Source organism: Saccopteryx bilineata, chromosome 2 (assembly GCF_036850765.1).
Source record: "Saccopteryx bilineata isolate mSacBil1 chromosome 2, mSacBil1_pri_phased_curated, whole genome shotgun sequence".
In the NCBI taxonomy this organism is placed as follows: domain Eukaryota; kingdom Metazoa; phylum Chordata; class Mammalia; order Chiroptera; family Emballonuridae; genus Saccopteryx; species Saccopteryx bilineata.
In genome coordinates, this window is record NC_089491.1 from 16,544,234 (window position 1) to 16,616,322 (window position 72,089).

A 72,089-nucleotide genomic window follows, 5' to 3' on the forward strand; every position below is an offset into this window, starting at 1 on the left:
GGATCGTGCATGTAAAACGCCTGCACCACAGAAGTCTGCTTACAAAAGGTGTTCCCTCCCTGCTTCTGAATCATCAATCTTCTCCCTCCTTGGTGTTCCCTCTACTAGCTCCACTCCCTCATCCTTTTTCTGCCCTCCCCCCCTGCTTGGGCACAGATGGCAGAGGCCCTGTGATACGGGTCATCATTACTGCTAGCTGTGTGTCTGGGGTCAAGTCATTTCTTCATTATCTTCCCTTATTGTGGACAGCTTTTGTAAGAGAAAGGGGCCGTAAGTAAATATTGGTGTCAGCAGGCAGGCAGACAGTGCAATCTGTTGAGCTGAAATGAAGGACTGTCAGTTCAGCGACAAGCCTAGGAAAGCCAGTTTAGAACGACGATTGAATAGAAGTGTAATGTAAGCAGAAGAACAAGCAAACATTCATCGATGATGAATAAAGGCAAAGAAAGTTTCAGGTTGTGTGTGTTGGGAGAGGGTGTGCCACTTTAGGAAAGCCCGTGCTCTAAGACAAAATTCAGTTTAAATCAATTTGCAAAGAAGTCTTGAAGAAAGAAAAAAAAAACACGAAGGCAATAATGCATGATGATAGCCACGTGCAATGCGAGAGGAATCAAACATGATCAAGATGCAAACAGTGTTTCCAAGAGGCTTTGCCGACTAATAAAGCAGTATAGTGTGGGCTTTGAAAACAGTTTTTGCATTTAGAATGTAAAATCCAGTCGTTTGACCTTGAGTTACCTACCATATAAATCTCAACCCCTTACTTGTAAAATGGAAATTTTCACAAAACCACATGAAGGTTAGGAAAGCATGTGACACTGTCTCCGGCACGTGCGCACGCCCTCAGTATCACTGATTGGTAAGTGAGATTATCGCATTACATTGGAGGACAGAAAATACAAGGAGTAAAGCGATAGCTTTAGAGACGGGCTTGGAGTTCAAAAATAAGGCCCTGGCCAGGTTGGCTCAGCGGTAGAGCGTCGGCCTAGCGTGCGGAGGACCCGGGTTCGATTCCCGGCCAGGGCACACAGGAGAAGCGCCCATTTGCTTCTCCACCCCTCCGCCGCGCTTTCCTCTCTGTCTCTCTCTTCCCCTCCCGCAGCCAAGGCTCCATTGGAGCAAAGATGGCCCGGGTGCTGGGGATGGCTCTGTGGCCTCTGTCCCAGGCGCTACAGTGGCTCTGGTCGCAACATGGCGACGCCCAGGATGGGCAGAGCATCGCCCCCTGGTGGGCAGAGCCTCGCCCCTGGTGGGCGTGCCGGGTGGATCCCCGTCGGGCGCATGCGGGAGTCTGTCTGACTGTCTCTCCCTGTTTCCAGCTTCAGAAAAATGAAAAAAAAAAAAAAAAAAAACAAAAACAAAAATAACATCTGCTTGGATCAGGAATTAGAAAATGAAGTGGAAACATTTATATTGTTTATGGAGAAAAGGGTAAGATTGGGCCATGCTAATTTTGTCGAGACTTAGAGGCAGGGAGAACAGGGGAAATAAAAGCGGGGAGCTGAGAAGGCTCGGACAGAGCAGGAGGAACACCTGGGCAGCTGCTGCATTTGCCTTTAAATATAGGGTGTGGAGGTGGGGTAGTCGGAGAGAAGACACGAAACCTAATTGCAGTCCAGACCTTTAACGATCTTAGATGCTATGCCAGTAAATAAGGACTTCAATGTCTAGAAAAAACGTTGCCAATAATGGCTTGTTTTTTGTTGTTGTTGTTTTTTTTTTAACAAGATGGAAATGTCATCATTTCTTTTCATCAGGGCGCAGTTTCATCGCTGACCTTAAATATGCATCGTGTGGTGTTTGAGAGCACCGGTTTTGATGTCGGGTGGTCTACTTTTGAGGCTCAACTCACTGCAGAATTCAGTCAAGTTATGTCACCTCTTTTTACTTCAGTGATGTCATCATCAGTAAGCTGAGACAATTATGATCTCTAACTCATAGTAGTGGTATATACATTTTATCAGTTAGAATAGAACCTCGCATCGTCATTACCTAGTACCAAAGTCAGTCAATTCATCAATAATGCTCAATGTTATGATGATCATTTAATAGTGATTGCCCGGGGTGGTTGGTGACAATGGTGCTTTCCCAGTCTTCCTCCTACAGCGGACGCCCTCTATCAGATTTCATCTTTGACAATGGATATTTCTATGACATAAATCTGTGTCTAAATGCTCATGGTATAAACTACCATGGCTTTGGTAGGGCTGCAGTCGAGATGGCACAGCAGGAATGATAGAGGAGCCAGGGCATCGTGAGGAAGACGTGCTGAGAACCAGGTCCGGGGTGGCCATGCAGAGGAATCAGAGCTCAGAGAAGCATCTGCCTCTTCCCCAAAATTACTGGTTCGTTTGCTGGAGGAGGAGTACTCCCGTTTGAAGTTTGGCTCAACTAGCCATGAATTTCCCTGCTGGTCTGCCCTAATTGTGTCTCAGAGGCTGGCCTTCATGGAGCGATCTTGCAATTTTTATCCCCAGGCTGCTGATGCTCTGCTGATTCTCTATTACTTTCCATCAAACCAGCCTCCTGTGCTTCTAACCCCTGAAGTCGAGATACAGACTGAACTTCACACTTTCCAAAGTTCCTTGTGCTGCGCTGATTGGAACTTCATAACAACTGCTGAAGTTTAGATAGACTCTATATTGCCTTCCTTGTAAGGAATTAAACTATAAGAAGGGAAAACAACTTGGTCTAAGTCTCATACCCATTTGGTCGAAGCTCTGGCCCAGAGCTCCGTGTTGTCCTGTTTGGCTGTACAAAGTTCTACCCTGGCCCTGCCCTGCCTCTCTATCAGCCCGGTGACACCAAACTCCAACAGACTGTATGCAGAACAGACATACGAGAATATTACCCTCAAACTCAGATCCTACCACTTGTGTGGGGCTTCTTCTCAAATATGTGAAGTGGCTTTCATTACACCTCATATAACACAGCGTAATAATGGGCTGTTAGTCTTACTTCAAAAGCCAGGCGACTATGGGAGAAGGGACGGTTTGGAGAATGGGGCCTATCAGATAGCTTGGGGATATTAGGACTGTTTAGCCAAGAGAAGAAAAGGTGGGTGAGTAACTTAATAATCATCTTCAAGGGTTATTAAAAGACCAGCTGTTACCCATTTTCACTGGGGTAGTAGGAAGGAAATTGCAGCAGCGAGAATTTCGGTACAGCAATATGAAGAACTTTTCTATTTTTTTCTTCAGCTATAAGGTCTATCAGACACCAAAACAATGTCCTAAGCAAAATTTCCTGGAACTATTCCAGAATAAAGTCTATATGCCTTCCAGTAGTTCCTAAGCACTTCTTCTTGGACCATTAAGATCAGCTTACTAGGAACGTCTCCTTTTTTTTTTCTTTTTCTTTTTTTTTTTTTTAAGTCAGAGGCAGGGAGTTGGGGAGGCAGAGAAACAGACTCCTGCATGAATCCTGACTATGATGCACCTGGCAAGCACCTTACAGGGTGATGCTCTGCCCGTCTTGGGCAGCTGCTTCATTGCTCGGCAACTGAGCTATTTCAGCACCTAAAGCAAGGCCATGGAACCATCCTCAGTGCCTGGGGCCAACTTGCTTGAACCACTAGAGCCATGGCTGGGGGGGGGAGACAGAGAGAGAGAAAGAGAGAGAAAGACAGAGAGGGAGGGGTGGGGTGGAGGAGCAGATGGGCACTTCTCTTGTGTGCCCTGACCGGGAATCGAACCCAGGACTTCCACACACCAGGCCAACATTCTACTGCTGAGCCAACAGGCCAGGGTAGAACATCTCTTACAAATATAGATTCCTAGGACCGATTTCAGACCTTCAGAGGCACAGTCTCTGGAAATGGGGACAAGAGTCTATATATTTTAACCACGTCCAGAGCGAGTCTTGTGCAAAGTCACATTTGGAAACCCCTTGTGTGTGCGGAATTAGTAAAACTGAACACAGCACGAAGGTGCTGAGTGCTCGCTTGGCGATCCTATCACCGCTGTCAGCCTCAGGGAATAGAGATAATAAAATAATGCGGTATAATTTCAGTCCTTATGGAGCTTTCTGTAAAGTAATTAAAGACTGAAGATGAATTAGGGCGACAGTTTTACCTTTAACGTATTGTGATTTGGGGGAAGTTTTCTCATTCTTTTGCCCTGATGTCTTAAATTGTTAAATTTAAGAAGTTTAAAATGGTTTTATAAGTCTTTATGAACCTTTAAAATAACACAAGACAGAATAAAATTCATTTTTAAAAAAATATCTAAATGCTAATTCGAGAGCATGAGAGGGGCTATCAAGAGGGAGACTGATTCACGTGAACCGGACGTCGTGGGGAAGGACTCAGGGACAATAGATTTAAACTTGGCATTGAAAGGTGAACATGGAGGAAGATATATGCATATGCATGTGTAGGGGGTTCCAGTTTCATAGTAGATACTACTGTGTATCAAGTACGACATTATATCACAACAAAGGCTTCTGTCGTGAACATAGACAAGTTTTAGAGGATCTTACTATATACAAGTCATAGGTGTTTTATAAATGTGATCTGATTGAATAATCACTATTATGTCATTTTCCCAATGGAGTGATAGAACTTTCTCTGTCTTTGAAAAAAAAAATTCTTATATTTGCATAAATGGGGATGAAAATGAAAATTAAAAAAATAAAATAAAATAAGATTTAAAAAGAAAAAAGAAAAAGGAAGGGAAGGCCTGACCAGGTGGTGGCACAGTGGAGAGCGCACTGGACTGGGATGTGGAGGACCTAGGTTCAAAACCCTGAGGTCATTGGCTTGAACGCCAGTTCATCTGGTTTGAGCAAAGCTCACCAGCTTGAACACAAGGTCACTGGCTTGAGCAAAGGGTCACTCAGTCTGCTGTAGCCCCCCAGTCAAGGCACATATGAGAGAGCAATCAATGAACTACTAAGGTGTCGCAATGAAGAATTGATGCTTCTCATCTCTCTCCCTTCCTGTCTGTCCCTCTCTCTGTCCCTCTCTCTGTCTCTCTCTCTCTGTCTCTGTCAAAAACAAAAGGGGGGGGGAGGAAGAAAGGATGGAAGGAAGGAAGATGTAGAGGTAAAAATTAGTACAAAATAGTGCAAACCTGAGTCAATTTTGAGTAGAGGATGAATGCTCAGTTGATTTTAGGGTTCTTTGTTATTAGAATTGGATTTAACTAATTCGCTGGGGAGGAGTGAGAAAGAAATGGTGTGTGTAGATTTCAGTAAGGCATTTTATTTTAAAGAACCTCAAGATTTAAAAATCAAAATATATATTAATGAAGTTGTTTTAGATTTCCTAAGTAGTTGAATATTTCCTTAGTAAGTGGGTTTTGTTTGTTTTGTTATTATTTTCTGCTTCTAGGAAGGAAGGACTTTCTGGGTTCCTAAAGGATTTAGGCCTGAGGAATAGCTGTCTCCTGTCCTCACTGAAAAACTTGGTGAAGTGATCACATCATATTGATCTCTGTTTGGATGCTACAAATTCACAAGGATCCCCATTGGTAAGAGCATGGATTTAATTCCCCTTGAACATAAATGTAATTCTTTGTTCTTTCCGAAGAGCTGTATGGCTTTAAATAAAAGTTGCCTCCCTTTCTGAAAAATTATTTACCTCATCTATAAAGTTGGGGTGTTTCTATGAGGATACAATGATACAATGCACATCTAACCTTTCATTGGTCAGAATGTATTATGAGATGATAAGATGTAGCCATAAAGAATCTTCCCGTGTATTCTTGTACATTAGTGGCTTCCCCGCCCTCAGACACCTTATTTACTCTGGTCACCACAGAAAAAGTTTCAAGATGACTAAGTTAGAAAACTCTGCCTCGATTTTATAATTAATGTGCCCTGTCCTGTATAGTCCTCACAACTGGGAACATGATATAAAGTTAAGCTTCCTCCTCTCCTCCTCTAAGCCTGCTTTAGTCTAACACCTTCGAGGGGTGAAAGGGGATGTGGACAGTGTCTGCTCCTCTCCATTTTGGTTCTAAACACTCATGATTGGAGTGAATGTTAGGAGGAGAGAAGACAGCAAGCGGGAAAGTTCCTCTTTGGCATTGGTGGGGGCACGTCTAGCATCAGTGCTCTTCGGGCGTGGCAGAAGCTAAATGGGATCTATGCCCGTCATGCGTTCTTCTGGCATGACCACCCTAAATTTTGAATTCCTCCCTCCCTCCCTACCTCCCTCCATCCATCCCTCTCTTCCTCCCTTCTTTCATTCCTTCCTCTCTCCCTTCTTTTATTCCCTTCCTCTTTTCTATTTTTTCTTCATCCATTCCCTCCTGAATCATAGTATCAAAGCCATTACGCGAGACAGACTATTTGTGTCCCTTGGAGGTAAATGCCTAGTAGGTGTTCTGGAGCCTGAATGAGTGCAGAGGGTTTTGGGGAATAGGATTTGATGGCATGAGTAGTTATATACATACATAGCCTATGTCTGTCCACCAGGAGGGCCTGGAAATAGTGATACCCCGCAGCAATAAACACAACAAGTACCCCGAATTTTGTCTATTAAAAATTGTCCAGTGAAAGGCACCGGGATCCTGAGAGAGGTGGCTGATTGCAGGTTTGTGGGAGCTCCAGTTCAAGGCGATCCTGATACAGCCCGGTGTTCCGGAAAGAAAGCAAATGCGAGAAAGAATGTGGACTTGTAAATAGGACAGAGAAACCAAACAAAAGAACCTCTCACTTGAATAAGCGAGGCATCAAATTAAATGGCAATGATAATGCATTATACCCTATTCAATGAAATAGGCACATGTTCATCCATTCTGATATAAGTAAATAAACAAATGGGAACAATGTAACACTTGTCTTTATACCAGCATGCCAAGTAATGGAGAAAGAATGATGATGATAGAAAAATCACCATTTGGCGACTTCAGTAATTAATGTCTCCAACTAACATTAAATGATGCTGAAACTAGTGGGTAAAAATTTGATGAGAAATAGATGATTTGCCTGGTCAAAAAAATAATTCCTCATGTATTTTTAATTATAAAAGCAAGTTTACAGTGGAGAAACTTTGTAGCTACAGCATACACTAACATCACCAGTAGTGGGATAATTGAAATTGTATTACCACTTGATAGAATACAATGAGAAGGATAGAGAATCTCAATTTTTTATATGTTTGCCAAAAAACTATCATCTAAATGCGATGATGAGGAAATATCAGACAAATCCAAATTGAGTAATAGTCTACAAAATAATTGGCCTGTGATATTCAAAAGTGCCATAGAGCCATTACAGAGGAAGAAAGGCTGAAGAACTGGTCCCCGAGTGAAGGATTCTAAAAATATATGACAATTAAGTGTGACACACGGTTTTAGATTAGACTCTTTGGCTATAAAAGACATTTATGGAAATTAAAGATATTTGGAAGTATATGAAATTAGGTGTTAGGAATATATCAGTGTTCATTAGCTAATTTTGGACATTGTATTGTAATTCTGTTGGAAAATGTCTTTTTTTGTAGGATTCATAAATTAAAATGTTTAGGGTAATGGGACAGCATGTCTACAACTCACTATGAATTGCTAAAGGGAAAAAATCTTTGTAGTATTATTGCAAGTTTCTGTAATTTGAAATTACTTTTCTTTTTTTAAATAGAGGAGAAGCTACATGGATACGTTCTCTGGTAATATCAATTAGTACTGTTCCAAGTCAACCAGAGCATGGTCTGACAGAATTCAGCTGCAGATTGGTGGTATTTAGCAGTTAATTAGCTATTTTAAACTATCCATATGCATAAGCTACTTGACATGCACAAGATCACTTGGTAATTTGTTTGATTTTTGAGTCATACCATAGGTACAGCTCATTTAATAAATAGAAATAAAAAGCATTAAGGTTGCTTAATGTATGTTGGAAATGATGTTCTGGTTAAATCTTGAAATATATTAAGTTTCTTTTGAGAGAAGAGTAGTTGTACTCATTTTTTTCTTCTGTGGGCCCCAAAGAGAAGCCAATGGTTTGTAGAGTGAGGTTTCCAATGTTGATTCAAGAAGAGATAACCTTATGATGAATGTTGGTGAAGAAAGTTACTGCCTTGTGAGGTAGTGAGTTCCCCACAGAAAGAAGTGATCAAGGCAAGTCTGTGTGTTGACCTGTTATGAATAAGGCAGAACAGGAAAATACATGAGGAGAAATGTAAGTTACTAGATTTCTAAATTCTCCTCAAACTGAAGTCCTTAACAGCTATGATTGCTTGAGCAATGGAAAAGAGAATTAATTAGGTTAATCAGATGTGCTCAGTGAGGTGGAGCCTCAAATATGGGTATTTTTATTCTGGATCATGAACATATCAAAAATGTTCCAATTCCTCAAAACAAGTAAGAACTTAAAATGTCTATTTTTCCTCTATAGAGCCCACGACCATCTCATGTTGATGGGCCTGACTTCAGAAAGAAGAGGGACAAATTTGTCTGCATGGTCAGCATAACAAAAATAATGAGATGATGAAGAACCCTGAACGATCATCACTTCATAATTGAAAGATGGGCCTATTATGGGGACACAGCAGGCCTGAGGCATTGTGTGATCATTTGCACAAATGACTAATTCTGATGTGTGGTTCTCCATGCCCATAAACAGAATGAGGCTGGGCTGGATGATCAACAATGCACCCTTCCCCCAGAAGGCCTGTTTCTCTGTGAACCAGTGTCAGGAGGATCATTTGCTAGGGATGGGCAATGGGTATTCATTCCCTCTTTTCTTCTTTTCCAATTGAGAGGAGGGGAGATAGACAGACAGACTCCTGCATGTGCCCTAGACTGGGATCAACCCAGCAACCCCCATCTAGGGCTGATACTCTGCCCACCTGGGGCCATGCTCGCAACTGAGCTATTCTCAGCACCCAGGGCCAATGCACTCGAATCAATCAAGCTATGGCTGCAGGAGAAAAAGATAGAGAGAAATGGGAGAGGGCAGAGTCGAGAAGCAGATGATCACTTCTCCTGTGTGCCCTGACTGTGAATTGAACCTGGGACAGCCACACACCGACTGATGCTCTACCACTGAGCCAACCGGCCAGGGCCCATTTCTTCTTCTTGTGCTCAATGCATTGAGCCCATCTGAATGGCCAGGATACTGCCTTAATAGAGACAGCCACCTTCTTCCCCAGAGAAACTATCTTCCTCCAGATTATGAACGGTTGTATACCTGCAGCAAGAACAAACCACTGCACTTCTCTGGCCTTTGTTTCCTCACTTATAAAGTATTTGGGACAGATGGGCAAACCATGTCTCTGCAGTGACTCTGACAGGTAATGTGACATGAGAGAAAGAACTTGGGCTTTTCTGTCAGAGAGAGCTGGATTCAAATCCTGTACTCGCCCTCTTGTGAGAAAATTATATCGGGCTCTCTCAGCAATACTCTCCTCAACTGAAAACAAGTGAAAATAGTAATACCTTCTTTCCAGAGTGCTGGCTTTACTGGTGGGCACCACAGTCTCTGCTAACTATTTGCTGTGTAGCTGAATTTTATAGATGTTAATTTATTACACACCAAGATGTGTATTATCAAATAATCAAACATTTACATATATGCATATATCCTTCTGCAAAATCCAGAGAAGACAAAACATGGTCGAGTAAGAAAGTGCTACGGATCAAGGTGAGTGTGAAGTCTCTGCCACTATCCCACCCAGCCCGTCAACATAAGGTAGGTCCTCAGTAAATGTTTGTCACATGAATAAATGAACCAAAAATAGCACGGGACAAGCCCCAGGCTCATAACTGGAGATCCACAGTTTTAATAAACTGTAGGGAAATGGAATTTTCCAAGAGGATGCTGACTTGCCATGTGCCTCCTACGTATCCTGCTTTTTCTTCTTTTCTTACCTCTACCTGGTCTGCTGTGATCACTTAATGGAAGGCTCTGAGCTCTGTTCTATCTATCCCCCTAGAAAAGGCCCATGGGTCTGTGCGCAACCCTCAAGAGAGAGTTTCTTATGAGCAACCACTGAAATAAGTAATTCAGGGCCTGTCCTCCGTCACACATGCGGAGGCCTCCGTTCAATCCAATGGTGACTGAATGGGGTGGTGGAACCTGAAAGTACACACATTTTCTAAAACTCCTGTCACGTCCTTTTGCAAAAGATAATGAACTATCATGTTAAAAAATATTCCAATTTTCTCAAGCAGTAAAAAAAAGAGAAGATTGGATAAGCTGAAAAAAAAAACGGACTTTAAAAAGATACAGTATTTGATGTGTTTTTTTAAAAAAAAAATCAAATAAAAGGCCACAAATTGAATGGAATAGCTTGTGTCAATGCTGAAACTTGCAGGGCCAGTTAGAGCTCATTAAGAGGTGATGGGAGCTTTGCAGATGAGATCAAGTTTGGAAATTGGCTGGTTCTGAATCCATTAGAAAGGTTGCAGGGCTGTTTGGGTGGGTTATGTTTTATAAAGGAATGATTACAAGTGTGTTAATGGGCCAATGGGTTATAAGGCTGGGATTGGTCTAGTGATATGACGTCTAGTCTAGCACTAGGTGGGGGACGAGGTTGGATGAATGGATTACATTTAGGGAACAGGTCAGTCACAATCATATTAGGTAGGATAGGGTTATTAAAAGTGCCTTGTGTTTGATGACAATAAGAAAATGAGAATCTAATTAGAATATAATTAGACTTCACTTGCATCCCTGTAGCACCTTCAACACTCCACTGCTTTTATGTATAGAAACTGCTTCCGAAATTCCGTGTGGTCCCTGGACCAAGATTGCCCCGCCCACCAGTGAGCTCAGAGATCAAGCAAGTCCCAAAGTCCCAGCAGAGTGAAGGTCTTCACTGACGTGTTATCAAGACATAAAGAAATGCATGCTGGGAAAGGGGAGGACTGTCATAGTGCCATAGGAATTTCTCAGGAGAGGGTTCGAGAGGAGATGGCATTGGAGCAGTCAAGCTGAACCCACACTTCTGACATAGGTGGTGCGAGGAGGCTGAAAAGACAAGCTAGGGAAAGTGGGCATTCTGTGAAAACCTGTGGGCACAGAACACAGACCAGTGTCTGGCTCGAGAGGTCATATGTGTGTCTGTTGGAGAGAGCTGAGAAGAAAAGCAGCAGGCTGTGTTGATGTGTGTGTTTGTGTGGGGAGTAAAGAATTGGGCAAGAGAGTGAGCTTGAATTTGAAGAAAGAGTGGTTAATACACTGTGCTAATAAATGTAGACTTGATCCTTACAGTCTGTTTCCAAATGCATTCCCCAGCCAAGAAATGTCATAAGTATACAAAATGATAAAAAAAAAAAGAATTGTGTGGACTCAAACATGTTTGCTAACGTGATATTTTAAATTCTCAGCCTCTGCTGCTTCTATAGATGTTTCATTCACTTTAGAATTTTGAATGTGCTGAGGAATCCTGCAGTTACGAAACCGTGATTCCTTACTCTGCCACGTTATAAGCTTTTTTGATCACAGATACCTTTTTACTTACTCCGACCTCAAACAGCATAGTTATTAACATCCCTTTGAGTAAATGTTCTAAGGAACACACTTTGTGAAAACACTGAACTCAAAAAAGAGAAGTCCTTGTAACAAAGGCTAAGAAACAAGATACAAGAATACCTTTCCCCATTTTTTTTAAAAAAGACAATCTAGTGATGCCGAAAAGATAGTTAAGCTAAGAAAATGAAAAGAGAAATTATTGACGTTGAAATCAAACTGTCAATTTGAATTATCTACTACTAAGTAGGTCAATGGCCTTGAAAAAATATCTTCTTTGTGTGTCTCAGTTTTCGTAAGTATATGATTAGGATCAAAAATATTCAAGACTGTTACATTATTAGAGGATGTGGGTAATGATGAACAGAGTCTCGCACATAGTAAGGGCTTGACTGATGTTAACATAGTAAGGGCTTGACTGATGTTAACAGCTGCAAAACTTTGAACCTTTCCCGTTGTCTCAGGTGCTTTGGCATGTTCCATTTAGCGTCCTGTCCCTAAGTTCAGCTGTGGGAGCTCTTTCCCATCTCATGTCCAGGATTTTCCTTTTAACTATTGTCGTCGTTGGGGCATTGTAGGGAGACATCTTTACAAGATAGACCAAGGGTGGGGGAGAAAAGCTCGTGGACTGGGTATCGTTTTCCTGCTTGGCTGCAGGATAAGAAGGATACTTAATGCTGTAGGAATGAGATACTTACATGGGAAGTCGAAATACCTAACCAGAAAAAAAAAAAAAAAGGCTGGTTTCTCACAAGAAAGGAGCCAATAGCTGATGAAGATTTCAGCCAAGAAAGATGCTAAACTCAAATCATGGACTTACTGGAGGTCCACGTCCCAGCTGCTTTGTTTATTTCTTCCTGGACAGCCATCTTGACTGGGTTCTCTTTTCTCAATTCTCAATACTTTTGCCTGATAGACTTTTTAAATGTTCCTTCCTACCCTCACCAGGCTTCTTAGCTATCCCACTTTTATTTTATTTTATTTTTTTGTATTTTTCTGAAGTTGGAAACAAGGAGGCAGTCAGACAGACTCCTGCATGCGCCCAACCGGGATCCACCCAGCATGCTCACCAGGGGGGCAATGCTCTGCCCATCTGAGGTGTTGCTCTGTTGTGACCAGAGCCATCCTAGCCCCTGAGGCAGAGGCCACAGAGCCATCCTCAGCGCCCGGGCCAACTTTGCTCCAATGGAGCCTCGGCTGCGGGAGGGGAAGAGAGAGACAGAGAGGAAGGAGAGGGGGAGGGGTGGAGAAGCAGATGGGTGCTTCTCCTGTGTGCCCCCGCTGGGAATCGAACCCAGGACTCCTACACGCCAGGCCGATGCTCTACTACTGAGCCAACTGGCCAGGGCCATACTTTTATTAATTTAAAAAAAACAACTTTATTTTTATTTAAAAATTCTTTTTCTCAAAATCGCTCTCAGTAGCATAGCAGAAAAATCCTGGATATAAGCCAAGTTCAAATAATTAGTAACAACTAAAGTGGTTTTACCCTTCCAGGGGTTGGCATCGGTGTACGTAAGGGAAAAAAATCTGATAGTCTGGTCTCTGTTTCCTGGGGAGAGGAAGGGAGGAAGACCTGAAATCCACGTGGGGTAAGTTCCCCACCCTTATCCACTCTCCCACGAGTATCTACTTCACAGCAGTAAGTCAGTAGTTATGTTTCTTTATCCAAATGCTCAAAATTCAAATCCTGTCTCACTCTTGTTACACTCAGTTCAATAATATAGAAACAGAAATAGATTATTCTCTTTTTATGTAACTTTTTCCTTTTTCTTGGATGCCCATAGCGATAAGTTAGCACCAGGGACTATTCTCTTTGACACTCTCACAATACTTTATACACATTTCTGTGTTTGGATTTTATTTCTTTGTTTGTTTGTCTGTTAGTTTTACCATGATTGTGAATGTCCCTCCAAATTTTAAGCTATGCTAAGACAATAACTTTGCCTTCCTTTTTTTTCTGTCTCCTTCTTTCCCAGCCCAGTGCCCAGGGCTAAAGAACTGTTCAATAAATAACTGTTGGATAAATACACAAATGAACGAAAGCATGTTCTAGAATCTCAGCAGTCAGCCTCACTGTACCCATCATTTTAACAAGAGGGCTGAAGCTATTGATTGCTATCGTCCGTTTCAGTTAAGATCATAGACTATGAGGTCCATGATCACAGACAGAACATTATAAGTAACCATCTGTTGAACTAATTCAGTAACTTGCCTTTATTTCCTTGTGAATGTGAATGTAATAGATTTTTTTTTTTTAACATTTGAAAAGAAAGCTTGGTTTGTAAGTTGCGTCTGGTGCGGGAGTGAATTTCTTTCACTGCATTAGAAACCTGTGAAAACACAGGGTGCGGACGAGGACAACTGACAGACCCTTAACTATGAAAGCACAAGTGGGCGCCACCATAATAAGCAGGTGTATTTATAAATCAGGGACAACGTCCCCAGCAAGCCTGCCTTCCCTCTCCTTCCACTGCATTATTGCTCCCTGCCAAGCTGTCAGCTTGCGCTCACATTGCTAATTAACTGCACCGTCAAAGCAGGTGCATGGTTAAAGGAAAAAACCCACAATTCTCCCTGTGATCGTTCGTGCTTCAGGTCCCTGGACTCTAGGGCTCATTCTGCTTGGCTTGCTCCTGCCTCTCCACACAGAGCACGCACACACATGCTCACACCTGGGGGCCTAGGAGGAGTGGTCTCTCCGGAGGGGAGAGCGAGTGGGAACCATCTGTGATGTCTGTGAGAGAGAAGCCTTAGGCTGACTCAGGAGCTGGACGGGAGTATGAAAGAGACAAAGCAGGGGAGTCAATAAGCATGCTCTAACACACCCTAAAAAATAGCACCTCGGCATTCCCCGCACAGAATATCTTTGCATTAGAGGACACTACCCCTCCCCAGAACATTCCTGAATCTACCTATTTCTTCATCCATATGAGCAAGGAGATGTTATCAGCCATCTACTTCTACGCATGCCCATGCCATCCCTCCAGACTAAATCACCATTCTCCATTGCCATAATTCCTGGAACAGCCGCCTTCTCCGTTATGCAGGCTAAACTATGATTTATAGACATCTCTTTTTGTTTTGGATTGCCCTAGCCCACTCCTCCTACTTACAACTCTAACTTTTTTCCATTAACCGTATGATGAAATTCTCAATTCACAGTGGCTCATAGTACCCGGATGACCCACCTCTGCCAAACTTCTCAGCTCCCTCTGTGCTATTTTGCGCTTGTGTCTATACGTCAGTTTTCTACATAAACCAATCTTCGTCGTGCTTCAGGGCCTCCACAGATGTTCTATCTTCTGCCTGAAGACTCCTTCCTCCCATCCTTCACCTGTCTTCCTACTCACCCTGCAGGCCAACACCCAAATGGTACCGATCCTCAGTGACACTGAGTCCAGGGGCGACCCACTCCCACCGGTGTCAATCCCTCTCCCCGGTTCTGCTCTGACAGCTCAGCTTTCCCCTTTCGCCAGGGCGCTCATCACAGTTTACAGCTGCGTGCACACCTGCATGCGCAGTGACATCTGTCTCTTTCCCTGAATCAGTGGTAGTCGACCGAAAGTGATCTCGCCCTCCAGGAGACATTTGACAATGTCTAAAGATAACTTCTGGTTGTCAAAACTGGCCAGGAGAGGAGTATTACAAGAATCTAGTGGACAGAAGGCCAGGGGTGCGGCCCAACATCCTACAATGAACAAGACGGCCCTCCAAAAAAAGAAGAATTATCCAGCTCCAAATGGCTATCATGTCAGTAGTGGAGCAACCATGGTATAGACTCTCAGCTCCATGATACAGGCAGAAACCATGCCTGCCTTCAACATTTATTTGTTTCTTCAGAGCTTAAACTGTTCTTAACATACAGTGGGTTTAAGAGATGTTGTTTAAATGGTTGGGTAATCCCATATACTGTATCCCAAACACAGGCCATTCCCTCACTGATTATGCTGAGCATCATGGTATATCAGGCCAGGGTGTGTCAGTGGTAATGCCATGGTAAAGACGAAGAGAGCTTCTGCTATCAGACGCCTTAGAATCTACAAGAAGAATAAGAGAGTAAGCAATAGGCTAACACTGAGGAACACATCACACTCTACAGGAAATTATGTTACCAGTTGAGTGACAAAGGATGTGGAAAGGAAAAGGTGGCCTAGGTCTTTCATTCGCTCAGTTAGTGTTCACTGAGGACTCATGATATGAGGATGTCGCAGAGAATAAGGCAGAAAGGACTCCTGCCCAAATGCAACATAGTCTCAAGGGGAAGACATACGTTACAAGGTAAACTATAAATCAACAGTTGAGCTTTGGGCTACAAAAACAAGATGATAAGATATAACAGAAAGAGTCCAGTTTAAATAGAATGATCAGATAAAATCCTCTTTGAGGAGGTGATGTTTTATATGAGACTTGAATATAATTGTGAGCTCACATAATTGTTCGTCATTATAAAAATTGGGCAGATACAGGGGAAAAGGTGTATAAAATCACTTTCCAAACAAATGCAACAACACATGCAACATTTCAGGTGCAGGAAAGACCTCTGTATGTTGGAAGGAGAGCAGAGAGGTTAATGAGTTGTCTAGGAGCCAGTGAGATTCAGGGAAAAGGGTATCAAATGAAGTCAGAGGACGTAGAAGCAAATCATGAACATTCACTAGACCACAGTAAAACGTGTGGGTTTTCATCCTAGAAACAATGAGACACCATGGGTGCATTTTCCAAATTTAAACTTGTATTTTAAAGGCTCAGTCTGGCTGTCTCAGGAACAGTAGTGGAGAGAGCAGAAGCCGAGAAACTGGTGAGAGAGCCAGCGCGACAGGCCCCCCGGGAGAAGTGGCGATGACCTCCCAATGGCAGCAAACGTGGAAAATAAGAGAAGTCAATGCACTTGAGATGCTTTCCTGAGTTATGATAGACAGGAGTGTGTAATAAATTAAGCGTGAAAAATGAGGGAATATAAAAGTCAAGATAATGTCCACGACTGAGCCAGAACAATTAAGGGTAGGAAGTGTTGGAAAGGTCGGAGGAGGAAAGAAGCTTTTGTATGTTGTTGAGAATGGCCACATACTAGAGGTTAGATGAAGTGTGATGGAAACGGCGTAAGTGAACATATGAATAGCAGGAACACGTACGTAACATGCATGATGTCATGTCAGACACCCTTCTATGCATTTTACGGACCTTGGCTATTTGCATCCACAGAACAGCTCTGTGTGTGAGGCATGGCCAGTCTCCTCCTTGCCAAGTGAAAAAAAGCAAAGAAGGTTGAAGTCACTGACTTTAGCCCAAACAGCAAGTCCTGTGGAAGTGGGTATAGGACGAATGCAGTTATATAGATGGATCTAATTCACAGCATGGCTCTCAGATGGGGATGTCAATTTATAAGCCATTGGAGTTCAGATGGTCAGGAAATTTTATGGCTGTGTTGAAAAAGAATATAAGCCAAAAAAAAAAAAAAGGCCTTGAAGTGTCAGTAACTTGATTAATTAAACAATGTAAAGAAAGATGGAATAAGTCTTATTTCCATGGAAAATTTATAGTCTGTACTATTGGAGAAATTAGAAATATAGGTAATCTTATGATTTTTCAGGGCTTTGAATGCAAGGCTATGCAGCTTTGTTTTCTGGAAGTATTCTGAAACATCCGAGAATCTTTGTGGGGAAAAAAAGCCAGGGTAAATTAATGCTTAGAGGTGGCACACCAGGCAGTAGTGGATAGAACAGTTAAGAGTGGTAGTAAATAGAAGTTTTGAAATCATTTAAAGGTAAGCACAATACCAAATTTCCTCCCAGGGACAAGGAATAAAAGAACAGAGTAAACAATACATGGTGTTAGCAAAGGGGGATCGCGAGGGGCCAATAAATTCATTTTAGCAGAACAGCCCAATTTCCCGGGGGATTCTGTCTCTCAAAATGATATTTCTCCTTCATGCCTCCGATGCGTCCCTTCTCTTTCATTTCCCTTGAAGACAGATGATTTAAAAGCTGGTGGGATTTTGTCAAAGGAAACACACTCAGGGTTTCAGGTTCTCAACAAATGGAGCTTGGATGAAAAACTTCAGTCTGGTATAGATAAGATATAGTGTGCATAAATCTCTGCACATAGATTTGGAGATCTAAAATATGCACATCTAAAATCCTCAAACACTTAAAATCTATTTTTCTATGTCTAAATACAAGTACTTGCTGCTAGCTCCTTCTTTTGGAATAATCCTTAAGTGAAGTTTGGCTGAAGAATGTGGGAAGGTAACTGATATTTATGATTGTCTTCCATATTTTAGACTCTGTGTTAGGCATAGCACTTCCTAGCTACACCAACTGGCAACTGGATAGATTCTAGCACAACTGAGATCTCCACTTACATAAATTTCTCATTAGACAACAAAGCTTACACAAAAGCAATATTAATTGACAACATGGGTCACACAGACTCAATTTTCTGGGTGTAAGTCCCAGCCTCCATCTAATTTATAGGTATATAAACTACACAAATTTATAAAAAAAGTGATTTAAAAACCTTGGCTTACTTTTTTCTCTAAAAACCAAAAATATTGATAGAGATCATGATGAGGATTAAGAGTTAATAAATGTAAGCTGCTTAGTATAGCACCCATCACATTGCCTCAATAAATGGTGTTATGGTATCTTCCATATATAATTGGAGAGCAATAAATATTTGATGTTGATCTTGTTGGATGACAGTATATTCCAAAGTGGATTGCTTAAGAGAGTGACTTTGAGGCTTTTTGATTCAAGGAGATTGAGACATGTTTGAGTGTCCTATGGTCGAACAATAATTTGACTCAGATTGAAGGTAAGGGGCGGAGTTCAGAGGAAGACAAGAAGTTGGGTCCTAAGTGGTGTGTGCAATGACCATGTTCAATCTGTGACATTAATAAGCCATAAAGGGCACTTCAAAACCAGGAGTTCTGGCCAAAGGGCCCATGTCCTACTGTGACTTATGTATTTATAACTAGAAATTCAATTTTGAACCGCACAATTATTCTAAAATCATTTGTGCTTTTAGAAAGAAATGGGCTAATTACTTATATCAGATATTAAAAGGGATCTATCTATAAATCCATAAGATGTACATATGGAGGTTGTGAGACAGAGAAGAACTATTGATAAGAAAATAGAAGGAAGATTTGTAAAAAAAAAAAAAAAAAGACAAACTAGAGAATGGTGACATCAGAGACCAAAAGGTGAGAAATAATAAACAGGCTTCAAGAAGCGTTGTCAGGGGAGGGCTGAGTTCAGGAACAAAAGAAGGCAAGTGAACATTCTGTGAGAAGGTTTCTGATATAAAGGGGGGAATTTATAATGGGGTTGGGATTATAAGTGGCACAGAAGTAAGAGTCAAGGGAAATTTCCAGAAGCAGGAAGTATAGGTTATTATAAACGAAAGTGCTCATCCTAGGTGGCTGACTGTATGTGTGTAAGTGTGCGGTGGGGAAGAACAGACAGGAGAGCTGGAGATCGGATGGTGGAGGAAGATGCCTGTGATGAGAACACAAAGGCGCTGATTGTTCTTTCGATTTCCAGACAATTGAGCTGAGATTCCAAGTGCTTTTGAAACCAATGCAGTGGCTTCCCGAACCTCAACAGAAATAAGTCCAGGTGCCAAAAAAATTTGATTTATACATACTGATAAAGTGAAGGTCCAGAGTCCCTGGCATTAAAAGAGATATGCAAGATGAAGGTAAGCAGGAAATAGTTACAAAGTACCGTTCCAGAGATTAGTCAGGGTAGCCTTTCCAAAAGGCTTAGCATCTTATTTAGCAGTGTGGGCTTTGAAGGCAGACTGTTGGGATCCAAACTTGATTTCATCACTTTGTAAATCTGGGATCTTAGGTAACTGTTAATCTTATGATACTTTTATTTCCATATCTATAAAATGAATATAATAACAACAGTAACAAAATAATTCATTTTTGGTTTATAAATTATTATAAACAATTCTTGGCAAGTAGAAAGTACAACAGAAATGTTTTTGAAGTACACAAAAATACAGATAACATAAAATAACTGTTCTTTGGGCAATTAATACAAGCCCTCCAAGTCTCAGCTATCATATCTGTAATGTGCAAAAAAGTATGCCGCACAAATTGTGAATATTAAATAAAAATTAAGGCCCGGGCCGGCTGGTTCAGTGGTAGAGCGTCGGCCCAATGTGTGGATGTCCCAGGTTCGATTCCTGGTCAATACACACAGGATAAGTGCCCATCTGTTTCTCCACCCCTCCCCCTTTCACTTCCCTCTCTCTCTCTCTCTCTCTCTCTCTCTCTTCTCTCCCCTCCTGCAGCCATGGCCTGATTGGAGCAAGTTGGCCTCAGGCACTGAGGATGGCTCCATGGCATCCGCCTCAGGCACTAAAAAAATGGCTCTGGTTGTAACGGAGCAAGGGCGCCAGATGGACAGAGCATCGTCCCCTGCTGGGCTTGCCCGTGGATCCTGGTCGGGGTACATGCGGGAGTCTGTCTCTGCTTCTCCTGCTCTCACTAAATAAATAAGTAAACAAACAAATAAACAAATAAATATTAAATGAGATAAAACATAAAAAAGCATATAATACTATGTCCTGCACATAGTGGTAAGCAATATTTTCTATTATTTGTTATTATCACTATATATTTATAATTACTCTATACTATCATATGTTACTTTGAATGTAAGGTTTTTATTTTACTTATTTATTTTTATTGAATTTATTGAGGTAATGTTTGTTAATAATATCATGTAGGTTTCAAGTATACATTTCTATGATACACGAGCTGTATATTGCACTGTGTGCCTACCCCTCAAGAATATAGTTTTCAGACTTCATAAAAACCACAAGCTATCTGGAAGAAATCACTGCACTTAAAAACAATGAGCATTCTTTTTAATTTACAGTGTTTATGCTTTAATAAAATGAACTGCTGCCTCAACTGATATTTTTCTAATAACACACTGTTATTTATTAACATCATAAGAGATAAAGATCTATTAAACATAAAGTAATAATAAATATGTTATTATTAGCAGAAAGCAGAGCTCTAAGTGAAAGATTATATTTTAGTAGGGAGTATGAATTTTCACTACACAGACATTAGAAGGCTATTCAGGTGCACAAATAGAAATGACAGAACCCAGTGAAAATAAAATATGCATTTTGTACATCCATATGCAAACAAAGAGAAGACAACCGGTATTTGTTTACCTCCCTCCACATGGATGCCCTGCTCTTAACCAATAGAACTGTCTCTATTTCTCAGAAGCTGAGTTCCTATGGGATCTAACTCTGCCTTGGCTACTCCTGCAAACTTATTACCTATCAAAATTCTTAAAACATAGTAAGAATTTAATACATGTTTTCCAAAGGCCAAGTGTTTACAAAGAAATTAATAGAAGTATAAAAATAATAGACTGCTGGCTTCATAAAGAATACACAACATAAGGGGAAATAATGCATTTATATAATCAGTTTTACAGGTTGGCCATAGAATAATCTGTAACATTTAAAAAGTAGTAAATCTAAAACATTAGGGAAACAACATGGTAGGGTTGTCTTCAACTTCATGTCTCTTCAAAAACAATGCGTTTCCATTTTTTCATTTTTATTTTTTCATTTTGTGTTAGAAGATATTAGGAATTCCTTTTCCATCTATGAGACCAAATTTTTCAAACTCTTTTTGTTAACTCAAATATGTTTCACTTTCTTCCGTGTTTAATGCATTTTGGTGACAACACTGTCAATCTCCATTTCCCTATCTATAAAATAAATATACTAACCAACCTTCCTATTCTCTGACAATTGTCTGTGTACCTCCTCTAATATCTTCCATTTGTTATCACTATCATATTCCCCCCACTTATATTTTAGAGAGAGAGAAGGGAGAGACAGAGACATCAATTTGTTATTCTACTTATTTATGCATTCATTGGTTGATTTTTGTATGTGCCCTGACTGAGAATCAAACCCACAACCTTGGTGTATCAGGATGATACTCTAACCAAATGAGCTACCTGGCCAGGGTTTGCCTCTGAAGGACTTCACACACTTTCTGGGATGTCAATTTTTGAATCCTGCCAAAGTACTAAGGCTTCTTCTAGTCTGCTTTTAGACCATTTCCTTCATTTTAAAATAGGTTGTTAAAATTCAAGATGTCTTGTAACAAACCCTCCTGCAATTAAGACACAGACTGGTGTCTGGACATTTTAGTAGGGGGAAAAAATAATTCAAGAAACAGCTGTAGTTCAGAAAAGAGCAATTCTGTTCTGTCCGTGGTGCTGAATGTGATTTTTTTTTTTCCGCGTCTGGCAAAACATTAATTGCTTGTTCAAGAATCCAAACAGAATTTGATTTCTACAAATCACATGAACCAGTCTGGAATATATAACAGAAAACTAAATGTATGTAACGATTCAAAGTAGCATATATGTCATTTTACAGCATTAAGATGTGACAGTTTTAGCACTGTTTTTTCCCCCTCCATAATTGGACATGTTTTATTTAGGTAATGCAAACAGATATAAATTTGATTTCCATCATTTGGGCTAAATGTTTCTTTATGAGTAGGAAGTGTTCAAACTTTCCTTTATTACTTGAATTCCTAAGGTTGTGGGACTTCCTGGTCAAATAAAACATACTTTCAAAGACATTTTATTTACAACAAAGGCTTTTGTTGAGGACCAAACGTGTCATATCTTATACCACATAATTCTGGAGACTCATATTTAAAAATAAATTAAATGTCAATTCTATGCTTTTTAAATCTTACACTTTTGTGGAGAAGCCATATGACTACAAGATCCTTAACTCAACATACATTGATGAATAAAGGGATGTGGATACTGAGTGCGGGACTAATCAGGCTCTGACTTGAGTCACTGATGCAGAATACGAAAGGGCCTATTTTAAAACTTATGCTAGTGCTTTGCCCAATGCTAGATAATCCTGTCAGGATCTAGGGACAGGAGAAAAGCAGAATGGAGAGAAAGATTTAAATCCAACTGAATGCATGGAATTTGTCTGCAACAAGGCAGATATGGCACGCGGATGCTCTAGTGAGATCAAATGGCTTAAGGAATGTTTGATCACTGTTGCTGCCTTACCCATGGGTTCCTTTACTTTGAATGATCCCAGTATGAAATGCTCATTGGCTGGCTGCAGAGAGAATGACAGGAATGACAGAGGGAAAAGAAACATCTTTGCCTTGTCTATACTTTGTGGCAAGGATGCTGCACACGGGTCAGGCTTGTCTCCTCTCATTTATGTTATCAGGCCCTAAATCACTCTTTGAATTCACCGCCTCCCACCACGGAGACCGCAGCACATCATTTCGGCATGACACAGAATCACATGGTATGTCTCTATAGGGTCATTTGTAAGGGTTTAAATAAACTCTCCTTCACCTCAGCTATTTCTTTACCCTTTAACTTCATTACACACACACAGACACACACACCACACATACACTCACTCCATCAAACTAACAAAACCCAAAGTTAATTGGCCAGTAAGAGCCTTTATCAAATCAGATTGTGCTAATTAACATCTACCAGTGTTCATATGTGGGGTTTGACCTCCATGAACTGAACAATTAACATCTCTAACAACAAAGTACTCTGAGTATGTATTTTCTTTGGACTTTACAGCCTGACCTTTTCCTTTATCTTTTGAACTCATTTTCATCCAAATGACCCTGCTCTATCATTGACAGTGAGTGCTTCTGTCAACTGCAGAGCCATATATCACTATTCCAAAGGGTGCTCTTTTTTCTTCATAATCTGCCCCAATGACTCCCAACAAGCAAGAGTCTGTCTGATCCGGTAGAGTAGCTCCCGGCTGTACTGTATTATCCATCCAGTGCAGGGAATTTTGTAATTCTGGTCTCTAGAATCTAATTTCCTGTTAAATATTATGCATTCATACAGAAATGCACACCCCTACACAGTTGCATACGCATTTAGGGGAGCTTTAACACCCTAAATTGAGAACCATTGATAAACCCTTCTCATGGTGATTTTTTCAAATTAACTACGCAAGTGACTTCCAGGACTGTGGTTAAAACTCAATACCCCGTGTTTAGTTCTAAGGCTGTCTTAGTGGCATGGGAGTCACATACAGTGGGACTATAGGAAGAAAGTCAGTGGAAAGTACTGTCTGCATATTTAGATAGAGGTGGTTATAATGTTTTTAATTCATTAACTGTGTGCAATAAAATCTGCTCTACCTGGAGTCAGAGTTCTTGTGCTCTTTAGTTTGGTGATGTACGTGAGGGAAACGCCATGAAATTCAGAGAACTGTTACAAGTGAAACCGTGTTAATTGATTTGATAAATTATTAGAGTATATGCTAAAAGCATAACATTTTATCTTAGGAATAGTTCTTGCTTATTTTGTTTTTGTTTTGCTTTCTTTCATTTCCATTATGGTTCAAATTTGAATCTTTCAAGCTGGCGAGTGCCTCTCTGAGCTGTTTCTTCAAGCCAGTTGCTACCAGAAGTCATTGGGAAGAACTACTTCATAATGATTCGGAAAGAAACCCATGCTATCAAGTTCTTAATAGACAGTTGTGCAGCTCTAGGCATGATCGGCCCAACTGGTGGGTGCTTTCTGGAGATCCCCCAAGGATTCAATAAATGGAATAAATGGGCAATGGAGAATGAAGTGAATTGGGAGAGTGCCTGGCTGACTTCATAAACACTAAACGGAAAGATAAGGCAGGATTTATCTTCCAAGAATAAATCTGTTTTACTTAGACTAGTGTGCACATATTCACATGCATCTGTGCACATCTGTGCACACACATAGACCTACACCTTAATTAGTCTTTTGATTTAAATTTATCAAGCTTTCTTGGGCTTTATTCTGACAGTAAGATGACCCACCTGGACTTCAAGTGTAGTTAAGGAAAACTGTACCTTAGCCAGAGCATAATTCGTCTCTGTGGCTGTTGCTATAAGGAGCCATATCTCTGGGGTTTGACAGTCTAACCAAAGAGAAAGAGAAGACAGCCTAAGGGTCTCGGGCTGAAATTGCTTTTACTTAGAACTATTTATCAATGTGCTTACTGCACTTTCTCAGCGTTTTACTTCTGTGGCTTAGATTTGTAATGCAAATACCTCAAGTTACCCTCGAGAAACCTAAATGTCTGAATTTGATGTTTCTTCTGCTAACCTGGTGACCCCTGTCCTTGCATTAGTGTGTGGCTGGATTACCCACTATCTACTGAACTACCTGATGTGAAATTCCTAACAAACATGACTTATTTGTAATGCATAACAAACCCATGTGATAAATATCACTATTGATCCCATTTCACAGTTAAAAAAACTGATACCTGCAAAGATCAATAATTGATAAGACCTCAGTTATAATATAGGTAAAAACTGAGATTTGAACCCAGTTATTGCTGTTAAAAATATTCTAGTATCCTTTGGAAATCAGTTCCAAATGGTCTTTCTTCCTCTTTTTTATTTCTACCTTTCCCATGGGTTTCTATATTACATTAAAGCAGAAGCAAAAATACAAAAATTAACAAACAGAATGACATCAAATTGAAATCTTCTCAACAGCAAAAGAAACAATCAACAGATTGAAAATGCATTCTATGGAATAAGAGAGGAGAATATCTGGAAATTATATATGTGATTAGGGTTAATATTCAAAATATGTAAAGAACTAATACCATAACCAAAAAAAAAAAAAAAAAAAAAAGAAAGAAAGAAAGAAAGAAAAAAGAAAGAAAAGAAAAGAAAAGAAATAATCTGATTTAACAATGGGTTCAGCCATTTTCCAAGAAGACATATAACTATCTAACAGGCACAACAAAAGGCGCTTGACATCACTAATATCAGGGATGTAGAGAAGAATGTAGAAAAAAGCAAATCCTTGTGCACTGTGGTGGAATGTAAATTGATACTGTCACTATGAAAAACAATATGGTGGCTCCTCAAAAAAATAAAAATAAACCTACCATATGATCCAGCAACCCCACTCCAGAGTATATATCCAAAGACAACAAAAACAGGATCTTGGCCTACTCTTTGGTTGTGCAGTGGGTAGAGCGCCGGCCTGGAACGCTGAGGTCGCCAATTCAAAATCCTAGACTTGCCCAGTCAAGCCACATACAACAAGCAACCAATGAACAACTAGAATGAAAGCACCTACTTCTCATTCATTCCCTGAGCCCTCCTCTCTCTGTAAAATCAATAAATAAAATCTCAAAGCAAACAAACAGGATCTTGAAGAGATATCTACACTCCATGTTCACTGTAGCAGTATTCACAATAGACACATCATCTGTCCATAGATATATAAAAATCTCTCTCGCGCGCTCTCTCTCTGTCACTCACACACACACAGAGGAATATTATTCCGCCATGAGCAAAAAGGAAATCCTGCCATTTGCAACAACATGAATAATTGTTGGGCGCACTATGCTAAGTGAAGTAAGTCAAATGGAGAGAGATGAGTACCGTATGATAATACTTATAGAGAGAAACTTAAAAGGCCAAACTCATAAACAGACTAAAATGGTGGTTACCAGATTGGGGGGCGGTATAAAATGAAAAGTTGTTGGTCAAAGCGCACACTTTCAACTATAAAATGAATATGTTCTGGGGATCTAATGTACAGCATGGTGGTTACAGTGAACATTACTGTATTATATCCTTGAAAGTTGCTGAGAGAATAAATCTTAAACATTCCCACAGCAGAAAAGCAATGGCAACTTAGGACAGGATGGTGGTGTTATCTAAAGCTATGCTCAAGTCAACAGGTTGTAAACCATAAAATTATATAATCTTATCTATATAAATTGTATCTCGGTGAAGCTGGAAAAAGTTTCAGAACTATGTGTCATGCATGAAGAATGTCGTGAGTCTACATACAATACTTTTTCTCATCAGGCAATATTGTAAATGTACCTCTTTGGAAAGTTAAGATAGTTTTTCAGTACAGGTAATTATATAATAATGGAAAGTTTTCTATCATGCCCTTTGGTCCAATACCACATTTTTATCTGATTCTAATATAATCACATGAGTCCTTAAAAGTAAAGACTATTTCATGACTCTGGGAAGAGAGAGAAGTGAGAACAGACAAAACGGTCAGAGAGTTGCAATGATTGTCTTGGAAGAAAGAGGAAGGGAGCCATAAACCAAGGAATGTAGCTGACCTCAAAGCAGATGTGCCCCTAGAGCATGTGGAGAGAAATGCAGCCTTGCTGAGCCTGGATTTTAGCCCAGTGAGACCCAGAGTTGGCCTTCTGACCTACAGAACTATGAAATAATATGTCTGTTTTGTTAGAAGCCACTGAGTTTGAGGTAATTTTTTTTCTTTTTGACAGAGACAGAGAGAGGGAAAAATTGGGACAAACAGGAAGGGAGAGAGATGAGGAGCATCAATTCTTCGTTGCGGCACCTTACTTGTTCAGTGATTGTTTTCTCACATGTGCCTTGATGGGGGGGGGGCTTCCACAGAGTGAGTGACCCCTTGCTCAATCCAGCAACCTTGGGCTCAAGCCAGCAACCTTGGTCTTCAAGCCAGTGACCTTTGGGCTCAAGCCAGAGACCATGGGGTCCTGTCTATGATCCCACGCTCAAGCCAGAGACCCCTCACTCAAGCTGGTGAGCCTGTGGCTCAAGCTGGATGAGCTCACGCTCAAGCCAGTGACCTCAGGGTTTTGAATCTGGCTCCTCCACATCCCAGTCAGGTGCTCTTTCCACTGCACCACCGCCTGGTCAGGCTGAGGTAATTTTTTATGACAGTTATGTATAGCTAATAATTATGACACTTATTCTATAGGGAAGACAAGCAACAATACAAATCTGTACAATTATGAAGAACATTATGAAGAAGAGGTTGAGAGTATTCTGAAAGTGTCTTAACATGAAGAGATATCATTTATCTAATCAGTTATAAGCAAGACTAAAGAATGCATAAGAGTTAACCAAATAAAGAAACTAAGATAAGTTAGAAGAGTCCCAGATACAAGGAAGATCATGTGTAACTATGCCAGAAGGTGAGAACAGACGTGACACATCTGACAGTAAGCAGGGGAGAGGAGAAAAAGTGAAAGAAGGGCCCAAAGTGGTGCCAACCCATTAAACACAGTAGAGGCCATATTAAAGGTATTGGATTCCATACAAAAGGCAATAGGAAGTCAATGGCTTGCTTTAAACTGTGTTTCCCTGCCCAGTGATTAACGTTCCCATCAGCTTGAAATCTTGACCTGATCCCTAACTTGGTTGTGGTTCCTACTATCTGCCTAGACCCTGCAAATTCTTTATTCCAGAGACCTTTATGGTGTTTCCTTGATAACGATACCCTAGATAGGTTCTTGTTGACTTTCTAACTGAATCTTACATCCGTTCTGCTTTGTACCCATCTTCTTGTACCCGCAGACTTCCTAGGCACTTATCTGACTATTCCTTGAGTCACAGGTGGTCACTGGACTGCCACAGAACTTCTAAACTTCTTGTATTTCTGCCCTCATTCTGTTGGAGTCTAGTTCTCCATCATGTTATAGAAACAGACAAACCAAACACAGAAAGAGAGAGACAAGAGTTATCTTGACTTTAAGCCCTGGCTTCCTCACTGTGTGATTTTCAATATGTGACCTCAAAGGCCCTGGCCAGGTAGCTCAGTTGGTCAGAACATTGTTCTGATACACTAAGATTGCAGGTTTGATCCCCATTCAGGCCATATATAATTATTACCAATGAATGCATAATAAGTGGAACAAAGATTGAAATTTCTCTCTGTTTCTTAAAAAAAAAATGTGACATTAAATGGTTGCTAAGCTTCTTCACATTTCTAAAATGGGCATAGAATTTTTATTAGGATTAATTATTCTTACATAATTATTATGTAATTATATATTTAATTTGTTATAGAATAATATATATTTTAGAATTATATAATTAATTCATAAGAATTAATTAATTCTTATGTGGATTCTAGGAAAGAATGCTCTGGTAGACTGACAGCGTCTACGGACCCTATTAAAGGCATTCCTGTTTCCACAACATTCTCACTCTGACTTTGAACTTCAACCTGTTTCTCTGGGGGGAGGAAAATAAACGTAACACAAGCAGAAGCTCCAAAATGTGCTCCTATGCTTTAGCTTCCCCTCTCTGCTGACCACAGGCACTGAGCGAGCCCCCATGTCTAGTTAAGGAGAGCAGAACTGACCAACCGACTGACTTCAGACTCAAGCATAGAAACGAATGTTTGTTTTGTACACCTGAGTTGTGAGGTTGATTGTTTCACAACAGCTTCTGCAGTGGCAGCTCCTGATGCACATATCTATAGCAAGGGGGATAACCTTGAGCCAAGCATACACTCAGCACTCAATAACTGGTAAGTCTCAAACCACTGCCACCTATGTGGCAATTTAATGTGTTGTCATTATTGCATAAGGTACAGTACTGTTTCACTCCTGCTGGGTTTTAAGACACCAAGCTTGCGCGCGCGCACACACACACACACACACACACACACACTTAAATAAACTGTGGATCCCACCATCTTCAACAGGTACCTGCCTGTTGCAGTCTAAGGGGCTCCCCCCAAATCCCACTTTCCCAGCCCTTGGGTGCCCTCGAAGCCCCCACAGACTGCTTTGTCCAGCAGAACTGAGCAAACTCCATCTTGTCGGCATCAGCACAGCCCGGCTTCTGAAGCAGGTCTGGAGATGGTTTCCAAGAGACGCGTTATTAAAGAAACAATGCCTTTGTCTAGGCTGCAGGGCTAACAAAGTGCTGGTTATTTCCAGGTGCTTTCCTGGAACACGGGAGGGAGCACAGCCGCACACGTTCACGGAGTGGCTGGGACAGGAAGCGGGCAGCCCTCCGTGAGCAGGGCCAAGCTCGTTCGGGGCTGGGGACAGGAGGCGGTTTCCTGCCCCTGAGAAAAATAACTCAGGTTCCTTCTTCATCGGCCTTCACCTGCTCCAAACTTCTATGCTCCTGTTGGTGTGAATGGCAGCCTCCGTGTTTCTCCTGCACCTGACTGCCTAAGTTTTAAGCATGTTTTTTTATTTCTCCATATAAACGTCCTCTTTGCTCCACACTGTTTCTTCTGGCTGAGGTAAGTAAAGGACAGCCAAGTGGCTCAGACCACAGGCTTGGTGCGTCAGAAAAATAAAGAAAAAAAACTTGCTCTGGTTAGAATCCTGTTTTGAACATTTAATCTCTATGTGTCCTTGGATACTTCAATATCAGAAGACTCACATTCATTATATTAATAGTACAGTTAAAAAGTAGTAACTATATTCTAGATGGGGTTTTTTTGAAAAAAAAAAATTAATTCACCCTAAAGTATTCATCTCAGTATTTGACAAAGAGCAGGCATAAGGAAATACTTGTTCTTATTCTATCATCCTCATCATCCTTTTAAAATTATTATCATTATCCCATCTGAGCCCGGGTATCAGTCTGACCGACCCTCTCACATCTGTTCTGCTCATCTGCCTGAATACCCCCTCTTACTATTCCCCATGGAAACCTCTGCAGCAGCCTCTCAGCTAGCTTCACCAGCTTTTCTCTCTTCTCTCTAATCCTTTCCGCTGGATCACCATCTCTCTGAAAATAACTCTCTTTCTTGGTAACACGGTGTATGAATTTTCTACGGCTGCCATAGCCAAGTACCACAGGCTGTCCTGAACAACATCAATCTGTTTTCTCACAGTTCTGGAGGCTAGAGGTCTGAGACCAAGATACCTGCAGGGTGGCCGCGCCCCCTCTGAAACCCGCAGGGGAATGCTTGATTCCTTTCTAGCTTCTGGTGTTTTTCGGGTTTTTTTATTCTTTTTTTTTCTTTTTTGTATTTTTCTGAAGCTGGAAACAGGGAGAGACAGTCAGACAGACTCTCGCATGCACCTGACCGGGATCCACCCGGCACGCCCACCAGGGGCGAAGCTCTGCCCACCAGGGGGCGATCGCTCTGCAGCGACCAAAGCCACTCTAGCGCCTGGGGCAGAGGCCAAGGAGCTATCCCCAGTGCCTGGGCCATCTTTGCTCCAATGGAGCCTTGGCTGCAGGAGGGGAAGAGAGAGAGACAGAGAGGGAGGAGGGGGAGGGGGGGAGAAGTAAATGGGCGCTTCTCCTATGTGCCCTGGCCGGGGGTCCCCCACACGCCAGGCGGACGCTCTACCGCTGAGCCAACCGACCAGGGCCGCTTCTGGTGTTTTTCCATCAATCCTGGGTGGTCCTTAGCTTATATATGGGTCACGCTAATCCCCCGTCATCAGGCAATATTTTTTGCTGTGTCTGTGTATTCATGTAAAGGATAGCTGACATTCTGGATTAGAAACCCATCCTATTCCGGTATGACTGAATCGTAACTAATTATATCTGCAATACTCCTACTTCCATGTAAGTTCACATCCTGAGGTGCTGGAAGGAGAGGCTTCCACACATCAGCACAGAAAGCATGGCTCTTCAGGATCTGCCTCTGTTTACACATTAGTCCCTATCTCCCACCACTCCGCATACTATTCTCTCCAGCCAGAAGAAGCATTTTTTAATTAATTAATTATATGAAGCCATCTCTGCTGTCTCAGGGACTTTCACAGGTTGTGAGCCCTGGCCAGGATATTTTTAGATGATTTCCCCTAGTTTTGTCCTGCCTAAGCTTTCTATATTCTTAAAATTCTCAACTTGGTTATTACCTATTACAAGAAGCTTCAACTGAAGCTCACATAATACCCATAAGGAGGAGAAAGAAGGAAGGAAGGAAGGAAGGAAGGAAGGAAGGAAGGAAGGAAGGAAGGAACTAAGGAAGGAAGGAAGGAAGGAAGGAAGGAAGGAAGGAAGGAAGGAAGGAAGGAAGGAAGGAAAAGAGGGAGGGAGGGAAGATGGAAGGGAGGGAGGGAGGGAGGAAGGGAGGGAGGGAAGATGGAAGGGAAGGAGGGAGGGAAGTTGGCAAGAAGAAATTAGAAACAATATTTGAATTCCTCAAGCCATGGAACTATTCCTAACACTAAACACTATTCTTTCATACTCCCTGATATGCTGCCAATTTGAAATGTTCCCTTTTCCTTCCTACTTTACCAATTTCTGAAGCTAGGTTAATATCCCCCACCCCTTGTATGAAATCTTCCTCAAGTTTGTCTACTCACTGCTTCTCTGAATGCTTGTGGTAGGGGCGTAGAGGTGGGGTAGGGTAGGGTTCTACGGAACAGTGTTCATTTGATTAGAAGAGAAATGAGAATAGAAAAACAAATAAAAATAAAAGAATGAGAATAATTTAGGAAATATGCAAAAAGAGACAAATGATTAAAATTATAGCATATTTGTATTAGGTTGTTATGTATTTTCTCATGTTGAACACTATATAATAACATAAAGAATGCTCGTGAAATGTTTTAGCAAAGAGGACCATAGTGTTGAGTGTATACCATAATTACAAGGTAAAATAATGAGTATTAAAACTGGCAAAATAGAAAAAATAATTTCTCAGTTTTAGTGTGGTAGGATTTGGGGCAAGATTTTTTTTTCATTAATAAGTATTTACATGACTTTTACAATTCAAATAAATTAAAGTTTTTCCCTATTTTCTATTGCGCACGCACGTGTGTGTGTGTGGGGGGGGGGCAGGCGAGGAAAGGAAGCAAAAGACGGGAATCCACAATCACAGCTTCACTACTTTTCACAGGATTCTATCATCTGTAGTCTCAGTTTCACCATCTGTGAGATGATGGTGAATAAAATGCTCCAGGGTTCTAAGCACAAAAGACTACTTTTCTTAATATAAATAAATTATGTGCGCCAAGTGTTCACTTACTCAACTTTTAGGGCTCTTCTTTACTTTCTCACACAAGACCTCCACTTTCATGTTCTCCATGCACACAAATCCCTCATGCTTTCATCTCCCTTATGGTAGAGAAACACATCTCTGCCTCAAGGGTGCCGGTGGGACAAATATACGGAAGTTCAGTTCCTTAGACTGGCCTTCAGTGTTTTGTTTTGTTTTTTAAGATTTTATTTATTCGCCTGACCTATGGTGGCGCAGTGGATAAAGCGTCGACCTGGAAATGCTGAGGTCGCTGGTTCGAAACCCTGGGCTTGCCTGGTCAAGGCACATATGGGAGTTGATGCTTCCAGCTCCTCCCCTCTACTCTCTCTGTCTCTCTCTCTCCTCTCTAAAATGAATAAATAAATAAATAATTAAAAAAAAAAGATTTTATTTATTCATTATAGAGAGAGGAGAGAGAGAGAGAGAGAGAGAGAGAGAGAAGGGGGGAGGAGCAGGAAGCATCAACTCCCATATGTGCCTTGACCAGGTAAGCCCAGGGTTTTGAACTGGCAACATCAGTGTTTCCAGGTTGACGCTTTATCCACTGCGCCACCACAGGTCAGGCTTGACCTTCAGTGTTGAGACCACATGGAATAGCTAAGACTGCTGACTTTGAGCCTATGTCTTTGATTGAAGGAGAAAGCAACTGCTCATTCCCAGCTGACAACTGCCAAGCCACACGTGGGCTCAGAGGTGTTCCATCTTTCAATTACTTAGGAGAAACTCTGAAAATGTGGATTATAAAAGAAAAAATTCTAGGTGCTCTCTATATATTAACTCAATTCACAATACAAAACAACCTTTGTAAGTCTTAGAAAATACATCTTTGGGATCAATCCAGTGCTTGGACCATGAATTTGCAATCTGTCAATTGGCTGAGATGTAAAGGCTCTTTCATTTCTGCGATTGATTCGAAATGAACTGGTCTTTATTTCTGTGTGGTCTTTTAAAAGGGCACGTGCATTGGACACAGTTTGTTTTTATTACCCCGCATCCATTCATTCTCCTTTTGTGAAAATCCTAGATTTATTTGGAAACTGACACCTCTCCTCCACTCTGAATCCACTGAGTCCATCTGTGGCCCTAAAGGTGCCTTAAGGAAGCCAACTGGAATCCAACTGACTCGGAATACAATGGCAAGATTGTTTCAGGCAGGTGTAGATGCATGACCCAACCCAGCCAATCAGAAGGAATGCATCCTGGGACTTTTTACTACAGCTATCTAGAAAGCAGACCCACTCTTTTCTCTATTAGAGAGGAACTCACTGGCCTGACCTGTGGTGGCGCAGTGGATAAAGCATCGACCTGGAAATGCTGAGGTCACCGGTTCGAAACCCTGGGCTTGCCTGGTCAGGGCACATATGGGAGTTGATGCTTCCAGCTCCTCCCCCCATCTCTCTCTCCTCTCTGTCTCTCTCTGTCTCTCTCTCTCTCCTCTCTAAAATGAATAAATTTAAAAAAAAAAAAGAGAGAGAAACTCAGAAAGCTGTAACCCCAGGAGATACTGGAAGCAATGCTGAAATCATGGAGCAACAAAAAAATAAAATAGAATCAAATCAAAATAGAGAAAGCAAAGACAACACAATTGGGAGAAAAATAATTGATCCTCATTGTATATTTTGTGACCCTGTAACCAGCAACTGAATTTAGTAACCCTGGATTCCCTTTATCGTGAGATCTATGAACTCCTTTAATTATTTTTTACCTATTTATTTACTAATTTATTTTATGTTTTAAAAGTGTATTAAGTAACATTAGTTAATAAGATTCTATAGGTTTCAAGTGTACAGTTCTCTAATACATCATCTGTATAATGCATTGTGTTCATCAAACCAAAATCCAGTTTCCTTCTGTCACCATTTATTCCTCTTTACCCTCTTCTATCTCCCCAACCCCTTTCCCCGTGGTAAACACCTTACAGCTATCTGTGTCCATGAGTTTTTTTCATTAAATTTTTTAAGGTGACAAGGTTAATACAATTATGTAGGTTTCTATTTATTTATTCTTTTGTTTTGTTTTGTGTTTGTGTGTGTGTGTGTGTGTGTATGAGAGAGAGAGAGAGAGAGAGAGAGAGAGAGAGAGAGAGAGAGAGAAGGGCCTGAGAGGGCGAGACAGATCAGAAGGAAGAGATGAGAAGCACCAATTCTTCAATGGAGCACCTTAATTGTTCATTGATTTTCTCATATGTGCATTCACCAAGTGGCTCCAGCCGATTTAGTCACCCCTTGCTCAAGCCAGAAACCTTGGACTTCAGCCAGTGACCTTAGGTTTCAAGCCAGCAACCTCTGTGCTCAAGCCAGTGACAAAGGGGTCACATCTATGGTTCCACAGTCAAACCAGTAACCCTACACTCAAACTGGTGAGCCCGCACTCAAGCCAGCGACCTCGGAGCTTCCAATGCCCTATTTACTGTGGTACCACCTGGCCAGGCGTAAGTTTCTTCTTAACCAGACCTATATTTCATCTGGGTTTCTGTTAATAGCAGCCCAACACCCAAGCTACTACACAGAGGGAATTGAGATTGGATAAGAAAACCACCTTAGTTCAGAATTTCCTCAGTGCTTACAGGTTTTTTTTGTGTGTGTTTTTTTTAATGTCATAATAATAGCACCATGTAAGGTACTGGTGGCTGAGTTTACTGAAGCATGGCCAGGTATAAAGTCGCCGTGTCCAGAACCATTTCCAGATACTTTTTTTTTTTTTTTTTTAACAGAGACAGAGAGTCAGAGAGAGGGACAGATAGGAACAGACAGACAGGAATGGAGAGAGATGAGAAGCATCAATCATCAGTTTTTCATCGTGACACCTTAGTCGTTCAATGATTGCTTTCTCATATGTGCCTTCACCCCGGGCCTTCAGCAGACCGAGTAACCGCTTGCTCGAGCCTGCGACCTTGGGTCCAAGCTGGTGAGCTTTTGCTCAAACCAGATGAGCCCGCGCTCAAGCTGGCGACCTCGGGGTCTCGAAACTGGGTCCTCCTCATCCCAGTCCAACACTCTATCCACTGCGCCACCGCCTGGTCAGGCCAGATACTCCTCTTTTGAATAAACATTGTCAGCACCTTCTCTTTGTACAGTGAAAAAGGGAATGCTGTTTCTCTTTCATCCCCGTCGCCATATTCCTCTGTGGAACCATTTGAATTTAGTGAAGTAGAGAGGGACCCAGCAGTTCGCGTCTTTCGTTATGAATGTGGTGCTTGAAATGCCAGCGCCAATGACATGAGACGCAGGGCTTCATTACTCCTCAGTGCACCCAGACTCAGGCTTCCCAGGACCCAGTGCGAGTCTGCTGCCAGAAAGACACATTTGAATTTCAATGTGTCAAGTGCCACTTGCTGTGCTTTCCATGTTGCAGGCTGCAAATGGCTTTTAGAAATCTTTTCAACATCCCAGTCACTCAGCTCCTTACCTCCTGCCACTGGCTAACATGAAATTGGACACATTTCTTTCCAGGTCATAATAAATTAAGAAATAGGTGTTCTAGGGAAGAGTATGGGTCTGCAATCACAAACATCCAACAAATTATAACTCCTCAGCAACACTGTTCACACCTGAGATCAGGCAACACGGAGAAGGTGGGGAACAGACTGTTTGGCTTTGGAAGGCCAGTTTTTGGTCTCTGGGCCACCTTTTCCTAAACAACTAAATCTGGGGAAGCTGCCTAACCTTCTCCCAGCCTTAGCATTGTCATAAAATGAGAAGGATAATGATGCCTACCTTCACAAAACTATGATCTATATTTTTCATTAAATTGGAAGCTATTATTAATCACAACCATTTTGCAATGAAGAATTAGTACTAGGAAAAGGGGAAATTTATTCATTCATTCAATAAGTATTTAAGATAGATCTTAACTGTTTAAAATATGTGGTATCTTTAGTCAGAATGCTGGGATTCAAATTCTTGTACTAGTCATTAATAATTATCTGACCGGAGGCTTAGTTTCTTGTGCTTTCCCTTCTTTTTTTTTTTGATAAAAATTATCCCCTTTTCTAAGAAACTCACAGAGTTATAGTGAAAATTTATGAGATTAAAATCATTAAGTTTTCAGGACTGTGGCAGTCACACGGTAAGCACCTAACAAGTGTCATTACCGTTATTCATATTGTAGCTGTCTAGTAGACTGTGCAGCGTCTGACATAGGACGGTGCTCAAGAAAAGACAGTAATGTTGAACATTTTTTCATCTGCCTATTGGCCATCTGTATGTCTTCTTTGGAGAAGTGTCTATTCATTTCTTGTGCCCATTTTTTGATTGGATTGTTTGTCTTCCTGGTATTGAGTTTTACAAGTTCTTTATTAATTTTGGTTATTAACCCTTTATCAGATGTATTGTTGAATATGTTCTCCCATTGTGTGGTTTGTCTTTTTATTCTGTTCATATTGTCTTTAGCTGTGCAAAAGCTTTTTAGTTTGATATAGTCCCATTTGTTTATCCTGTCTTTTATTTCATTTGCCTGTGGAGACAAATCAGCAAATATATTGCTGCGAGAGATGTCAGAGAGCTTACTGCCTATGTTTTCTTCTAGGGTACTTATGGTTTCACAACAAGGACACCATATAACTGACTGAAAAAAAGAAATGCACCCCCATGTTTATGGCAGCATTGCTCACAACAGCAAAGATCTGGAAACAGCCCAAGTGTCCATCAGTGGACGAGTGGATTAAAAAGCTGTGGTACATACATACAATGGAATACTATGAGGCTATGAAAAAAGAAGGAAATATTACCTTTTGCAACAATATGGAGGGACCTGGAAACTATTATGTTGAGTGAAATAAGCCAGGCAGAGAAAGAAAAATATAATATGACCAAACTCATTTGAGGAATCCAAGGAATACTGTGAACTGAGGAATGGAATTGAGACAGAGGAGAGATCAAAGGGACCAGAGGAAAAGAGGACAGAGGGAAAGGGGATGATAGGATGGGATAAACCTGAAGGGAAGAAGGGAGGGCGCTGTGGGAAGGGGGGCAAGAGAGATGTTGAGGGGAATATGGGGGAGGGGGGATGCATTCAGGGTGACCCTAGAATCTATGTAAACACAATTAATTAAAAATATATACATGTGTATCAAATAAAAAAAAAGACAAGACAGTAAAATGTGGCTGCTTTGTGTTGAGGTTCTGAATTTGTATTGAACCACCTAATTTTTTTTATCCTCTAGCTCTGGGTCTTTGGGCAAATTGCTTCATCTCAGTACATCTTTGTTTCTCACAACTAAAAGTAGAATATTGATGGCATGTAACTTATGTAACCATGTAGAATGGTTCTTCTTTAATATGACCCTTTTTTCTTTCTTTCCTTTTGATTCAAACTGGCCTCATCCAGCACCCTGACTCACCTGCCTCTTTCTCCCTTACATATCCATTCCTTTAATCAGCAAGCCCTCGGGACAATGAGGTTCTGATCAGCATCAAATGATGTTAGGAACAAAGCCTCCAGTCTATTGACCACAGAGACAGAATTTTGGTTAAGCTAGAGATAACATCTAGGCCTCAGCTGTGTTTCAGTTTCAGGCTCAGAAAAGCTGCAAAACCAGATGAAGGGACACCATGGCTGACCTCAGGACCAGATGCACTGATCAACTACCCCCTACCCTAGCACCAACCAATCAGTAGAAACCAGGACCCTGAGGACAGCCCTAACTCCCTTAGTCACCATGACTAATGACTTTTCCCCTGTATAACCCATCCCCTGGAAGCCATCGGGGAACCAGGTCTTTGAGCATCATCAGCTCACTGGTTTCTGGGCTTCGGCCATTTCCTAAAAATAAACCCTTACTTTCTTTGCGGCAAACTTCTGTTCATGCCTTATTGGGCTTTGATGTGCACAGGCAAATGGACCCCTTTAGTCTAGTAACATTCATTGGGCAGATATGAAGACCATGAAAAAGTTATTTCATGTAAATCATTTAGTGGAACACCTGATATATACTATACAATACTCAATTACTCTTTTATTACCTTTATTAACAACAATGACTCTTTCAAGGTCAGATAGGAAATCAGAGGCATAAATGGGGGGGGGGGTTGTTCCTATTGCTTCAAAAGAAGCCGTTGATCAGCGAGGCTTCAAAGTCATGTCTGACTCCAAAATCCACATAGTTGCCATTATACCACATTGTCTCTCTTTTTAAGAAGATTGTGTGTTCACCACCCACCGCAGAGCAAAGCCAAAGGCAATGTTAGATTTATTTCACTGCCATTTCAAACAAATCAGTGCAGGGTGTCATATTACTTTTGAAATGCATAAATTTTTAAAAAGAAACAAAAGAAATAGTGGTAATAACCACCAACTGCTTACAAAGTAAATTGAGCTCACCCCTCTGCTCCCCATTTGCAAACATATTTGGATTACATCTGGAGCAAAATCATTAGTGGCAAGAAGACAGATGTTCAAAGTTTGGGTATGCATGTAGACATTGAATATTGATGTTGACGTTATTTACTCATTTGATTCTTTACTCTTTTCCAAAAAGGATGAATTTTGAGCTCTTTCAAAATTTATTTCTTCTTTCTTTGATTCCCAAGGTGACAAATCAAAGTTCACCCTAGGAACTTGCGAAGTATATCATGGTGGGAGAAATCCATCAGATGTGAAATAATATTAATGACTAGTATTGTGCAGTTGTCAATCAGCACAGAGCCTTTTCTCTGAAATAATTTCAGGATCCTCTTCAAACCAAAGCCGTATGGATATGGCAACAAAAGAATAACACATGCTGCTATTAATAGATTGACTAATATAGCAAATTTTACCCTGGATTTTAATCTTAAATATAATTCATTAAAATAAAATGAAAATTTCACTGCGTTCAACTTGAAGACGTACACTTAAGGGAGAAAGTACATGCAATATGATAGTCTATAATTAAGGAAAGCACATAATGTGCCATGGATTACACAAATAGGAAATTTGATGAGGGTGGGAATAGAAGAATATGAGGCAATGTCCTTGAGCTATATCTATTTAGATATAGCTCATAATAATCCATATTTATTTAATAGAATACACTGGAATTTGTTTTACCCTGAGATCATTAACTACTGAAAGTGAAAATGGTTTTCTTCTCAACAGAAACATAATAGTTATGTTGCTTGGTAAAGCCCATTTTCAGATTACCATATAAATTTCTCTGTGAACACTAATCAATGAATGGGCTCTTTATGTTTTCTCTGCTTCCATAGAGAAGAACTAAATTCCAACTTATATAATACAATGCTTTAAGATTCAGGGAGGAAAGACTATGAGTAATGTACAATAGGGTAGATATTATAAATTGAATGTTTACGACCCCCTCCCCAAATTCATATGTTGAAATCCTCACTCCTAACTTGCTAATGCTAGGAGGTGGGACTTTGGGGACACAACAGGTTATGAGGATAGAGTCTTCATGAATGGGATCAGAGTTCTAATAAAAGAGAGCTCTCTTGCTTTTTCCACCATGTGAGGCTACAGATAAAAGCCCTCAGGAAACCAGGAAGAGACCTCTCACCAGGCACGGAATCTGCCAGGGCCTTGATCTTGGACTTCTCAAACTCTAGAACTGTGATAAATAAATATGTTTTGTTAAAGCCACCAAGATTATGGTATTTTGTTATATGGTATGCACTATGTTATAGCAGTCCACACTGACCAAAACAGAAACCCAGGCAGAGTAAATTTTTTCCCCATAATGCACAAGATATATTCCTTTGTGCATTTTCTGGTGCTGTCACTCAATTTGGAGTACATTTTCCATTCATTCCTGAATGTCTAATATGTGCCAATCTTGAAGTTCCAGCCTCAACTTCACTTTACACAGAACTTTTTCTATAACCCTCATTTAATTTAGAACTTCCTTCATCTTAACTCTCAAAGCACTTTGTCTATGTCTATATTTTTAAGATTTAAAGTTGAATATGACTTTATTCTTGTGATTGATTTATAGTTTCATACTATTATGGTCAGAGAAGATGCTTGATATGATTTCAATCTTTCTAAATTTATTGAGACTTGATTTGTGTCCTAACATGTGATCTATCCTAGACAATGACCCATGTGTACTAGAAAAGAATGTATAATCTGCTGCTTTGGGGTGAAATGTTCTGAAGCTATCAATTAAATCCATGTGGTCTAGCATGTCATTTAAGGCTGCTATTTTGTTGATTTTATGTTTGGAAGATCTATCCATTGATATCAATGGGGGTGGGGGTAAAATTCCCTACTATGACTGTATTACTGTCAATGTATCCTTTTATGTCCATCAAGATTTGCTTTATATATTTAGGTATTTCTACGTTGAGTCCATAAATACCTACAAAGGTTACGTCCTCTTGTTGGACTTTTTTGTCTCTTATTATAGCCTTTGTTTTAAAGTCCACTTTGTCAGATATAACTATTGCTACCGCTGCTTTTCTTTAATTTTCATTTGCATGAAATATCTTTCTCGATCGCTTTGCTTTCAGTTTATATGTACCTTTTGTTTTGAGGTGGGTCTCTTGTAGACAGCATATAAGGGTATTGTTTTCTTATCCATTTAGGTACCCTATGTCTCTAGATTGAAGCATTTAAGCATTTACATTTAAATTGATTATTGATAGGTATGTATTTACTGCCATTTTGTTCTTTTAACTATGTTCATCTGTTTTTTTTTCTTCTCCTTCTCCTTCTTCTTTTCTTCTTCTCAAAGAAGAACCTCTAACATTTCTTATAATATTGGTTTGGTGGTAACAAACTTCTTTAGCTTTTTCTTTCCTGAGAAGCTGTTTATATCTCCTTTAATTTTAAATGATAGTCTTGAGGGTAAAGTAGTCTTGGTTGTAGGTTTTTGCTTTTCATCACTTTGAATATTTCATGACAATCCCTCTGGCCTGAAATGTTTCTGTTGAGAAATCAGCTGACATTCTTATGGAAGCTCCCTTGTAAGTAATGAACTGTCTTTCTCTTATGCCCATCAGTAGATGAGTGAATTTAAAAAGCAGTGGTACAGGCTCTGGCTGATTGGCTCAGCAGTAGAGTGTTGGCTTGGTGTGTGGATGTTCTGGGTTTGATTCCCACTGAGGGCACACAGGAGAAGCTCCCATCTCCTTCTCCGCCCCTCCCCCTCTCACTTCTCTCTCTCTCTCTCTGTTCCCCTCCTGCAGCCATGGTTTGATTAAAGTGAGTTGGTCTCAGATGCCAAGGAGGGCTCCATGGCCTCCACCTCAGGCATTAAAGTAGCTCAGTTAATGAGCAATGGAGCAACACCCCAGATGAGCAGAGCATCTCCCCCTAGTGGGCTTGCTGGGTGGATCCTGGTTGGGGCACATGCAGCAGTCTGTCTCTGCCTCCCCTCCTCTCAATGAATTAAAAATAAAAATAAAAAAGCAGTGGTACATTTACACATGGAATATTACTTGGCCATAAAAACAATGAAATCTCACCTTTGCAACAGCATGAATGGACCAGGAGAGTATTACACTAAGTGAAATAAACCAGTCAAAGAAAGACAAGTACCATGTGATTTCACTGATATGTAGAATTTAATGGACAGAATAAATTAATAAACTAATTAGAAACAGACTAACAGATACAGAGAATAGACTGACAGCTGTCAGAGGGGAGGGGGTTTGGGGTGCTGGGTGATAAAGCTAGAGAGATTAAGCAAAAAAAAAACCACACTTCATAAACAGAGAAAATAGGATGGTGATTTCCAGAAGGAAAGGGCGTAGGTAAAAGTAGTAGAGGGTAAAGGGGATAAACAGTGATGGAAGAGTCACTGGTTTTGCAGTATTATTCTGGGTCCTTAGTTTTTCTCTTCAGAGAGAATGATTTCAAACCAGAGAGGCCAAAAAAAAAAAATGGCCACTGATTTTTCACAAAAAGAAAAGTACACTTGGAAGATTTCTAAGTGAGTGTAAAGCCAGTAGCTAGGGCCACCATCACAGCTGCCTGGCCCATGCAGGTTCACATTAGATTCAGACAGACAGTAATGAAACAATGGAGCCAAGAACTGGTGGGCCATTAGCTTTAATCCTAGCTTGCACCCGGCGGGCAAGAAATACACACAGTGGGAAAACACTTCCCTTTCCTTCAGGGTTCCCAAAGCCACTGACTTATCCGAGTTTCCTAGAACCAAAGGTTTCTAACCTCACCAGTCTCATTCACCTCTGTTCCCCATCTCCTTCTCTCTGCACAAACTCTGCACAAACTGGCTTCTCCTTCAACATTCCACCATCTTGGCTGCTTTCCCTGGCCTCCTCCACATGGCCATTTTCTGCTCTCCTTTCTCTGCTCTCTCCTCTAATGCTAATCTCAGGAACTGAGAGAGAGCAAGCTCCCAATCTGCCCCACTTTATAGTGTAGAAAAGCAAAACCTTTAATCCAATATACAAATAAGGAAGTCTCTGATACAAAGTCACTTATCTAAGGCATAATGGGATTCCTCATGACAGTGCACCCCCCCACATCAAAAAGGGTTGGAAAGGCTTAGTCCCAAAACCAAGCCCCAGGCTACAAGGATCCTGCCTGCCCACAGCCTGCCCCCAACACACATTAATATAATCACGCCCATCCCAAGCAAGAAAGGCAACCAATACCATCACCTGGGCAATGGGCTTCCACGTGGACAGCGCCATCTTTAACAAAGTAAGTATAATATACTTTATCTGCCCAACATTGGGCAACTCAGACCAATCTGACTGCCCCACTTGGTTATAGAGTTAGATTTTTATGCTTGTGTGGGTATCCTCCTTGCCTCTGGGCTCAGCCTCCCTGGTGGGTTATTCCCGCCCATTGCATGTGCACAGCTTTTCTAGAAGTGGGTATTTGGTCACATGCACTGTTCATGTTTTAAGATATACACCTGTGCATTTCTGTCCTCTTACCCATTTTCATCTAGCATCCCCAGTGGAAGGTCATATATTGGTCGTTGCCTTACTTATAGGTCCTTTTGTGCATACTCCCAACCTGTGTGCAATTGTGATATGGTTCTTCAGGACCATATCAGGGGCTGAAGAACCATAGTCAGCCATCTGGTTATTAGCTGGTGCTCATGTTTAAGGACGATATCTTCTATTCCTCTCTGTTCCTCTCCCAGTTCGTGTCTTATTAGCTATCTACTCTAATAAAAGGAGACTTGGAGTGGTGAACACACAATACAATATACAAATGATGTATTACAGAATTGTACACCTGAAACCTATATAATTTTGTTAACCACTGTTACCCCAACAAATTCAATACATTTTTTTTAAAAAACTGAATATGATTTTTTGCTAACATACTTATCTCCAAAATTCATTGGTAACTTCCTCAGGAAAAGAGACTGTGATTTATTCATCTTGTTCAACACGGCACACTTTGTATAGTAAATATTCAACAAACACTCACTGAGAGAGATTGTTGGGCAGATAAAATATATTATGCTCACTTTGTTAAAGATGGTGCTGCCCACATGGAGGCCGTTGCCCAGGTGATATTTTATAATTTTATTTTTTTTAATGGGGTGACATCAATAAATCAGGATACATATATTCAAAGATAACAAGTCCAGGTTATCTTGTCGTTCAATTATGTTGCATACCCACCACCCAAAGTCAGATTGTCCTCTGTCACCTTCTATCTTGTTTTCTTTGTGCCCCTCCCACCCCCTATCCCTCTCCCATTCCCCCCTCCCCCCCGTAACCACCACACTCTTATCAATGTCTCTTAGTTTCACTATTATGTCCCACCTACGTATGGAATAATGCAGTTCCTGGTTTTTTCTGATTTACTTATTTCGCTTCGTATCATGTTATCAAGATCCCACCATTTTGCTGTAAATGTTCCGATGTCATCATTTCTTATGGCTGAGTAGTATTCCATAGTGTATATGTGCCACATCTTCTTTATCCAGTCATCTATTGATGGGCTTTTTGGTTGTTTCCATGTCCTGGCCACTGTGAACAATGCTGCAATAAACATGGGGCTGCATGTGTCTTTACGTATCAATGTTTCTGAGTTTTTGGGATATATACCCAGTAGAGGGATTGCTGGGTCATAAGGTAGTTCTATTTTCAGTTTTTTGAGGAACCACCATACTTTCTTCCATAATGGTTGTACTACTTTACATTCCCACCAACAGTGTATGAGGGTTCCTTTTTCTCCACAGCCTCTCCAACATTTGCTATTACCTGACTTGCTAATAACAGCTAATCGAACAGGTGTGAGGTGGTATCTCATTGCCGTTTTGATTTGCATTTCTCTAATAGCTAAAGAAGATGAGCATCTTTTCATATATCTGTTGGCCATTTGTATTTCTTCCTGGGAGAAGTGTCTATTCATATCCTCTTCCCATTTTTTTATTGGATTGTTTGTTTGTTTGTTGTTGAGTTTTATGAGTTCTTTGTATATTTTGGATATTAGGCCCTTATCTGAGCTGTTGTTTGAAAATATCATTTCCCATTTAGTTGGCTTTCTGTTTATTTTGTTATCAGTTTCCCTTGCTGAGCAAAAACTTCTTAGTCTGATGTAGTCCCATTCATTAATTTTTGCCTTCACTTCTCTTGCCATTGGAGTCAAATTCATAAAATGCTCTTTAAAACCCAGGTCCATGAGTTGAGTACCTATGTCTTCTTCTATGTACTTAATTGTTTCAGGTCTTATGTTTAGATCTTTGATCCATTTTGAGTTAATTTTTGTACAGGGGGAGAGACTGTAGTCCAGTTTCATTCTTTTGCATGTGGCTTTCCAGTTTTCCCAGCACCATTTATTGAAGAGGCTTTCTTTTCTCCATTGTGTGTTGTTGGCCCCTTTATCAAAAATTATTTGACTATATATATGTGGTTTTATTTCTGGACTTTCTATTCTGTTCCATTGGTCTGAGTGTCTATTTTTCTGCCAATACCATGCTGTTTTGATTGTCGTGGCCCTATAATAGAGTTTGAAGTCAGGTATTGTTATGCCCCCAGCTTCATTCTTTTTCTTTAGGATTGCTTTGGCTATTCGGGGTTTTTTATAGTTCCATATAAATCTGATGATTTTTTGCTCTATTTCTTTAAAAAATGTCATTGGAAGTTTGATGGGAATTGCATTAAATTTGTATATTGCTTTGGGTAATATAGCCATCTTGATTATATTTATTCTTCCTAGCCAAGAACAAGGTATATTCTTCCATCTCATTATATCTTTTTCGATTTCCCTTAACAATGGTTTATAGTTTTCATTATATAAGTCCTTTACATTCTTTGTTATGTTTATTCCTAAGTATTTTATTTTTTTTGTTGCAATCGTGAAGGGGATTATTCTTTTGAGTTCCTTCTCAGTTGTTTCATTGTTGGCATATAGAAAGGCTATTGACTTCTGTATGTTAATTTTGTATCCTGCGACCTTACTGTATTGGCTTATTGTTTCTAGTAGTCTTTTTGTGGATTCTTTGGGGTTTTCGATGTATAGGATCATATCATCTGCAAAAAGTGATACCTTTACTTCTTCTTTTCCGATATGGATGCCTTTTATTTCTTTGTCTTGTCTGATTGCTCTGGCTAGAACCTCTAGTACCACATTAAATAAGAGTAGAGAGAGTGGACAACCCTGTCTTGTTCCTGATTTAAGGGGGAAAGCCTTCAGTTTAGTGCCATTTAATATGATGTTAGCTGATGGTTTATCATATATGGCCTTTATCATGTTGAGATATTTTCCTTCTATACCCATTTTGTTGAGAGTCTTAAACATAAAATTGTGTTGTATTTTATCGAAAGCCTTTTCTGCGTCTATTGATAAGATCATGTGGTTTTTGTTCTTTGTTTTGTTGATATGGTGTATTACATTAACCGTTTTACGTATGTTGAACCATCCTTGAGATTCTGGGATGAATCCTACTTGATCATGATGTGTTATTTTTTTAATATGTTGTTGTATTCGATTTGCTAGTATTTTGTTTAGTATTTTAGCATCTGTATTCATTAGAGATATTGGTCTGTAGTTTTCTTTTTTTGTGCCATCCTTGCCTGGTTTTGGGATGAGGGTTATGTTGGCCTCATAAAATGTGTTTGGAAGTATTGCTTCTTCTTCAATTTTTTGGAAGACTTTGAGTAGAATAGGAACCAAGTCTTCTTTGAATGTTTGATAAAATTCGCTGGTATAGCCGTCAGGGCCTGGACTTTTATTTTTGGGGAGGTTTTTAATGGTTTTTTCTATTTCTTCTCTACTGATAGGTCTGTTTAGGCTTTCTGCTTCTTCTTGACTCAGTCTAGGAAGGTTGTATTGTTCTAGGAATTTATCCATTTCTTCTAGGTTGTTGAATTTAGTGGCATAAAGTTTTTCATAGTATTCTACAATAATTCTTTGTATATCTACGGTGTCCGTGGTGATTTCTCCTCTTTCATTTTGTATTTTGTTTATATGAGTTCTTTCTCTTTTTTCCTTGGTAAGTCTTGCCAAGGGTTTGTCAATTTTGTTGATCTTTTCAAAGAACCAGCTCCTTGTTCTATTAATTTTTTCTATAGTTTTTCTGTTCTCTAATTCATTTATTTCTGCTCTGATTTTTATTATCTCCTTTCTTCGGCTGGTTTTGGGTTGTCTTTGTTCTTCTTTTTCTAGTTCCTTAAGGTGGGAAGTTAAGTGGTTCACTTGGGCTCTCTCTTGTTTGTTCATATATGCCTGAAGCGATATGAACTTCCCTCTTATCACTGCTTTTGCTGCATCCCATAGATTCTGATATGTCGTATTGTCATTTTCATTAGTCTGTATATATCTTTTGATCTCTGCACTTATTTCTTCTTTGACCCATTCATTTTTTAAAAGTATGTTGTTTAGTTTCCACATTTTTGTGGGATTTTTTTCCTCTTTTTTGCAGTTGAATTGTAGTTTCAAGGCTTTATGATCAGAAAATATGCTTGGTACAACTTCAATTTTTCTGAATTTGCTGATGTTGTTTTTGTGGCCCAACATATGGTCAATTCTTGAGAATGATCCATGTACAGTGGAGAAAAATGTATACTCAGTCACTTTGGGATGAAATGTCCTGTAGATGTCTATCATATCCAGGTGCTCTAGTGTTTTGTTTAAGGCCACTATGTCTTTGTTGATTCTCTGTTTGGATGACCGATCTAGAGCCGTCAGCGGTGTATTGAGGTCTCCAAGTATGATTGTATTTTTGTCAGTTTTTGTTTTAAGATCAATAAGTAGCTGTCTTATATATTTTGGTGCTCCTTGGTTTGGTGCATATATATTAAGAATTGTTATGTCTTCTTGATTCAGTGTCCCCTTAGCCATTATGAAATGGCCATTTTTGTCTCTAAGTACTTTTCCTGTCTTGTAGTCAGCATTATCCGATATGAGTATTGCTACACCTGCTTTTTTTTGGATGTTATTTGCTTGGAGTATTGTTTTCCAGCCTTTCACTTTGAATTTGTTTTTATCCTTGTTACTTAGATGAGTTTCCTGTAGGCAGCATACAGTTGGATTTTCTTTTTTAATCCATTCTGCTACTCTGTGCCTTTTTATTGGTGAGTTTAATCCATTTACATTTAGTGTAATTATTGATACTTGTGAGTTCCCTATTGCCATTTTATATCTTGCTTTCTGTTAGTTTTGTGTCTTGTTTGATCCTTCTCTTTTGTTTTTCTATCTTTTGTTTTTATTTGGTTGTATTCCATACATCTTTCCTCTGTTGCTATCTTTTTTATCTCATGTGCTTCTGTGGTGGTTTTTTCAATGGTGGTTACCTTTGAGTAATGAAAAGGGTCCCTACCCTGTTCATTGTAGCGAACTATTTTGTGAGTACTTTTGCACTCCATCGTCCTTTGCTACTGTTAATCTCCGTCTTCTCCCCCTCTTTCTTTTTGTTGTTGTCACAGTTTAAATTTGGTTTTATTGTGTTCTTCTTGGAGCTTTTACTTGTGGCTCTGTTTTTTTTTGTTCTTTGTATCTGATTGGAGAACCCCCTTTAGTAATTCCTGGAGTGGGGGTTTTCTGATGATAAATTCCCTCATCTTTTCTGTATCTGTGAATGTTTTTATTTCTCCTTCGTATTTGAAGGATAGCTTTGATGGGTATAGTATTCGTGGCTGAAAGTTCCTCTCTTTCAGGACTTTAAATATTGGGGTCCACTCTCTTCTAGCTTGTAGAGTTTCTGCTGAGAAATCTGATGATCATCTAATGGGCCTTCCTTTATATGTTGTATTCTTCTTTTCCCTGGCTGCCTTGAGAATTTTTTCTTTGCTGTTGGTTTGTGTCAATTTCATTATGATATGCCTTGGAGTAGGTTTGTTGGGGTTAAGAAAACTTGGAGTTCTGTTTGCTTCTTGAACTTGAGGCTTTAGTTCTTTCCACAGGCTTGGGAAGTTCTCATCAATTATTTGTTTAAGTATGTTCTCCATTCCATTTTCTCTCTCTTCTCCCTCTGATATACCTATTATTCTTATGTTATTCTTTTTGATGGAGTCAGATAATTCTTGTAGGGCTATCTCATTTTTTTTAATTTTTGAGTCTCTTTCTTCTTCTCTCTGTTGTGCCTCAAGTTGCTTGTCTTCTATTTCACTAATCCTCTCTTCTCTCTGACCTGTTCTATTAGCTAAGCTTGTTACTTCGTTTTTCAGCTCGTGAATTGAGTTTTTCATCTCTGTTTGATTTGTTTTTATAGTTTCAATTTCCTTGGACATATATTCTTTGTGTTCATGGAGTTGTTTTCTGAGCTCCCTATATTGCCTTTCTGTGTTTTCTTGTATATCTCGGAGGATTTTTAGGATTTCTATCTTGAATTCTCTGTCATTTAGCTCCAAGGTTTCCAATATATTAAATTTTTTCTCCATAGATTTTTCCTCATCTAGCTGTGTTACCTCTCTTTCTTTTGTATCCATGATATTCGATTTTCTCTTCCTTAATGGCATCTGAGGGTGGTTTTGTTGATAGTATTAATGAGATTTAATAAAGAATAAAAAGTTTAAAAAAAATAAAAAAATAACAACTCGAAAAGAGTTGTTTTTTTTAAAAAAAATTAATAATGAAATAAAGAAAAATAAAATAAAATAAAAATTTTTAAAAAAGGAAATTATTCCCCCCCTCTTTTTTTCCTCTCCTCTCCTCTCCCCTCTTTCTTGAGAAAATCTTGTGGTGGACTGTGAGTTATAACAAACAATGCCTGTGATGGAGGGCCTGAATTGGGGAAAAGTAATAAAGGGGCAAAAAAGAGAAAAACAAAAAAAAAAAAAAAAAAAAAAAAAGGAAAAAAAAAAAAAAAAGAAAAAAGAAAAAAAAAAGAGCGTATGGACCCACAAAAAGCAAATAAGGAAAAAATTTGGGTCAAGAATAAAATGATTTGCTTTTAGGTGTTGGTTTTCTAAGAGTTATGATGAGAGGAATAAGAGGAAAATGGAAAAATGGAGGGACAAATTAAAAACTTACTATTGTATTTAGTGGAACAAGAACTAGATAATATGGAGAGCCAGGGATGGGAGCACTGCTAGTGAGTTAAAAAGGTGAAGTAAAAACTCCCCAAAATGCCACAAACATAGGTTTGAGTCCCAGATAAGATAATTTGTTTGTTATTGAGGTTTGAATGAGAGGAGATGTAAAGGAGAAAGGAAGAAACTAATATAGAGGGAGAAAAGAAAGAGAGAGAGAGAAAAAAAGAGGGAACCACTAAAAGAAGAAAAAAGAAAGGAGAGAGAGAGAGAGAGTTAAGGGTTTTGGAGTGCAACCCTCATAGAGAGAAAGGAAGAGAAGAGAAATGATAATGGGAGATGTAACACTTATGGGTAGTGTAGTTCAAGGAGAGGAGAGAATAAGACCGGTAGAGAGTTAATCGGCCAAATTGGAGGAGGAAAAAAAAGTCTCAAGAATGAAGATAAGAGAAACAAACGAACAAATATAATAAGATGGGATAGGTTATAAAGTCTGCAGATTATTCTTGATTTTGAGAGGTTATCTTCTTGCTTTTTCTTTTCTCTCCCTCTTCCTGGTCGGTGACTCTGTACCCCGGGTTCTGCCCCTTTGGCACGCTCAGGTAGAGGTTTGCAGTTGATAAGTCTCTATGGCAATGTCATGTATTGTGCTTTATTCTCATTGGGAGTCGAGGCTCATTAGCATTTATAGGCTCCGACAGTGAGAGAGTCCATGTTCCTGGAGCCTTTCTCCTAGTCTTTCCTTCCTCAATTAGTAGCCTGATAGTCCAGGTATGGGGTTGCTGCTGCCTCTGCCTGGATAGTAAGAGGCTCAAATTGCTGGCAACTCCCCACTCTATTTCCACTCAGCACAGGGCTCTGGGTAAGGCTCAGTCAGTCAGAGCTGCTAGCATAATCAGGCGGGCTTTCCGCTCACTCGAAGATCTCTGGCTCTGCCACTCTATCCGGTAACACAAGCGGGCGCCCACTTCCGGGGCGCTTGGAGGAAACTTTCACTCACTGTCTGCAACCAGAATATCCGGTCAGCAGTCTCACGCTCTGAGTGAAACCCCCAACCGCAGGGAAAAGTTGCAGTGTTGGAATTGAGTCTCGCTCCGTCCCCGTGTGCGGCTTTTGCAAGGCGCTGGGGCTGCCCGAGATTCCGCTTTGGCCCACACAAAGGCCCCTGACTCTGCCCCTCTGTGCGATAACACGGGCGCGCACTGCCGAGGCACTCGGAGGAATCGCTCACTCCTTATCTGCGCGCGCACACCAGGATATGAGGCCGACCGTGGTTCCCTCTGAGTGAAACCCTCACCAGCACGGAAAATCTCCACCGTTGGGATTAGTTCTCACTCCCTCCCGTGCGTGGCTTTCCCAGGGCGCTGGGGCTGCCCAGAGACTCTGCCCTCAGCCCACAGAAAGGCCTCTGACCCTGCCTCTCCGTGGGGCAACACGGGCACCCACTTCTGCGGCTTAGGAAGAAATCTCTCTCCCACTAACTGCGCACCGACCAGGAGACCGGGTAAAATGGCCACTCCGCTTGTCTTTCTTTGTTTGGGTTTGGCGCGAGTGTTAGCTTGTATTGCCCGGGTTGCCACAGGATCAGATTTTCCTCGGCTTGGATCTCTGAGCCACAGCCTGGTTCGGCCGTTTTTGCTGCGGCGGCCTGGATCTATTCACCCCCTTTGCCCGCCTCAGTTTCTATATTCACAATTACCAGAGAAAGCCGCCCTGTTTAGGTTAGTGAGGAAGGCGGAGCATTTCTTACTCCCTATTTCCTTCGGGGTTTGGTTATATATTTAGCCAATTTTTCACTCAATCATACCTTTGGGTGTATTGCGAAGAATCTGGAAGCTCCAAGTATAGGTTTTTCTGTTTCTGGTTGAAGATCTTGTTGAGTTTTGGGGGAGATTTATCGGTATCGCTTCCTACTCCGCCATTACTCTGACGTCATCCCTGCCCAGGTGATATTAATGTGTGTCTCTGTGGGCTGTGGGCAGGAAGAATCCTTGTAGCCTGGGGCTTGGTTTTGGATTTAAGCCTTTCCCACCCTTTTTGATGTGGGGTGGTACAATCCCATCATGCCCCAGATAAGTGACTTTGTATTAGAGCAGGGGTCCCCAAACTTTTTACACAGGGGGCCAGTTCACTGTCCCTCAGACTATTGGGGGGCCAGACTATAAAAAAAATTTTGAACAAATCCCTATGCACCCTGCACATATCTTATTTTAAAGTAAAAAAACAAAATGGGAACAAATACAATATTTAAAATAAAAAACAAGTAAATTTAAATCAACAAACTGACCAGTATTTATTTCAATGGGAACTATGGGCCTGCTTTTGGCTAATGAGATGGTCAATATCCAGTTCCATATTTGTCACTGCTAGCCATAACAAATGATATGACGCACTTCCGGAGTCGTGACGCGTGCATTCCGCAGCACTGGAAGTAGTACTGTACATGAGCAATGCCGTGCTTTGTGATGCATCCTATGCTCCTCTCACTGACCACCAATGAAAGAGGTGCCCCTTCTGGAAATGCGGCAGGGGCCGGATAAATGACCTCAGGGGGCCACATGTGGCCCGCGGGCCGTAGTTTGGGGACCTCTGTATTAGAGACTTCCCTATTTTGTATAGTGGATTAAAGGTTTTGATTTCTACACTATAAAATGGGGGCAGAACGGGAACTTGCTCTCTTTGGTTCCTGAGATTATCATTAGAGGAGAGAGCAGAGCAGAGAGCAGAAGGAGGCCACATGGAGAAGGCCAGGAGAAGCAGCCAAGATGGCGGAGTGTTGAGTGAGAGGCCAGTTTGTGCAGTTTGTGCAGGGAGAAGGAAGGAGATGGGGAACAGAGGTGAATAAATCTGGTGAGCTAGAAACCTTTGATTCTAGGAAACTCGGATAAGTCAGTAGCTTTGTGAGCACTGAATGTGAGTGGGTTTTGGAGCCCAGTGTGTGTTTTTACTTGCCCACCGGGTGCAAGCTAGGATTAAAGATGTTGGCCCATCAGTTTTTGGCTCCGTTGTTTCTTTACCGACTATCTGAATCCAATGGGAACCTGCATGGGCCAGGCGGCTGTGATGGTGGCCGTGGCTTCTGGCTTTACAGAGATAATATGTTATTTCTTCCTTCTATTAAACTTTTAGCATCATTTAGACCAGTGACTACCACATTTAACAGGAGCAAAAGGAATGTTAGGTAAATATTGATATTTGAATGTTGACCAAACAAAATCAATTTCCATTGTTTCACCAACCTTATAGTGAAGGAAAGTCCTTGTTTCAGTTTATCATGACTCAGTTCACAAAATTAGCCTTTTTGGAGTCTTTTTTCTCTTTGACCTTTTCACATCCACTTCTAAGAGGACTTTTGTTCCTCGGAAATATTTGTTGTTCAGGGAAATAATGCCCCAGGGTGACTAATTGTGTACTAAAGGAGAAGAATCCAACTTGGTCTCTTCCACCCCCAAAGGAGTGCCCAGTGTTTTCTCCTGTTGCCCATTGTGCTCGAAACACAAAATAATTGTATTAACTGAAGACTTTTGGGGAATGACTTTTTTTTATTTAAAAGAAATGTTAATTTGCTATTAAATCTCCTGTTGGAAGACTAATAGCTTAATGAACGCATTAAACATGTGCAAATTAGGGCTTTTTTTTAAGGCATTACTTAGTTTCAGATTGAAAGGGGGTGATACATCACCGTCATCTCTGTGGGAATTAATGAGGCATTAGGCCATCTCCTGTCATGGAGGCCAGACTTATGAAGGATCTACAGAATTGCACATGCAAGACTTGTTCTGTTCTCTCTTTCCACCCACTACATGCATCTTTCCTGGGCTTCCTGCTTCTGCAGCCTGAGCTTTGGTACTCGAAATACAAATGTAGGTTCGCCATCAGTTTGGAAGTGAAAAGTAGTCTATTGCAAGTGACGAATGTTGTTTACCCTGACTGGAAAAGAGGGTGGAACAATGAGTGCATATATTAACATCACAGGGGATGGGTTTGGTAGTCATTCAATTGCCATCCTGCCCTGTGAAGACACATAACCTCTCTCCATTTCCCTCAATCACCCACTCACTCTCAGACATCTACATTAAAATAAAGAGCCCAAGGCAAGGCAAGTTATCTTAACTATAATAAGTGGCAAGGTGTTCTCAACTCAACAGCTTTTGTCACTGGCTCTCGATCTTTTCCCATCGCGAGCACAGCTTTTTCTCAGTGCGCCTTTTGATATATTTGCCTTGTTGTGCATTTCCCAAATCAGCAATTCCAAACCTCCACGAACAAGCAGCATTTAGAAGCCATCAGTTTAATTCCAGGACATAAACTCGCTCTTACCTACATTTATTTTTATAATTAGCAGGTATGACATTTAATTCTGTTTCAAGAATCTTGAATAAATTTTCAGTATATCTTGAGATAATTGAAGATGTCATGGCCTACTCAAAAATCAGGGACGGAGATCGCTAGTATACACATTAGTGTAGGCATATAAATAACATCGATGTAGGACACAGAAACTTAACATGGTTAAGTAACAGTTCTTTTACACCTTAAAAAGTGTTGCTTTGTTCTGCACGGCTTCCTTAAGAAGGTATCTATGAACCATCCCACAGAATGTAACATTTTTCCCTACCTGCTTGGCTAAAACCACAAAACTTCAGGCCCTAATATAATATATCTGTGCCACTCACTAGTCCCCAAATGTGTCCACTGTCTTCCAAGTCCATTTCAATCCATGATTCACACTTAACACATGCTGGTTTCTCTTCTATGACATAGCCCCCATAACAGTAATTTCCTCTCAGGCAACTCTGAGCAACTCAAGAGCCAGTAAAAAGTCCATTCTTATTCATCTATACTGTTTCCTAAAAGTAGATTTGAGGCAAGTACATTTATGTCCATCATCCGTGACATAGTTGAGAAATCTCAAGCTCTTCATCCAATGGCTTTTTTGATAGCCACATGCTTCATTAGGTAACATTCTTTTGGTTTTAAGCAACAGAAACGAACTCTGTGTATTCATAAGAATAAAAGGGGGCTTACATATGTTAAGCCAAATTCGGAGGGACCCAAAGCATGAAGGACAGGAACAATGTCCGTCATTTACACATCAAAGCTTTATTGTCTAGCTTGGCCAAGCGGTGGCAGCTCCAACAGAAATCTGAGGGAGAGCGCACTAGCCCTTTGTTTTACTTAGTTTTTATAGTTTTGTAAGTGGGAAGTACAGAAGCAAAAATTGTAATTAGGAGCCCTTTACCGCTATTGGTTATAGTCATATGTCCTTTAACATGATAGGACCACGTTCAATTTGCAAACCATACATCATTTTGGAGAGAACAAAATTTACAAGTCAACACAATGGTAGAAAGATATCTCTTTACATACTAAAAGGCCTTCCTATATTTTCTAATGTTCATCCGCCATCTCTCTGTCCAGAGTCAGATGTATTAACCGCATGCATTTACATAAGAGAGGTAGTTTCCGTGGGGACAAATGCCCGCAAATGGCTCATAGTTATAAGAAAAGGTTTATTTTGGCCCTTCCCCTCCTGCACCAGGCTAGCCATTCACTCCTTTCCCCACAGGTTTGGTGGAATGTCAGGGAATTCATGCTTTCCTTCCCTTTTCATTTACAATACAATGGCAAGAGCCATCCTGGTTATGCCAATCACACAGTACAGAGACTACTCTCATAATTTCTCTGCACTCCTTAACCCAAATTAATAAAAATGTTCTCCAAGCCTCTCAAAATATTAATTCTGTATTTTTTTGGTACCTTACAACACCTGCGGATGAAGTGGCTCAGTGGCTCCTCACATATATATTACAAGGAAAACGGGGTAGTTCACAAAATGGGAGATGGGGTTGAACAATCAAGCTTTCGGAATCAGAGCTGCCCCTAGGACCTCAGCAACGGTGGCTCCTGGACCTTCTCTTAGGATACGACCAGTCCTATGACTGCAGTTGAGACGCATAGAACCTGTGTCTTGAGATTTGGCTTGCATACATGTCTTCTCAGGACATGTACCTCCACCCTGGTCAATAAGCTCTATAGCCAGGAAGATAGCGTCACTCAGTGAAAACAAACTTTCTAGGGCCTAGTCTCTCTGTATTAAGGGCCTTGCTGGAGTAAATATGCATAGGACAGTCTCTGAGGAGCCTTGAGGAGCCACTGCGCCACCTCACCCGCAGGTGTTGTAAGGTACCAAAAGCTGCAGAATTAATATTAATATTTTAAGAGGCTTGAAGAACGTTTTATTAATTTGGGTTAAGGTGTGCAGAGAAATTGTGAGAATGGTCTCTGCACTGTGTGATTGGCATAACCAGGACGGCCCTTGCCATTGTATTGTAAATGCAAAGGGAAGGAAAACATGGATTCCCAGACATTCCACCACACCTGTGGGGAAAGGGGTGAATGGCTAGCCAGGTGCAGGAAGAGAAAAGCCAAAATAATCCTTTTCTTATAGCAATGAGCCATTTGTGGGTATTTGTCCCCACGGAAACTACCTCTCCTATGTGAATGCATGCGGTTAATGTGTGTGACTCTAGACAGAGATGGCGGAAAAACATTAGAGAATATAGGAATGCCTTTTAATATGTAAAGAGACATCTTTCTACCATTGTGTTGACTTGTAAATTTTGTTTTCTCCAAAATGATGTATGTCTTGCAAATTGAACATGGTCCTATCATGTTTGAGGACATATGACTATAACCAATAGTAGTGAAAGGCACCTAATTACAATTTTTGCTTCTGTATTTCCCACTTACAAAACTATAAAAACTAGATAGAACAAAGGGCCGGTGCGCTCTCCCTCAGATTTCTGTTGGAGTTGCTGCCGCTTGGCCAAGCTAGACAATAAAGCTTTGGTGTGTAATTGATGGACTTTGTTTGCATTTTCAATGTTTCAGGTCCCTCCGGATTAGGCTTAACAGTCTCTACACACATCCCATTTGGGAAGCATGTATAATGTGCTTCCCATCGGTAGCCTGTAAGACCCACACTTCAGCTAACCCCCCAAAACCTCTCTCCACCTTCATGTCACATTTTCTTTCTCATGACATTTGATGTATAAAAAGAGCAGTGCCCAAAGGGAGGGAGTTTTATTTCACTTTTTGAGATTAAAAAACAAGAGTTGATTCAACTTGATAAGTCCAATTTTTACTCTTGCTTCCTTCTCCCCAATTAATGTAAAAAAGAAAGGCAAACATTAATGTGTAGCAGATGACTTACAAGATGTACAACTAGAAGACTCTGAAGATCAAGGGATCATCCTTGTAGAGTCTCTCTTTAGAATATCATCTACTCTAGAGGCGATAAGAAAAATTGCCATCTCCTAAATTGTGAATATTGCTCATTGAATGCTATAGATGACCCTCATATTTCATTGATGTATTTTAGTGCCTCTCTGCTAATTATAAAAGTAATATATACTCAATGCAGAAATGTTAAAAGACCAAAATCTACAAAATATAAAAAACATTACTGGCCCTGGCCGGTTGGCTCAGTGGTAGAGCGTCGGCCTGGCGTGCAGGAGTCTCGGGTTTGATTCCCGACCAGGGCACACAGGAGAAGCGCTCATCTGCTTCTCCACCCCTCCTCCTCTCCTTCCTCTCTGTCTCTCTCTTCCCCTCCCACAGCTGAGGCTCCATTGGAGCAAAAGATGGCCGGGGCACTGAGGATGGCTCTGTGGCCTCTGCCTCAGGCACTAGGATGGCTCTGGATGCAACAAAGTGACACCCCAGAGGGGCAGAGCATCGCCCCCTGGTGGGCATGCCAGGTGGATCCCGGTCGGGCGCATGCGGGAGTCTGTCTGACTGCCTCCCCATTTCCAGCTTTGGAAAAATGCAAAAAAAACAAAGAAAAAAAAAACAAAACAAAACATTACTTATGACCCACTCTATTCACACACTGGCATGCCACTATGCTCTTCACACTTTGTATATTGTTTGTAACTATTATTACTATTATTATATAAGTGGTATATATTAATCATAAAGTAATGTGAATATACAAAGAAGTCAAGAAGGAAACTCAGTAAGAATCCTATCACCGAGGGATAACTTCTTTAAAAACAAAGTGATATATACATTCTCTCAGGTTTATTATAAATGACTTTAATGTCTGTAGACACTCCACTATATGAATGCATTTCAATCTACTTAATAATTCCCTCTCCCTGAATATTTAGCTTCTTTTCAATTTTCTTATCAGTAACACTACTACAATTACCTGCTTTATGAACATTCTGTACGGATTCCTTTCTAAGAATTTTTTTCCAGTTAAATTCCAAAAATAAATCGAACTGTTCATTAACGATACATGTGCTTTTCAGCTGCCTCATGGTACGTGTTCTCATATTTGTTTTCAATGTTCCTTCGGATTTATTATGTCATTTGACTCTCTCACTTGTGCTGAAAGGAAGGCAAGTGAGACATCATTATCTTCCTTCGCAAGTGGGAAGACTAGATCCAGAGGGCTCTGCCCAGATCATACAATCCTTAAGTGGCAAAGCCTGGCGTCTGTTCCAGGTCCTTTGTCTCCAATTCATTTTTAAACACAGATGTGCAGCTGAGAGAATAAAGATCCAGCTCTAATCCTAAAAGAAAAAGATAGCACAATAAGATAGCTGTGTTTATGTTCTCACTATTCCATACCGGTCACCCTGTTAGATTACGTTAGAGACATGACCTCATGTAATCCTCACAGCAAACTTGCACAATGCGTTTTATTGTCTCCTTTACAGATTACAGGACGGAGGGTTAGTCAGGTAAAGTAATTCCTTCAAAGACAGAGCAAAGAGGTGGAGTCAGGATTCCAACTCCAAATGTAATAACTATGCTTTCCACTAAGTACATGCTATGGCACTTAATTACCAGACTCCGACCAAAAGTGATATCCTTCAGTTGATGCCAATGTCTAAATGAGCCTTGCTTCTACTAAATTTGAGGGAAAGAGGTGTGTATTGGTGGGGTGGGGGAGAGGTGGGGAAGATGTGTGTGAAGAGTCAGGGAGAATAGTTTTTAAGGTCAGGCACAGAACTAAGGTTAAAGAGGCAAGAACTAAACCCACCAGATCCTCCAACGGCTCACATCAGAGAGTGGGAGAGAAAGAAAGGGCACGAGGGAGCAAATGGAGGAGCCACAGGAGTGCATGCTGGTCAGTGTGCAACAACCAGCTTCCTACTGGGTGCATGAAAGTTGGCGTCATTTGTAATGTTTACCAATCTCCTTGATGTAAACACTCCCACACAAAAATTGATTTCAACCTACCAACTAAGCTTGTGATGCAATGAAGGGTAGTGATTTTGTTAAGTGTTCATGATTGAAATTTTACTGGATTTTCAAGGTACAATTCTTAGGATACAATATTCATTACAATGAGAAATTAAAAAACATTTGTGTGTGTGTGTGTGTGACAGAGACAGAGAGACAGAGAGAGGGACAGATCGGGACAGACAGGCAGAAAGGGAGAGAGATGAGAAGCATCAATTCTTCATTGAGGCTCCTTAGCTGTTCATCGATTGCTTTTCCATATGTGCCTTGATTGGGGGCTCCAGAAGAGTGAGTGACCCCTTGCTCAAGCCAGAAACCTTGGGCTTACCCGGTGACCTTTGGGCTCAAGCCAGCGACCAAAGGGTCATGTCTATGATCCCACACTCAAGCCAGCGACCTCAGGGTTATGAACCTCAGTCCTCTGTGTCCCAGTCCAACGTTCTATCCACTACACCACCGCCTGGTCAGGCAACGACAAACAATTCTTAAACCTTTATTGTGTATTAGGAGATATGCAAAGCGTTAGGAATATAAAGTTAAACCAGACTTGGCCCTAAGCTAAAAAACAAAACAAAACAAAAAACACGTCTCAGGCTAGTAGAGAAAAAGACATGTAAACAAGCTACTGTGATATATGAATAATAATAGAAACATATCTTAGGAACAGTGATGATATATTAGCATATTAAGGTAATCAGCTCCACTCCAGTAGGCCATCTGATTCTCCTGCACTTTCCATCTATAAATTTTGCCCCTTTTTGACATTACACAAGCTACAGCAATTAAGAAAAATACTGTAAATAATTTGCATTGAGTAAGCAATCAGCACATTCAAAGGTGTCATATTTCAAGTGATAGGGTTCCCTTCTGTCCCTTCCCTTCTGCTAACAAACATGCACCATAATGACATGCTCAGCGGCTCTTCTAACTGCATTAAGTTTGCAGATGAAGACTGGACCTATTTTCAGAAACTTAAAAATATTACCAAGGGAGGTACTTTCATCATTTATTCATATGCAGGCTCTTTATTTTTTATTTATTAATGAAGTTTAGAAAAGGGCTCTTGTAGAACATCAAGCAGCTTCTTTATACAAATAAAATATAACCAATCCAGGCTCCAATAGTTCTGTTCCAACCTAGTGTTCACGTTAGGAATACACAGCTCTTCTCCTGAGAATCACAAAATACGATGACCATTTCTGTGCTTCTGGGTAAGATCAGACTAAGCGAAGACAGCTAACGTTAAGTTCACAAAATTAAGATAATTAGGCTGAGCACAGAGTATTAAGTGTTTCATTTTTCTGAAAAAGAAAAGAAACACATTGGGTCTGTTTCGCATTCATTGAGGATATTCAAGAAAGATCTTAACAGTGATTTGATGGAAATGTCTTAGAGAGACTTCAGACATTGGAGCTTGCAAGGTGGGGTTAAACCAGATCATTGTTTTCCAGACTAAATTCAGGAAACTGGAAAAATTAAGAGCTGTGGCACAGAAAAAAAAAATACTATTCAAATAAGTTTAGGAAACACCATGTTCAATAACTTTCTCTTAGCGATTCATAATGTATTTAAATGTCATAAAGGATCCAAAAAGTTCTATAAGGAAGAAGCTAGTTGAACTCTTGATTCATTCAGGATTTTCCAAGTTGTTTAGTTTCAGAAACTTGGTAAAAACAGTGCGCTATTAATGTATGACACACCCCTGCACCACACACGGCATATAGATCAGACAGCTGTGAACTAGAATATCGTTAATGTTTACTCAAATTTGCTTTGTCTTCATCAATTTCACATCCTATTAAGACAATGGCTCAACCAAGAAAGAGCCATTTAGAGAATTTGCTACCGATAGCCAAAGCGAATTTGTTACAAAGGCTGGTCAGCATTTCTCCCTTCTGTTTACCTAGTGAGTCCAGCTCATTGTTTAAATCTCAGTACAACCATTACTTCTTCAATTTGCAACATAAGAATCCTGAATAGCTCTTTCAGGATACTTAATAATTTATATTATTATTGGATTAATGTATTTCTGCCACTTGAAGTTGAAAACACCATAAGGAAAGAGAGTTTATTTTTGCTGTGAGTTTTATTTATCATGGCTACTAATGCCTGCTGTTGTACTGGTTTCTTAAAAATTTTCCATCAAATGCTTAAAGAAGTTTAAGGATCCCTCCCCTCCGAAGGTATACGTTCAATCAATCGTGTGCAAATGATTTTGTTAATGACTTAGAGGTTGGCCAGAAGCTGTGTTTATTATCTTGGTAATCAGTGCAAAGTTTGGAAAGTGGGTCTGGAATGATCAGTGAAACAAGTCTCATCAGGCTGAGTCAATGGACTGAAACCCTGAATCTGGCCTTTAATAGGGATAAATGCTTGGCCTGCAAAAAAATCCCACTGAACAATTGCCGTAGGGAGAAGACAGGGCTTCACCACCTGTTGTTTTCGTATAAAACAAAGCATGCTCACACACGTCATTGATAGCTCAATAGGCACAAGTGAGATATTGCTGACACAAAGGTGAGTTGACTTAACTGCATTAGAAAATACACCATCAAGATTTAGGAACACAGGGCTGCAGCACAATGCTTTCAATGACAGGCGCTAGAAGCCGACTTTCCGGCTTTGAATCTGAGTTCTGCCTGCCACTTAGCGGCTGCACCACTTTGGGGAAGTGACTCAGCCTTTCTGTGTCGTGGTCTCCTCATCTCTAAAGCGAAAACCCACCTCAAAGCTGCTGTGAAGATTACTGGTCATAATAATAACTATTACTGGTACAGTAATTCTGTTTTTAATTTTGCATAAAAGTTTCAATCAAAGAGGGCAAGAGAAGTCAACACGGCCTGGATTGGAATCCCATCTACGCTCTTACTAGTTATATGATCGTACCTGGTTCACTTAACTTATCTCTGCCTTCCCTTCCTTATCTGCCCTGGGCAATTACAGTGAGTGAGTGGCAGCTGAGAGTCACCCACTGGGTGCCCACAATGAGTGCCCCCATGCACAGAGAGTGAGAATTTCAGAGCAGAATTACAGGACGGTTGAAGACCAGAAGCCCAGCGAGAAGCCTAACATAGACTCAGGATGCTGTCTCGGTGTTTTAAAATGTTTGAGGGACTCGAATAGGATAACATTTTGGCTTTCACCAAATGGGTAGAAGCTACAGGGAGACACAATTTAAGATCAGTGTAAAAATAAAAGACAATTTTCACAGCCATAGCTGTCTGCAGATGGGATGGGAGGCCTCAGAAGGTAGTATGCTGTTCACGGCAGGGTTCATTCGAGCTTCCACTGCACAGCAATGTGTGGGCATGGAATGAAATGTTTTAAAGCTCCTTCAGACCCTCTGTGACTGTGGTCCTTAACTTGTCATTAATGACTGCACGTGAATGTTTCTTAGGGCAGAGACGTGTCCTGACCCCTTCTTAGTGTGAAAAGACGGGGGAAGGAAGTTCAGGAAAGCTAATTTGGGCTGCCTTAGAGCAAACCCCCATTTCACCATGTCACCCGAACATCCTGGCCCCTGAAGCAGGTGCTCATCATGGGCTGGGATAGCGGCCTCGATTCACTGCCACACAAGTGCTGCATATTGTACCAATGTTATAGAGCATCTTCCATTCTGAAAGTCTGCAGATCACATCAAAATGCCACTCACAAGAAGGCAAGAAGGGATGGCTATGCTCAAGAACATCAAATCCCCCTTTAATTTGAAAGGGAGATTGCTCCGATATTGAGGCAAAGGCAAGGGAAATCAAGGAAACAAAATGCAAATGTCAGGCCCGAATGTGCCCTTCACACGGGGTGAAAGACTCTGCATTCACAGGAACACGGAAATCAGTGGGTAGGAGCCCGCACCGCTCTGCAGAAGAGCATAATCATCATCATCAGCAGCAGCAGCAGCATAAGCAAAACATAACAGCGATGTTGCTTTTTCTCTTAACGTGTACCTGGTACCATGCTAACCCTTTCACCTGCATTATCTTTTTTTTTCATCAAGGATGAAATAATACCTAAGATTTCTCATGAGATACGTAAGGTTTTCAATATCATTTTCAAGCTGAGGATACTGAAGTTCAGAGGGGAGAAATTGCCCCAAATCACAAAGCTTGGACATGACTCAGCCAGGATTCAAAACCAGCCAGTAGATTTCAAAGTCTGTGTTTTCAACTTTATGCCATATTACAGTGGTTCTCAAAGTATGAGCCAGGGCGCACTGGTGTGCCCTAGAAGATTTCCAGGTGCGCCCTATGGTATTCCAGAGAAATATGTGCCTGTTGGGGACCAAAAAACCAACAGGTATTTTGGAGTTTAGATTTTTGGGGGACAGAGGTGTGGGGAATTGGCTGTAAGCTGACAGTCTGCCCAACCCCCCATCTCACTTGCCTGATTAGGTTGCAAAAGGCTGTTAAGCTGTGGTGCTGGATTGTTTACACTACCCTCCATGTTCCCCAGAAAGGCTGGAGGCAAGTTTCTTCTATCCTTTGTTTGGTGTCAAATTAAGATGATATGTATGGTGAGGGTTTTCTGCACTCAAAACAATTAAGAATAAAAAGAGAGGAGTTCTTCAATGTATTGATGAGGAAATGAGAGTTTGCCTTTAAATATATGCCCAAACATTAAAGAAATCACTAGGACACATCAGGCTCATGTTTCTCATAAACACAAGAATGAAAAAACTTAACATATTCACGCCAGGACCCGTCAAACTTACTAAATCTTACTATGAATGTATCTATATATATAAAAAGATCACTTTTGTCATTTTTTAATTCTTAACCCCTTTTTACAAATTCTAAAAAGCAGAACTCAAAAAATGTAAAATAAAAATGTTTTTTTAATGTCAGAATAAATTTAATTTTGTCGTATTTATTTTGTTTAATTACCATAAAAGCACACTTGGACTTTATATTTTTTCTTTAATATTTGACTCAATTATTACAACATATTTCTCAAAATTTGTATATAGAGTGCCTGGTATTATTTGTAGGATTTTAAATGCACCCCAACTTCAAAAAGTTTGAGAACCACTGCCGTGTTACTTCTTACTCTCTCACAGTGCAGCCCATCGAAGTTCCTCCAGCTTCTTCACAAGTCCTCCTCCCGCATTGCCAAAAAACATTCTGCACGACCTATTCTAAATTACCGTTTCCTTTCCAGACCCTCCCAAAACACCCTGCACATAAAGCAATTAGGTCTGCTGGGAGTTTCTGTTAGTTGAAACATCTGCTCCATCAATAATTTCTGCCCCATCCAGTGGCGGACACTCACATATTCTCAAACATAAGTAGCTACTGTAGGCCAACTACAGAGAAATAGTACTAGAACATGGAATCATATAAAGAAATAATATCATCACTACTTATAAATAGGTAAATAATAGCTAATATCTGTGGAGGGATTACCACGTGTTGAATCCTACCTGAAGAGCCTTTCATGAACTGATTTAACATGACAAGAAATCCATGTGGTAGGTGTACAGACTGATCATATCCACTGAGCAGAACATGTAAAGACCTTCGATACTTAATTACATGAACATGTCTTCTCTTAGCCTTGCAAACTGCACCGGTTTTAGTCTAAGATTTCCTCACCTCTTGTCTTCCGCTAAATCATCATTTACAAGGCTCCCATAATTATTTTATAAAAGCTGGGATGACATTAGTGCACTCCCCTGGTGGTCCAAACTCTTGAGTCTGTCAATCCAGCCCTTCCTCACCTGGCCTCAGCCTTTCTTGCATCTGTACTCTCCTTTCTCCCTCATTATTCTTGTTCCTCCACTTCAGGCATGCTGGCCTTCTGTTCCAAGACAATGGGCTTACTCCTTTGTCTAGCCATCATTGACTTAGGGATATTGTGATTTACAATAAGAAATATCTATTTGCTCTTTGTCCCGGTTTCTAGCACAGAGCTCCTAAAATCCTCGGAATTTCCCAGAGGTTCAAAGGGATCAACACTTTTGTTTTATTTATTTATTTATTTATTTATTATTATTTTTTGTATTTTTCTGAAGTTGGAAACAGGGAGGCAAGTCAGACAGACTCCTGCATGTGCCCGACCAGGATCCACCCAGCACGCCCACCAGGGGGCGATGTTCTGCCCATCTGGGGCATCGCTCTGTTGCAACCAGAGCCATTCTAGCGCCTGAGGCAGAGGCCACAGAGCCGTCCTCAGTGCCCGGGCCAACTTTGCTCCAATGGAGCCCTGGCTGCGGGAAGAGAACAGAGAGACAGAGAGGAAGGAGAGGGGGAGGGGTGGAGAAGCAGATGGGCACTTCTCCTGTGTGCCCTGGCTGGGAATCGAACCCGGGACTCCTACATGCCAGGCCGATGCTCTACCACTGAGCCAACCGCCAGGGCCGGATCAACACTTTTGGAAACCACCAAAGGATGAGGCTGGCTGTGCCTAGAGTCAACCCTGTGGTTACATTTCAGCCTCCTCCCTGACCTCCAAGGATAAGAGATGGCCTGGAGGTTAAGTCAATGCCCAGTGGTCAGTGACTTCTTTAAATATGCCTGTGTCATGAAGCCTCTGTAAAAACCCGAAAGGCCTGGGTTTGGAGACATCGGGTTGGTGAAGATGCGGATACTGGGAGAGAAAGGCACACTGCAGAGGGCATGGATTCTCTGGGCCCTTTCCCTACACTCATCTCTTCCATCTGGCTGCTCCTAAATTATATCCTTTCACAATAAACTGGTCAGCTAAAGAGTTCTGTGAACTAATCTAGCAAATTAATCAAACTTAAGAAAGGGCTTGTGGGAACCTTTGATTTATACCTGGTCTGTGAGAAGTACAGGTAACAACCTGGGCTTTGACCAGCGTCCAATGGGCTGCAGCGATCTTGTAGGACTGACCCCTTCACTTGTGGGATCTAATGCTGCCATCTCAGGATAGAGAGTCAGAACTGAGGTGAACTATGGACACCCAGCTGGTCTCCAAGCCTTGCCTAAGCCCTCCTTCCTATTGGAATTGATAGCATAACCCCGTTATCGCCCTATCTGGGTTTGCAAATGTGTCTCTCCCTGACTTCTTCTCTCTGCTCACATGTCACTTTTTCGGCCAGACCTTCCTCGGCTTCCCGCCTCCTCACCCTGCTCTAACTTTCTCCACAGCACTTCTGACACATGAAATTGCAGTGCACATCAATTTGTGCACTTCTTTTCTGTCTGACTTCCCACTAAAAACATCTAAGCTCCATTGGAACTGAGGACTCGGATTATTTTGTTGGTTTTTTTCCTCTTAGCAAATAATGCTAGGTACAAAAATAAATATTTGTTAAAAGAATGAATGCTGTTCCATGGCATTTTCCCCTTCACCCTAAGAAAACTGCTATCTTCCTTATCACTCTTGTCTCCCTCTCAGTGGATAGCGTTGGCTAACCCATTCTCTTCAGCTGATCACACGCTTTTATGATTGGCCCATACAAGAACCCACTCTTATTTTATTTATTTTATTCCCCTGCATCCCCATTTCCTTCCCATATCACAGGCAATCGGTCTAATGTGTTTAACCAGTACCGTTTTGTTTATAACTTCCTGTGTACATGTTATCATGTTGTAACTCATACATTTTAATGTATCTAGATGAGTATTTGTTGGGTTGCTCTTTCTGTTTCTTCTGTTTTCCGGACCCACCCACATGACCATTGCACCCTTAGGATGCTGTGTCACATGGCCTTCTGGCACCTAAAACATACAGCTGCCACACTGTCCCTGCCTAGTACTCCAGGAGAGGCTCTTACACTCACTCCTTCCCTCTGACCCTGCCATGGTACCCTTTGATTCATCCCATCTTAGATATATGCACTTTCCTTTTGAATATGTATCCAAAAAAGACTTGCAGAACGAGAGTACTGCAACCCTCCATCTGACCTGTTAGAGCTGGAATGTGGTCGAGGATGCCCAACCCCATCTGTTCCACAGCCAGTGGCGCATGGTGGCTTATAGCCTCAGATCCCCGGCAATGGTGACCATGATTGAGCTTTTCCATTGTTTTTCAATACACTTTCTCGGTTCTGGTCCTTATGGTACCCAGTGCGTCATGTTACCAGGTCCCCATTTCTGTCATCCTTTTTGTCCTGTGCTTCCTAAGCATGCAATGACAGTTATTTTTGTATTCCAGTCTACTTAAGTGCCTATTACAAAATACACACTTGATAAAAACGTGTTGAATAAAAAATAAGCGGTGCTCCATCACTTCACTCCAGTTTCATTTAGAATATTTATTTCCTTTAAAAATGCTGTGTGCCGAATGCTATTTTTGGTGACACAGGCATATGTCTCTAGTTCTTTTAGTATATGTGCTGCTGAAGCAAACACCGTCTCTAGTTCTTTGAGGAAGTTATTTTTCACTCCTGTTTGCGTATCAGGACACTGAGATTGGGCAAGCTTAAACAACTTAGCTGAGATTTTCCCAGGGATATACAGGGTAGGGCAAGAATACGCCTGCAGTTGTGAGCACAAGAAACACAGTTTATTCCTGCATTATTATTTATTAATTATTGTATTATTTCCTATGTGAACAATTGTAAACCTGGTTCTATAAACCTATCGAACACAGGGTTTGAACCCGGGTCTGAGTGACTCCCCTGTCAAAGCCCCCATTTTTCTATTTATTCCAATTGACTCTTGTGGTAGTGAGATAAACGGGTCAACTGAAACGTGTTCCTGCATTTTTTAATAAGTATTTCATCCCTCCCCCACAGGTGACATGATATTTTTAACTGTGCCATAAACCACAGCTCATTAACTCATAATATAATGATTTCTCACATTCAGGACCTGTGTGAAGTCACCATCCATTGCAAGAATCCTTAGCATTTGGGGTGTAATATTTCTAGAGAGCTCTTTTCTTAAGGGATATCAACTAAACAAGCTATTAATCTACACGCAAAATCTCTGCTTGCCTGCAAGACATTAGACTGAGGATCTTCACAGTGCTGGTTGAAATATATTAAATCCATGTAGAAGTGTTAATTTCTTACTTTGTACTAGACACTGCGAGATTCTGACACATGATGATGAATGGGCCATACATAGTCTGTTTCTTCGAAATTCACTGAAGGACATGAGCTTGTAGAAACTATGATATAAAGACAAAAAGCAACAGAGAAGAAGTGGCAGGGAAAAACATGGGACACTACAGGGATGCGACCCAGCTCTGGGGCAAAGGGAGCTTCTGGAAGGAAATGATGGAGATAAATAGGACCTAGGCAAGGGCTGAAGAAGAAGGAGGCATGTGTCCCAGGAGGAGGGAACAGAATGTACAAAAGTCTAGAAGGGAAACAAGGCTTGAGTACAGCTTGCAAGGGGAAAGGTAAGCTGTCTGCACGAAAAGCTATTGAAGTTCAAAATTCGCAATTAGAATTGAGTAGGGGCCAGGTTACACAAGCCCTTTATGAGGTACCTGACGTTGACATATGAGGACAAGGGGGAGCCACTGGATGGTTAGCAAAGCAAAGGAATGTTGTGATCAGATTTGTAGTTTGGAAGATGCTCCCAGCTTCAGAAAGATCAGAGGTTAGGGGGACGGGGGCGGGGACGGAAACTGAGAGTGGAGGTAAAAAGTAAAGGCATTTGCAGTGATCCAGGTAAGTGATAATGAGGGTGTGGAAAAGAACATAGAGGTGAAACACGGAGATAACTGAATACATGCAAACACTTTAAAAATAGGACAGACCTAGGGATACCTGGATGTAGTAGGGGAATCAAGAATGATACCCAAGTCTCAATACCAATCTTGTGCAACACCAAAGAATGCAGGTTCCAAGTGCTCCCTGTCTCTGCGCTGAGCATCGTCCTGCAGCAGGTGCCACAGTGAACTAATTTGTAGAAGAACGAAAAACAGAGTGAGCCTAAGACTAGGAAGAGGATGGAATCACATGTTCTTGTGCCCTGGCTTTCATTTCAACTCCTTTTCACAGTTGAGTTCGTAACGCCGGAACTTCTTAGTGGTTGATCCTGATTCCTGTTTCCCTCTCACCCCAATCCATAAAGCAGACGGTGAGTGAAGCTGATAAACCCGTGAGCTGGATGGCTTAGCAAGACAGTCATTAGCAGAGAGTCTGTTTTTGTTTGTTTGTTTACTATTTTAAATTAGTTTATTGTAAAATATTCAAACGTACAAAAGAGTAGGGAGGATAGTATGTCATGAATCTTGATATACTCTTCAACTATATTCAATAACTGTCAAGATTTTACCAATTGCTACATTGATGGTATAGATTTCCATTGGTTGACAGCTGCTTTTGTATCTTTTAAATATGTCTAAAAGCTTTCTAGATATAAGTTTTACAAACTTTATTAAGTTTATGCCTAGGTATTTTTTGTTGATTTTTTTATGATAAATGGAGTTTTCTCTTTCATTAACACTTCTAATTAGTTAATATTTGTATATGACATGATTATTGATTCTATTTTTTTTTTGTATTTTTCTGAAGTGAGAAGCTGGGGGGAGGCAGACAGACTCCTGCATGTGCCCAACCAGGATCCACCCGGCACAACCACCAGAGAGCAATGCTCTGCCCATCTGGGGCATTGCTCCGCTGCAATCGAAACCATTCTAGTGCCTGAGGTGGAGGCCATGGAGCCATCCTCAGCGCCTAGGCCAATTATGCTCCAGTGGAGCTTTGGCTGCAGGAGGAGAAGAGACAGAGAGAAAGGATAGGGGGAAAGGTGTAGAAGTAGATGGGCACTTCTCCTGTGTGCCCTGTCCTGGAATTAATCCCAGGACTTCCACATGCCAGGCCAACGCTCTACCACTGAGTCAACTGGCCAGGGCCTGATTATTGATTCTTATTACTTTATTTTATTTCCTTCTATTTAACTAAATTCTATTATTGTTTACAGTGGTCCTTTTCATTGGTTCTTCTGAGCTTTCCAGAGTCTCTATTTTCTGGGTGTTGGGTCTCGCCATGAAGGACTAGCAGCACCTCATGACCTCGCTCTCAACCCCTGACTCTTTTTCCCCACGGAGGTAGGAATGAAGTGTTTGATTGAAGAGTTTGAAAGGAGAAAGAGTGTGAATGGCTTAGACCTACTTCTCAATTTCATAGCTTCTGTGTTATTTTCCAACCTCTCCAACCCTTCCTAAATGCCATATGTGAATTCTCTAGAGGAGATGGCTTCAATTAGCTACCGAAACCCTGAAACATTGGGTCTTTCTCATAGCTCATTTCTAAACATGTCGTTACCTCTTCCCCATTTTACCATTTTTTGGTCCTATCTCTCTTGTCTTTTATTTATGTTTTCTTTTAAACTTCCATTTTTCTCTTTTAATTTCTCTCCCTCAACACTTTGTCTCACTTGTTTCTCCTTGAATTTGGAGGTCTAACTTCTGTTTCAACATAAAAGATAGTAATTATTTGTATTTATTTAAAAACAGCCTCTCTCCTCTCTCTCTCTTCTGTTCTCTCAGAAGATATCAGAACAATACAATTTCATACCTATTAATTAAACAAGTCTTACTTTGTCATCCTAAACTACTTTGGAACGAGTGTTAATTTCTGAATATCAATTTCTCAATAACTATGTAGTTTTGTAAATATGATTAACTAGGAAATATCAAACATTCAAGGTCTTCCTTCATATACTGAAGATATACCTTTTATAGCTCATTTTTATTGCCTCCATACTTCAACCTGCTCACCTTGCCCTGTAGCCAAGCATCCTATAGCAAATCCAAGATTTTAAAATGAAATATTTCCTGGACTGTCCTCCATCTTTGGGTTATTGTACACCCTTGACTACTTACTAGAAGGAACTCAAAACATGCCTTTCCCAATATTCTGCTTTTGATCCACACTGCTTTGATTATTCATATACTCCATTGCTCCATAAATACATTCAGCACAAGAACTTCACTACATGTTTCTAACTTTTTCTAAATATGCCCCTACTTCTGAACTTGTAACATAAAATTATGATTTTCCTCCTGAAAGATTTGAGTCAGGAATCATTAAAATTAATGACTGAGTCTTAGATAATATGAGAACCATTTCCTCTGCCCACCGTGCGCAGACGTACAAGTGTGTTTGCTGTGATTAAGCCTACATTGGTTTTACTACAGGTTTTATAATGCTCTTGCCTTTAGTGGCTCTGTGTTGGATATTTACTATGCCCAGAGCAGCATTTAGAAACCATTAGTTACCACAATTCCCTTGGGTCCCATCATTAGAAATGGCACAGAATTATAATGAAATATAATAAATCTTTTTATATTTGCATCTTATTAAATTATAACCATTCTACTTTTGTTCCAAGAGTAATTTCTGCTCCCATTAGTGTCTCTACTTCTGCAGGTACCATGTGTGCTATTTCTTCCGCATCTTCCAATGCAATTTATTTGGCACTCTGTACTCAGTAAGTGATCAATAAGTGCTTGTTAACGAAGCTGGCAGAAAATGGAGTCTTTGGCATCTGCTCTTGCAAAGGAGAGACATTTCCAGCCCAGAAAGTGTGAAAACAAGGAGTCCACGGAGAGGGGCCATTTGGAACCTTGGCAACTCAAATGTTGTTGTATTGCCTGGGAGTCTTGTGCCCTGTGCTTAGGGCATGAGGGGAAGACGATCCAACCTCTGATCAAGGACAAAGGATGGCAGGGAATCCTCACACCCGCAGGCAGCAGAAAGGGGATGCTAGACAGGACTTCGATCTCCCAGGAAATCTTGGCTACCGGAAGGCACCCTCCCTGCCTAGGCAGCCCTCCTCTGTCTGGAGCCACCACCGTGGGGAATTCAAGTATGGGCAGATACAACCTCAGAGCAACAGCCATCACAGATAACTGCTTCTACTGGGATTCCCTGTGGCTCCCCAAGCTTATCATTTGTAATTAGAGACTAATGCATTTTTCATCATTGGAATGTCTACTGCCTTATGGCCAACTAACGTAACCCCTTGAGCCTTAGATGACAGGTTGAGAAAAAAAAAGATCCTGAGTTTTTGAACCGCTCATCCTGTACAGCCTACAAGTGACCACTTACTATCTCCCACACTTCTATTATGCGTCCTGAGCTGCCCACACCCACACTCCCACTCCTGGTATTTCTTCTGCTTGATAAACCCTTGTCACTCCATTTCTCATCCTTTAAGATCCAGACTGAAAAAATAAAATAAGAAAACATAACAGAAACTCTCTTCTTTAAACACAGGCAGCAGAATATAATGACTTCTAGTTTGAACCCAAGAGACAGACTTCTAGGATTAATATCCCAGTTCCTTTACTCACTAGGAGTATGACCTTAGGCAAGTTACTTAACTACTCTTTGCCTTAGTATTCTAGAGGC